The sequence below is a fragment of the Microtus oregoni genome, unplaced genomic scaffold (genome assembly GCF_018167655.1).
Source record: "Microtus oregoni isolate MIOR12 unplaced genomic scaffold, Mior012 000031F_ref0000149, whole genome shotgun sequence".
Taxonomy (NCBI): domain Eukaryota; kingdom Metazoa; phylum Chordata; class Mammalia; order Rodentia; family Cricetidae; genus Microtus; species Microtus oregoni.
The window spans coordinates 27,952,720-28,004,253 of record NW_024543090.1 but is presented as its reverse complement, the minus strand read 5'-3'; the positions used below and the strand labels follow the sequence as shown (position 1 = coordinate 28,004,253).

Here is a 51,534-nt window from a genome sequence, read left to right as displayed (position 1 = left end):
TGAGTTTGCTTCTTACTATAGCAGCTCACTCTACCATAACTCTTCAGAAAAGACAGAAGTCTGGGGATTATTTTACATGTGACTAGCGTGGAATAGTCCTAACTCTATACAATAACTAAGGTAATAAGATCTGTGTAAAAACACGTAAGAGGTAGGTGGACCTCTGAGTTTGAGGCCAGCTGGTGAGTTCTGACAGCCAGAGCTACATAGTGAGATTCTGCCTCAAAAAAAAAAAAAAAACCTGGATGTGGGGGAGAAAGAACACTTACAAGGTTTCAAATGTTTTCTTTTTCATTAAGATTTTAATGTAGATGTAAATGAATTTTTAAAAAATTAAAGTTTCCTTTTTTTAGAATAAAGATTTAGTGCACAAATACAGCCCAAAGCCAACAGAAAAATAGTTTTGCCCTGTCGTTTTCCCAAGAAAGCACTGCAGCTACCTAGAAAAGGCCAAAAGAACAAAAAAATCTCTCTTTCCCAGGCTTTCAGAGAAGGGCATGTTAAACTATGTACAGCAATCTGATGTGCAAGAGTGCAATAAATATGTACACATACATTCCTATCTGCGTTAGGTCATCCTAGAGTACTCATAGTGGACCGAGCTGGGACTAGAAATGAGTAAAGGCTATAGCAATGAATAGGAAATTGAGGGTTACAATGGTTTATACCAATAGAATAATAAACATCTGGCTAATGGATTATTTTTAACTTTGGGGCAGACTAAAAAAGTTGTTTTGAAATAAATGATACGTAGGGATGCTTACTGGGATATTTGTTAAACGTCAGTTGTTTGTTTTTGCTTTTGATAAACAGCATTGACCTGATTATATGGTGCTAGTAATGCAGCCCCCAGGATTCTGGAATTCCTCTACATAGCCAGTCTCAGCGCTCTGTTATCTTTGTAAGCATTAGATGTACCTCTGCGATTTAAAAACAATACACCATAGCCTACACCTCTTTATGTGGCTACATCAGTTACGCGTGGTCCCAATGAAGTATAAAAGAGGATATAAGCCGCCGCCGACTTCACAGAAGACACGGAGATATCGGAAACTTCATGATCATCAAACTTAAACCAGCGCTGCCTTGCCGCATTCTTACAGTAGGCCGTGTAGTGGCCTCCATCCAGCCCGCCATAGTGGTTCTGTATCAAGACAAACAGAAGCTGAATCATTACGTAGCACAAGTCAGTTATTGCCAAAGCTTGGAGGAAAGAGTGCTGGAGCCTCCTGTTTTCTTAGTTTGTTTTAAAAACATTTTTAGTTCAATGAGATACTTACTGAAACAGAAAACAAGTTATATTTCTTCAAACTGTTCTTTGGACCAATAACATACTGGGACAAGTCAAGGTTTTCTAACGGGAAGTCCACGGATGTTTGCAGCTTCTGCTTCCACCTGCCATCATAGGAAAATCTGCAGAACAAGCACCACACGAGTCAGACTGACAGCAAAGACAAGCGCCAATTTTCACAATTTAGCATGGATTTCAAGGCAAGCTCTTAACTTTCACATCAGCTGTGCCGTCTTAGGGCCAGCAAGATGCTCAGTGGTGAAGTACTTGCCATGTAAACCTCGCGACAACCTGGGCTCAATGCCCAGAATCCATGTAAGGGTGGAAGGAGAGACAGGATTCCACAAAGCTGTCCTCTGCATGTGTGGCATGACAAGTGTCTGCCTGTACACACAATACATGGCCTCTGTTTAGTAATGGAAAGACCGATGAAGACACTGAGTTGTTGAGAAGCAGTTCATTGTGGGAGTTCTTTTTGCACATACAATGCTGTGGGCTTTTTTTTTACAGCATTATTTTACATTTTTTTTTTTCTTTTTTGATACAAGGTCTCAGAAAGTCCAGGCTGGCTTTGAACTCTTGGTCATTCTGTTTCCATTTCCCAAAAGCTGAAATTACAGGTCTGTACTACCATGTTACATATATTTAAGTTGTTATAGTTTATAATTTGGATTTTTTTTTTTTTTTTGATTTTCGAGACAGGGTTTCTCTGAAGTTTCTGGAGCCTGTCCTGGAACTAGCTCTTGTAGACCAGGCTGGCCTCGAACTCACAGAGATCCGCCTGCCTCTGCCTCCCAAGTGCTGGGATTAAAGGCGTGCGCCACCACTGCCCAGCTATAATTTGGATGTTAATTAAAAAAATATTTTATCATTTTATGTGTATGGATGCTTTGCCTGCATTTATGTCTGTTCACTATGTGTGTGTCTGGTGCTCATAGATGCCAGAAGAAGGCGTTAGATCCCCTGGAACTGGAGTTACAGGCAGTAGTGAGCTGCCATGTGAGTGCTGAGAATTTAACATGGATCCTCTGGAAGAGCAGCCAGTGTTCTTTACTACTGAACCATCTCTCCAGCACCTGAATGTTAATTTTTATCTGCTAATCTGTTTTGGAATTACATTATGTAACATTTCACTTGATGTGACTTAAAATTTTGTTATCTGAAATGCAATAATTTAGTTCCATTAACAGAATCGCATGGAATGACATAAAATGACAGGTACTGTCTCTCTGCTGTCATGTATGCCAGTAATTGTTCTGGAGAATCTTCATTAGGTTTCCCTGAAAGACAATACAGGACGTGCAAATTACAGACATTAGAGCTCCTCCATCAACTGCTAGTGCATACGCAGAGACTTTACCGTTTCAGGTGTACCAAAAGCACAGGCGGCAATTTCCAGATCTCTATCTTCTTTAGAGAGTCCCGCCGAGCTCGGCAATGGCTGCAGTAGAATCTGTTGTTATCTGTAAGTTTTTCTTCTTTGGAAAATAATCTAAGGCAGTCCTAGTGGGAAAAAAAAAATCACACGTGAATACTCAGTGATTCCCTTCCTCATAGAGTGCCAGGAGACCCTCTGCAGTAAGAGTGCTGCAGACACAGGGACACCTCGATAAGGTGGAGCAAGTGTCTGTGATAAGGAGGGGTCAGCACAGCACACACAAGGACCTTTATCCTGGGTCTGGTGGATCATGGTGGACTTATTGGAGGAAGTGAAGATTGGAGGTATCAATACAAGCCATTCTATTAGTTACACTGCTGTCGTGTAGAAACAATACGTCTGATCACCAGGTAAAGTACACAGAAAAAGCAGATCTAAGTTAATGTCAAATGCAACTTCCCAAGTTAGCTTTCAAAACTCCTGAAAAATACATACTTTTCCAGATGGGGGTTTGGCTGACTGATGAAGTACTCTCCAGCATGCACAAGGCTCTGCATTCAATACTGTCAACAAACTTCTGGCAGCACCTGGTGACCTGCCTATACCCCTTCTCCCCCCAGCACTGTAGAATCAAAGAAAGAATAGCTCAAGTTCAAGGCCAGTCCCATTTCAAAAAGTTAATGGCTATAGGCTGGAGAAATGGTTCAGCAGTTAAGAGAACTTGCTCTTGCTGAGGACCTGGGTTCAATTCCCAACACCCACATGGCAGTTCACACCCTCCTACTTCAGGGAATCCAATGTCCACTCTGGCCTCTGTGGGCATTGCATTTAGTTGGTACACAGACATATACCAGCAAAAGACCCATCATATAAAATAGTAAGGTAATAATAAAAATTCCAAGGGCTAGGATGAGCTCACCTATTTTCCTGTCAGGATGAGACAAACTTCTATGCACACACAAGTAACATTGCATCAACACATGCTCTCTTCATCTTACACTTACCTGTAATGTGCATTTACTTGTGGATGCTAGTGGTAATGACAAATACATGAAAGCCTCAAATGTCCGAGACTTTTTGTGGCAGGTGAGGCACTGCACTGTGGATTTGAACTGACCCTGAAAGAGTGCGACAATAATGGACTCATTGAGCTGCTTGTGTTTCTGCCAAGCGTGTTCTGCCGCTTTAAAGTCATCGAGGTGATCATTGTTCTCTTCCTTATGCCTCTTCCGATTGTCAGCCTAGGAATGAGAACAACTCATTTCTCTTAGTACCTAAGAGTTTGGTGTTGATGGTTTAGTATGAAACTCAAGAAATAACACTAAATAACATTTTACACATTTAGCCACACTGAGAAGTTCTGGTCTCAGTAAGTACTACAAAACAATTCTACCAACCAAATCCCACTTTCCTGAAAGGGTGTGCCTTGAACTTCTTGTCTGTTCTGTTTGGAGACAGGGTCTCACGATGCTGCTCTAGCTGTCCTAGAATTCTGTTACGCAGACCAAACTGGCTTGAACTCAGAGATCCGCCTGCCTCTGCCTCCCAAGTATTAGGATTAAAGATGTGTGCCACCACGCCTGGCCTTTATTACAACTTCTGGATATATTTTTATTTGAAGTATGTAGGAGGTCTGAACTTCTACTTCTGACAATGCTGAAGGCTGAGTTCTGCTCCAAGAGCAGACACTACCTTGCAGGGTTAGTGGAGAATGAGCAACTGCCATGTGCCCAGCCATAAGTGGAACACACGCATCCCCACAGAAGAGCTTCACGGAGGAACAGCAGAAGGAAGAGAAGTGTTCATGACACTTAAACCAACAGTGGCTGTGACTGCACACATCAGATCTGAGCAAGAGTAGGCCAGTACCATGGAAGGGAAAGGTGCTCATGTGTCCCACGACTCTAAGGAGTTATAATGACTGACTGATGAAGCAAGGAGAGATATTTCCTTCAGTGACATACTACTGATAAGGTACACATGTTCTAGTAAACAAACCTCGCACAGTCTTCTGTACCACTAATGAAACTCACTGAGTTATAGGGGAAAAAAGGTATGAAGAGAGGAAGGCAATTAGCCGGAGTTGGAGGCGGGGAAGACAGAGTAAGGGGGCACAGAAATGCTTGAAATAGGTCCATGTATTTATACATAATATAAGTTGATAGCGTTTTAAGTCAATGCCATTTTTTAAGATTTCACTGTTACTATTGAGGGTGCATGTGTGTATGATATGTGTACGGGCACATGTGTCGAGGTGCATGAGGGAGTCAGTTCTGTGAAGCTGGGTCTCTTTTGCCTCCATTACTTTTGTTTGAGGAGCAAACTGAGGCCACCAGGCTTGGCTTTGCCAGCACTCTTACACAAGGCTGAGCCATCTTGCTAGCCCCAAAGCATTGAACTGAAAGATGATGTTTCATGTAACTAGGCATTAGGGTTAAAATTCAACAGGCGCAATTTCACTGTTAGAGGCTCATGAATTTACCTACACCTGACCCCTTGAGACAATCTATGTAGCCCAGGCTGTCCCTGAAGTAACCATCTTCCTCCCTCAGCCTCCTGAGTGCTGGACTTAGGTGTGAGCATCACAATAGCTTGAATTTTTATACTCGTGTTAGTTGAGAACTATGACCTTAAAGGCTTTTCTGAAGAAACAGGTGACACTTGGTGCTAAGAGCAGCTGTGTACAGATGGAGGCGGTCCTTATGTCAAGATACTGCTTAATGAAAGCTATTTACCCGCACCACCTGCTGACATGGAGCAATTCTTATTTTAGAAGGTAAGTCTTAGAACATCAGAGTATAACACACACAACACATAAAAATGTACTAATATATAAAGAACAAAGATGTTCAGACTACAGTTAATAAAACCAGGACGTTGCTTTCATAAGCGTGAGGGTGACAAGAACACCTCCAACAGCTACTTTACCACCTGTAAATTGTTCAGTACTTCCTATTGGTACTTGAGTAAATGACCACACACTACTTTTCAAATCCAGATTGCACAATCCTGATCTAAGAATCCAAAACACATGGCATGCAGCCACAAGTAGAAAATTATACTCCATGAGAAAAAAAAACATTAAAAAATAATTATTCAAAAAGTATTGTAAAAAATTTAGTTCAGGAAACACATATATAGAAAATAAAAATAAGTTTTATGTTGAGACCAGGGTTCCAGTCCCAGCATGTCTCATTCTGTAAATGCAAACATTCAGCTTTTTCTGGGGAACTCAGCAGACATGCTCAGTATGGTCGCTGTCTAGGAAGGACCGCTGGTGAACGGGGATTTGAGCTGCTACGAGGATGGAAGCAAACGGAGCTGCAGACAGCCAATCCTTACCTTATTTAGATCCTCATGGAGGCCATCCATGAGGAACAGAAGCAGTTCCTGGGAATCTTGCTGGCTGGATCCTGCAAACTGGTCGTTAATCTTCCCGATGGTGACTTTGAAGTCTTTGGGACTGATGTATCTGTACTGTCCTGTCCACAGCGCTTTCATGATGATACCAAATTCTTCTGCCACTTCACCCTTGTGCCCCAGCAAATTTGACCTGTGCAAATAAAGTCACCAAAGATAAATAAAGGAAAAGGTTTTAAGTTATAGTGGGTTCTTGATATCAGCACAAAATTACACGCATAACACACAAAGGAATCACTCACCTGCAGGCATGGATCAAACACGTCTGAACCTGACTTTGCTGTGGTCCTCCAAATCGTTTCCTTATCCTGGCTGCAAGCCCTGCTCCTCACACTCATCAACAGGCTGCAGTCAAAGATGGAAGCTGTAACCCTGACAGTGTCTGCCATCTTGTTTGTCCTTTATGACCAGACCTGAGATAACTATCCAGCATTCTTGCAGATAAAGAGAATTTTCTTTTACTAACTTAACTCCTCTGAAGCTGAGTGGCAAGTGCTACAGTCTGAGTACGTCCTTTCAAAATTTAGTATTGCACATAGACTGGAAAAGGCCCTTTGCGGGACTGGAGACTGTTAAGAGGAATTGTTGCTCATGCAGAAAACCAGGTTTGATTCCTAGGAGCCAGACGGTGGCTCACAATTATCCGTAACTCTAGTCCCAGGGGATCTGGCGTTCTCTTCTGGACTCCTCAGATACCTACACTTGCATGTGCACATACTGCTAAAGACACATGCATAAATATACAGTTAAAAAGAAAAAAAAATAGGGCTCTGAGAGGTGACAGGCAAGAACATGACGTAGTGATTGGGATTGGGTTTGCTGAAAAGGGGCATAATGAAGGGGCTTTCCCGGTGCCCTTCCATCTCCTACTACACTGGAACAGCACAATGCTCATCTTGGATTCTCTCTCTGGACCTATGAGTAAGTAAGCCCAGGAGGTAAAGGTTCCCACCATGTGAGCTGACATGACTTGATCCTGGAACCTACACTAGAGGGAATCGATTCCTGAAAGTTGTCCTCTGACCTCCACATGTGTGCTCTAGTTTGTGCATATTCATTCAGATACACAAATAAAATTTTAAAATTAAAATTCTTTTCTTAAAAAGAAAAAAGATTACCTAGTCTTGGGTTGTTATAGCAGTACAAAACAGAGTACGACAGATAGAAATTACGGTTGGATTCCCTTTTCAACAGTGTAATGCAGCAGCGAAATGTTCCTTTACCTGTTGATATCATCCTGATAGCAGTTCCGGTTGAAATAATCAGCCAAATGTGGAGCATTACACAGGCACTGCAGTATTGAGTTCATGTAACAAGTGTTTCCCAAATTACGAAGTCCAGTAAGAGCTGGTCCAGATCCTCCAAAAACAGGATTGAGGTTCCGAATCTGAGAAGCAGAAAGTCTTGAGATCTCAGCCTTAGGCCTAAGGGAGAAAGAACAAGATGCCTTATACAGAGCATCTCAGCTGGAGTCCACACTGAAGGTGGCAGTTTACAATCCACACGCTAACCTGATGTGTTCTCTAAGACATTTAGCATGAGGCTAACTCTATGTTCCAGGATCCTCCCATGAAATACATGCCCACAACTTCTCTTGTGAGAGTTCCTGGATCTAGAGTGACTTGAGAGAGGTCCTCTAGCTAGTCCTGAGTTACTTTCCAATGGGGGAAAGCTCTTTCAGACTTCTCCAACTAGCCCTGAGAGGTTAGCATTATGAAATAGTCTTAACTAGAACATGAGAGAATTAAATACAATAAAATCTTATGTACTGATAAATTATATATTAATTACAGAAGGACAAATATGTAGTATGTTCTCTCATATATAGATCACAGCTGCTAAACATTAAATAGTATATTTAAGTGGCAATAAAAGAAACCCACTAAACAAGAAAAAAGAAACTTTAAGAAAATGAGGTTGGGGAGAGTAACAGAACACATGAGATACGAAAGGATTGCTGGAGGCAGAGGAAGCAGAGGAGACTGGGAGTTTGGGATGAGGAGGGTAGGAAAGTATTTGAATTAAGTGTGTGCAAACCTTTTCTCAATATTGTATTTCATATCTGCACAGCATTTTCACTGTAGTAGATATGATACATTTAAGAACTAAAGAGGGAGCTGGAGAGATAGCGCAGTGTGATTATGAGCACTGCTGCTCTGCCAGTAGATCTGGGTTTGATTCTCAGCACCCACATGGTGGATCACAATCACCTGTAACTCTTAGTTTGGGAGACCTGATGCCCTCTTCTGGTCTCCAAGGACATTGGGCATATACACGGTACACAGACATACATGTCACAAAACACCCCACACATAAAAATAAATATTTAAAAAAATAAAGAAGCAGATATTTACACTTGTCTAAATAAAATCATACATAAGATGAAAGTATATGCTAATCATAAAACAGTCCTCAAATGAGGCAGAGATCTTCTGGGTACCTAACTATGCCTCCAGCCAATAAGTCACACATGACGGCCATACTTAATTAAAAATTAAAGCCATTCTGGACTGAAAGAGGCATCTGCTGGGCTGGAGATGCTCCCTGGGTCCTGCGCATGTGTCCAGAGCGCTGTAGTGAAGGGAACCTGACTAGAGGATGGTCCCTTGTCTGGCTGATCCCCACAATGTGTTCCCTACCCATGAGGGGAATATGGAAAAACACACCAAACTATCCCAATTTTCCCTACATGATCTTTCTCTGTTCCTGTATTTTTTTTTAAGAAAAAATACATGAACTATATATAGATAGCTTCAACCATTGCCAAATTAATGAACTTTAATAACATTATGATGTAAAGATTTCTAACACATCTGAATTGTATTAATTCCAAAAGCTCTTTCAAATAGGTCTCTCTCTGGCAAAATGAAGTCTCAGAAAACTGATTAACTATTTCCTTGGGATGTGTCAGAAAAAAATAAATTGAAAATTCTTAGTAATTAACAAATAATATATAATACACGAAAAACCCCAAGTCACTTACTTATACATACACCAAACCAGTATCCAAGACCCCTAAAGTAACAGTATGCAAGGCTAGTCCATGCCTGAGTGAAACGCTATGCTTTCTGCATTGACCTGTGCACACCTTCCTGTCTCCTTTAAACCACTTCTGATTGTTCATCACACCTGATACAATGTAAACAGCTGTTAAGCTGTGTTAAAAATGATAAAGATAAACATCTATTTGTGTTCAGTTCTTCTATAGCCCCCACCCCCAATTATTTTTGATCCCTTATTGGTTAAGCCCTTAGATGTAGAAACTACTCAACATGTTCTTGCTTTTGTTGTTTGAGGCAGGGTCTCACATAGCCCAGGGTGGCCTCAAACTTGTTATATGGCTGAGGATGACCTTGAACTTCTACCCCTCCTGTCTCCATTTCCTGAGTGTTATTCTTATAGGTGTACCTCCCCATGGCTGGTTTGGGAACAAACCCAGGATTTGGGTATGTTAAGCAAGCATTCTGTACTGAGCTATACCCCAGCCCAAAAACCAAGGACATTGAGGGCCAGTTGCATTTTCACCATCCCCAAAGTGACGAGGGAAACACAAGTAAATGATGTGCTACTTTGAGAAACTTAAACCAGCTGGTCACCCTGTGAGCAGAGATGAGAACAGGAAAGGAAAAATGGGACAGAGGAAAGGAGGCATTATGGTACCTGCATTTTTACAGATAGAAGACTGAACTCTTCCATGACTGGTTGAGAGAAACGAAGGCTGGAAATTGAGTACTGTAACACTGCCCATTCTTGAGTGGTGAGACAGCACAGTGGTAAAGGCACTTGCTACCAAGCCTGATGACCTGAGTTCAATCCTCAAGATCCACATGGTAGATGAGAGAGCTGAAATCTCTCTCTCACACACACACACTTTCTTTAGTAAAATTAAAAATTAATTGTGATCCATGAAAGATGAGAGGAGGCCTGGGGCATGATAATGAGAAAGCGCTGTAACAATGTATGTGACACTTTCATGTCTGCATCAATATAAAATTCATTCTTAACGAATTAAGTTAGCATTGGGGGAAAGCTGAGGACATCTCATTGTTTCTTATTTTTTGTTCCATCATAACAACAGAGCCCTGAGACTGTAACTCTTAGATGGTGACATGGAGATAGCATTGTCTAGTTCTAGAACTGGGAGAACTTACTTGTTTTCCCGGTTGACTGCTGGGGTCACAGCTGGCCTCCTCTTTTCCTCCTCCTGCAGGGCCTGAGTGATGTCCGGGGAGGAGTAGGAGCGCTTCAGTTTGGATGGCTCCCTGTCCCGCTCAGCTGGGGTCTGGGGCTTGACTTTGTGTGTAGGAGGGGTGGAAGGCGGAGCAGACGAAGGGGCCATTTCAGGTGGGTACATGTGAACCGTGTTGGTGGGTGAATGATAGTAACGGAAGGTTCCAGTGATTGGATCAAGAAACTTGGAAAAGAAAAATGAAAATAATAATAATAAAAAAATCAGATAAGTACCGAAGTCATTAGAGCGCCACCCCCACTGCAGCATTTACTTTTGGATTAAAATGTGTAAAAAAAAAAATGTGTTTGTTCTAAGGATTAAAGCTGGGGCCTTTAATTTTCTAAGCACAAACTCGATCAATTACTTTAGTCCCTAAACTAATTTGAATAAGAACAGCAATCACTTTGTAAACTTCCAAAGAAATTTAGGTTTGCTTTTATGGAATACTATATTTCAAAATTCTACTGTCAGGTGCTCGTATGTGACAGCCAGCACCTGAGGATGTGTATTAAGAGATGTCTCCTTGCAGCAGACAGGGGGAAGAGCTCATATTCTCTATAACAGAGCAGAGTTGACAACTAGAGCATAGTACTTTTTAAAACAAAGTAACTTGTATTTCAGTTTAGAACTCTGACTTTACCTTGGCCCAGCCGGAAGGCAGCCCTGGTACAATTCTCCCCATTTCTTCACTTCGTGCTCTTGTCAAAGGTTCTCGTTGAGCCTAGTTTGAAAAACAATAATCTGACTTTCCAATTAAAAGTTTCCATTCACAAACTTACACTGAAGAATAAAAAGAAATCCCCCCCCAAAAAACCAGTCTTGATTGCCTTTCATATTTTTAAGGCAGAGTCAAGAAGAAGGCAGTTTTGTATTTCTCAAAGTCTACTATGCTAAGGGTTACAAGAGTGTGAAATCAAAGGAAAACTGAAGTAATATTTCTAGTTTTCCAAAGGAAGCCGAGAGGTCATCGGGAAGCAGTGACCGTGACTCCAGCTGCTGGCGAGGAGGAGAAGAGGACAGGTAATCTCCGACAGAGTTGTTACTTTGCAATGGTTGCACTGAGTGTGCACATGAGCCTGGTGGTGAGTGCATTACAGGGTGGGGAGGTGGCTCTCTGTGGTAGTGGGGAGAAAGAGCAGTGGAGCCAAATAAGGAAACCTACCAGATGATTATCTCATGGCCTATTCTAAACCATCTTCCCTCCTAACATAGCTTTTATATCCATTTTACAAAAATAATGAAGCGTTATATATAAGTACATACATGTCAATACACTGAAGTAACAACCTCCATATTGACTGCTTCTAACTTTAGAGACATTTTTGTTTGTAAGACTTCCTTGAGTTCCTCACCTGAGCTGAGCGGTGGTGGTGCACAACTTTAATACCAGCACTCGGTGGCAGAGGCAGGAGGATTTTTTTTCTTTCTTTTTTTGAGGCAGGTAGATTTCTGTGAGTTATGGTCTACAGAGAGTTCCAGGACACGCTCCAAAGCTACGATACCACCACCCGGCTGACTACACATTCTAAGTAGACAAAAACTAAAACTTAACTTTTGGCACCTTCTCTGTCATGAGATTGTATTTCATCCTAGTACTTTTGATGGTTACACACCAACACAGAAACAAATATAGCTAAATCTAGCAGAAACTAGGTACAGCATTTTACCAACAAAAAAAATCCTATTGCCAACCAGTCACTTAATGTACATCACCACAGGTCTCAAAAGAGTGCAGGGAAGCAAATACCAATAGCTCAGGACAATCTCTCACCCTCTAGAGCAATATGCCTGCCCTGTCTGTGGAAGGCCACTGTACCCCATCGTAAACACATTTACCTTCAGTTTTACCTACCTTGCTTGCACTCAGCTCTCCTGACATGGATGCAGGGGACACATCTGGTGGCCTCTTCTGCACTCCTGATGTGGGACACCTTTTACCTTCCACAGACATCTTGGCATCAGAAGCCTCGTGTTCACTTTTACTTTGTCTTTTCGTCCCTGTGGCTTCCTGGCCCCTGTCTGCTAAGGGCTCTTTTTCTTCCAGCTTGGTCTGTTTGCTGTCTCTCTTCTCCAGCTCGTCCTTGGCTTTGGGTTGGGTCTCACTGATGTCATGTTCTTCCAAGTCCTGTGTCTTTCCAGCTTTGCGCTCTTGTTCCTCCCCCCTTAGCTTCTCTTTCTGCTCCTTCTGCTGCCTTTCCCAAAGTTCCCTCTCCTGCTTGTTTTTCTCCATGAGAAGGGCGGTTTCTTTATGAATACGGGCTTTTTCTTCATCTGTTAACATGGCAGTCGGAGGAGGAAATACTGGTTTGGTGGAACGATCAGGAAGAACTCTTCCACTCTGATCTGTATTCTCAGATTTTATTCTATGATCTTCAGGCAATTTCACTGCTGGTTTTTTCGTACGATCAACCTTAGAGAAACGAAAACAGAACAAAGCGTGCTTTTTGTGTCTTGGTTTTGAGGCAAGGTCTTGCACATAGGTCAAGTTGGCTTCAAACCCACAATTCTCCTACCTCAGCAAATATAAGAGTATTATTTCAGTTTTAGTTTGCAATGAGCATTCTGGTTCAGAAGAGTTACATATGTCTTAAAGTTCAACTATGGTACCTAGACCTGACAGAGGAGATTGGCACTCCATTCCTACACAGCCAACTACCCCTGCCCATCTCCACATAAGTAGCCAATAATACCTCACACACAACATGGCCAAAAATAAATGTATGATGCTCACAAACATGGAGCTTCCCTTCACTCTCCAAACAGCTGTAAAAGCAGTCAGCTAATAGTTTTAGGCCATGTTCTTCCCAGTTTTCTGCTGCCTGGTGAAACTGCACATGGCTGTATACCCATCTCTGTGACTACCCAGAAGCCTATACCAAGATCATTCTCTCCCCAGAACTCCAGCACAGCCTCCCACTGCCTGCTCGCCTGTTTCCCTCCATTTCTAGTTACTTCCCTACACTGTGATGAGAGTGATCATTTCACAAATTATGTGTGCATATAGTGTGATATGTGGGCACATCGCATATGCCCAGCATACATGTGACAGTTAAAGGACAATTCTGTGGAGTTGTGATGTGGGAGTGTCATATATCAATCTGTTGATTTCATTGGTTAATAAACAAACTGCTTGGCCTCATAGCTTAGAACATAGGTGGGTGGAGTAAACAGAACAGAATGCTGGGAGGAAGAGGAAGTGAGCCCAGACGGACAGCTCTGCTCTCTGGAGCAGAGACGCCATGCTCCCGGCTCCTGGGCAGACACACGCAATGAAGCTCCGATCCAGGATGGACGTAGGCTAGAATCTTCCCGGTAAGCGCACCTAGCTGTGCTACATAGAATATTAGAAATGGGCTAGTCCAGGTGCGAGAGTTAGCCTAGAAGAGGCTAGATAGAAATGGGCCAAGCAGTGATTAAAAGAATACAGTGTCCATGTAATTATTTCGGGGCATAAGCTAGCCAGGCGGCCGGGGTGCTGGGAATGCAGCTCAGCCACTCGTATTACTACAGAGTTGGCTCTTTCCTCCTACCTTTATGGAATCCTTTCCAGGGATCAAACTCAAGTTCAGGTTTATGTGGCCAGTGCCTTCACCTGCCCAGCCAGTCACCCGCCCAAGTAATCTTTTTCAAAGAAATCTGACCATGTTTGCTATGGAACAGTGGTCTTGTACTTTGCAAGATTTGTCACTTGTATTGGTTTAATAAAACACTGATTGGCCAGTAGCCAGGCAGGAAGTATAGGAGGGGTAACCAGAACAGTAGAATCCTGGGATGAGGAAAGGCTCGGGCTACACCCGTGATCCAGATGCAGAGAAAGCAAGAGGAGAATGCCTCACTGATGAAAGGTATCAAGCCACATGGCTAGCATAGACAAGAATTATGAGTTAAGATGTAAAAGTTAGTTAATAAGAAAACTGAACTAATAGGCCAACCAGTTTATACTTAATGTAGTCCTCTATGTGTTTCTTTGGGACTGAACGGCTGCAGGACAGGAGGGACAGAAACCTCTGTCAACACACGTATCTCTTGTTTAATAAAACCCTACTTTACAGTGTTACTCATTGTACTTAGGCTGTAGTGTACACACATACACTCAAGCACAAAATGAATAAATAAAATAAACATTTTACCATGGCCTGTCTACTTTTCATTCTTTTTGTTTGTTTTGTTTTTGAGACAGGGTTTCTCTGTGCAAATGTCCTGGAATTCACTTTGTAGACCAGGCTGGCCTCAAACACACAAAGATCTACCTGCCAAGTGCTGGGAATAAATGTGTACACGACCACTGCCTGGCCTACTTTCCATTCTTTAATATGAAAACATTTTGTTTAGTGTGTGTGCATGTGAGTGCAGTCAAGTGTGGTCAAGACAACTCTGAGAGGTTAGGTCTCCTATGTCATCTTGTAAGATCCAGAGGCTGAACTCACAGCACTAGGTCTCACTAGCCCTCTTTTTCACCTTACTATTCTATTTTTTCAATGCTATTATTATTTTTTTAAATATTTATTTATTATGTATACAATATTCTGTTTGTGTGTCTGCCTGCAGGCCAGAAGAGGGCACCAGATCTCATTTCAGATGGTAGTGAGCCATCATGTGGTTGCTGGGAATTGAACTCAGGACCTTTGGAAGAGCAGGCAATGCTCTTAACCACTGAGCCATCTCTCCAGCCCCTCCAATGCTATTATTAATTTTATGTAATTATTTATTTAATTTTTGAGGGGGGCGTCAGAGGATAATCTGCGGGAGTTGGTTCTCTCCTTCTACTACACGGGTCCCAGGGATCAAACTCAGTCATCTTTAGCTGCTGAGCCATCTTGTTGGTCCTCCATCTTTACTTTCTGAGATGGGCCTTTCATTAAACCTGGAGCTCACTGATCAGGGTGGGATTCCAGGTGTGTGATATTGCATGTGGCTCTGTTGTGGGCACTGGGCTCTGGACTCGGCTCTCACGCTGCACAGCAGGTGCTTTACCGACTGAGCTCTCCGCAGCCCTATTCCTGGAATGTAGGTGTTAAGACCTGCTTTGGCTGCTCTAACACCGCTCTAACAACCTTCAGGAGATTCTAGTTGTCCTGGAAATAGATCTGTAGACCAGGCTGGCCTTGAACACACAGAGATCCGCCTGCCTCTGCCTTCCGAGTGCTGGGATTAAAGCCCACCACCTTTAATAACTATTTGTTATTTATATTTAAATAACTATTTTTTTAAATATTTATTTATTATGTATACAATATTCTGTCTGTGTGTATGCCTGCAGGCCAGAAGAGGGCACCAGACCTCATTACAGATGGTTGTGAGCCACCATGTGGTTGCCGGGAATTGAACTCAGGACCTTTGGAAGAGCAGGCAATGTTCTTAACCACTGAGCCATCTCTCCTACCCCCTTAAATAACTATTGTTAACATTTCAAATTGCAATGAAATGGAACTAAAATGATGCTTTAAAACCAAAATACTGACAACTCACGTTTCTCTTATGCAAAAGCAGGCAAAATATCCTTCATACTGACAGGTTCACACGCCAAAGTGATGGGTTCCACGCGGAAATGTTTTGTTTGAAAAATGTGTTCCTGCCTAAGCATGTGGGGGAACTCTCCTCAGCATTACTCTCCCAACAGTGCTGCACAGCAGCTATCAGAAGGAATGCAGAGAGGACAAACTCTGTGTGGCGTGTGGGCTACGTGTGGACTCCAGACCATCTGTAAGAGGGACTGATCATTTGCTAGCTTCGTCAGGATAGCTGTGCTGGTCAGATCACTGCAGTGTAACCAGCTGAGCTCTTCAGCTCACTTCTGAAAGCAAGCCTTTGCTACAGGGTGTAGGAAATGGCCACCAGCTGATCAGAAATCTTGTAAGTGATCTAATAAAGCCATGGCCACAGGGATGGATTATAAAAACTTTTAGGAAAAATAAAGGTGACAAGATATACAGATCCTTCTGATGTTTCCCAAGGGGTCACAGGTCACAGATAAAACCCTGTATGTTATGTGTCAATATGGTATCAAAACAAAAAAATAGTAAAGTTAGCTGAAAGAAAAAGAAGAGCATACCTGTGGGATAGTCTTTGCAGCAGGCACGGGCTGAATTATGGGTGAAGCTTCGGCTTTGGGAGCGGCACTGGGTCCGGCGAGAGCTGACAAGTTCTGTGGTCTTGGTTTTTCATCTTGACCAGTTACCAATTCTGCATTTTCATCTACTTCTATAGGTAAAGGAGACATCTGGGCAGGAAGTTTGGGAGGAACTGGTTCTTCCAGTGAGGGATAAGTAAAATCCACTAAAATCCCCAAAAGAAAAATGCATCGTTTTTAAGAACAGCAAACTCCAACACAATATTTATGTTATACATGTTCTTTGTGATAGCTAAATGTGAATGAATGGCAATCACCACAGTCTTAAAACATGAATCCTAGTCTGTACTATTTTGCCTGAAAACAAACTAGTATTAACAGGACAAAGGCATATACAAACAAGGTTACCCTGAACATATAAATGTTTTATTCTGTACTGAAGCAGTTTTAAACAAAATTTTCACATACATACATGAGACAGACACCTCTTCAGTTTTGCTTCGAGGGGGTGGAGTGACCTTAGCATTTGTTGTATACTGCGGATAGCAAAGGAGCCAGTTTTCATAGCCCCCCTCCAACACCAGAGGCTCGTGGCGCAGGACAGTTTTACTTTCCCACTACAGAATAAAGACAGAATATTTGTAAGATGGTAGCAGTCTCGACAGCAAAAATCACAACCCACAACAAACAAAATGTAGAACTACTGCAAAATGAAAACAAAGAATAATTAAATTCAAACTCCAACTTTAAATGAAGTATTAGGTATAAATCAACACAAGTTTTAAGAACCAAGAAACAACCTGTGATCTTAGAAGGAAAGTAATAGAACAAATCCAAGACAAAACTACGTTAAAACCTGACCACCCAGAGACACTCCCTAACATTCTGGAGTTAGTTCCTAGTCTCCATGTACATTCCACGTTTCAAAATGCATTTTATAAGATGATGAAACTCTTAATTTGCAGCTTTTTCTTTTACATGAATGTCAATAACAGTTGTATCATTTATAATGATTACTACTGTGTGTGTGTGTATGTATGTATGTACAGATACCCCCAATGCTGGAATAAACACCCAAAGATAAGCACACATCCCAAACCCCTTAATAAAATTTCCAAACTTGGAGTAGCTGAGTCTTGGTTCAAGAACACCTTATGACTTTCAATATTAGATGTTCACCTCTAAGGTGGTTACTGAATACAACTTCCCAGGTGAACAGTCGGTTTAAAAGTCTAGCGGAGCCAGTCAAAACCAGTCTCCACAATTACCCAACAATCAGACAGAGCTTGTCAGAGTAGCGAGGGGAGCTGCCAACCTTGAAAAGTGCGTCCTTCAGACTCCGCAGTGTGGTTCCAAGCTGCAAATCTTTTGCTGAACTGAACCAGTCGAGCAGCACCACATAGTCCACACTCCCCCTCTTTTTCCAAGTGTCTTTAGAGTCATCTGAGAGGTTTGCTTCAATCCAGCTGGCAGTGACTCTAAAATGAATGAACATTTGTACTGAGGCAAAGGGGAGAAATGAGCCTTGTACTCTGCCACACCAGTACAAACTTTACTCCACCCCTTCGTTACTGCACGCTAGTGCTTTTTAGTAATTATTAGGGAAGGAAAAAAACAGACTTAATTCTGACCGCTTTTAAAAAAAATGGAGAGGGGGCACAAAACTGAAACAGGAAATCATCCAGACAATTTCCTTCGCCAAATCACCTTAGCAACATTACTCATATTTAAGCTCACTTCTTCCTAAACATATAATAGCTAAACAGCAAGATTTAATTTAATTAGCAAGCACACACACGCTGACAGTGTCAGGTACTGCTCTGCATGCTTTGGACCTTATTGAATCCTCACAGCAGTACACCAGGAGACATTACTGCCACCTTCACAGCTCAGGTCTACACTCACATCCTTCCATCAGCATGTTCTCAACTACCCAGGAGAGTGTTCTGCTACCCCTTTGCTCATATGGAAGCTCACACACATCCTTAACATGGCCCGTGACACAGACCCCAATCCTCTTACTGCTCCCTTCTCTTCTTTAACTGCTTGCCCCTCTGCTCATCCACACCAGTCACTGACCTTTGATTCTTGACTCATTCAGTGATCCTGCCTAGGGGTTTCTATTGTTGCTGTATTCTCTGTTTGCTCCCCATGCCTGACCTCAGAATGTGCACCACCATTTCCCCTACATATTTAACACCTGTTAAGTAAGAACTTTTCTCTGAGTCTTCCTGGAACTAAATTTTAGGGTCTACTCCAAGACAGACAGACACACCCACACATCCCAATATATACCCACCTACCACACCTTACTTATTAACATAAAGAACATTATATTTTTAATTTTTATTGTTTTTCTTATCTTAACTGCTTATTTAATTAAAGCTTTACAAAGACAACAACTTCTATCTGTTCACTGATTAATTCTCATCACTGAGAAGCCTAGTAACCCAGCGTACCTCTCGGTAAATATTTGCTGAATGACAGAATAACAGACCCATTCCTTTGGTAAAAGGTGCCAGTGCTTAGAAACCATTCAGCATTTAGCAGGCATTTCAGTATTTAACTGATAATACTAGCAAGCTGAGTGGTGAAACCTTTATCCGCACATAAATCAAAATGGTGGACTAAGAATTAAACAAAACAAACCTCTTCCTAAGTAATAACACTAGTTACTTTATCTACTGGGAAGTGAAGAGGAGCTAATATAGAATACCATCTCCTAGCTGTCCTTACAGAGACAAATCAAAACGTACGGTCTAAAAGAATGGAAACAAATGGAATGAGAGGTTTTTAAGGGGCATTTATTTGCTTACAAATTCCTTTTAGGATTGGCATTCTAGTGAACACATATTGGGGAATAACAGAATCAACAAGTGTTTCCTAAATTTAAGTTTGTCATGTATTATCTTCATAATTTGTTCTATAATTTAATTTAAAATATAACTTAATAATCAAAAAAATTTAATTATATTGTTTATTTTAATAAATTCATATGTCCCTGTATAAATGGAAAAAGCACTATCAAATCCAATATATAAAGGGCAAGTCTAGAAATAACACGGGTAAGTAAATTATACTGTAGTCACACAAAGGGACACAAGGAGCGACGAGAATGAACACAGTGCACTACGCACAGTAATGGAGATTACCAAAGCACAGTCATTTACACACTAGGGAGGCCAAAAGGAAGGGTCACAAATTCAAGGCCATCCTGTTAGCACAGCAGGACCCTGACTCTCTCTTTTATTTTTGTTTTTTGAGACAAGGTTTCTCTGTGTAGCCCTGGCTATCCAGGAACTCACTCTGTAGAACAGTTTGGCCTTGAACTCAGATATCAGCCTACTTTTGCCTCCCAAGTGCTGGGATGTAAGGTGTGTACCACTACCACCCAGCTGTATTTTTTAAAATTTATTGCTCTCTCATATACTACATCCCCTTCCTCCTCTACTCGCAGCCGCACAACACGTTCCCTCTCCCCTAGATCCACTCCTCCTCCATTTCTATCAAAACACATAGTGACCTACCCTGGACTGATAGCTTCTTCAGGAACACTGAGAGACTCTGAGATACAGGAAAGCTGATAATCCTGTATTTTTCGAGCATCCATTATAATCAAGCTGATGTTTTTATCCATCATCATTGTATATAGCTCCTTTGCTGTGATTGCTCCTTGGAATTGAGAGACAAGTAGTAAACAACAAGAAACACCCAGTTCCATGTGCTGGCATGTTAGCAAACTTTGAAAAGCAAAGTATACTTAGCATCTGACTTGTCATCCTGTCGTACCATGTTTTATCTTTTACAAGAACACTAAGAATAATTTGTGTTAACATTTACTAAGAGACAAATCCATGTCTTGTTTATACACAGGCTGGACACATAGCTTGATGGAATAGTGTCTGCCTAGCTGTGCTCAGCTCTGGGTTTGGTTCCATTGTGCCTACCATCGACCATCACTTGAAGTGAAAGATCAAAAACCATCATAAGCTGGGGCTGGAGAGATGGCTCAGCAGCTAAGAACACTGGCTGCTCTTCCACAGGTTCTGAGCTCAACTCCCAGCAGCCGCATGGTGGCTCACAACCATCTGTAATGAGATCTGGTGCCCTCTTCTGGCCTGCAGGCATACATGCAGACAGAACACCATATACATAATAAATAAATAATTTAAAAAACATCACAAGCAACTTTAGATACAGAGGGCTGTTTCTGCAGTTGTGAGAAACACAGGTAATCTTATGAACAGCTGCTAAAACCTCCTTCCTTCCTCTCAACCCATCAAGATCAATTTGATAATGAGCAGACTAAATAAGCAGAGAACACAAGTCACCCAGAAGGATAACAGCTAAGCACCATGAGCTATTACACCTGTACTACTTAGTTTACTTTTGAGATCACTATATGATAGTATGCTTAGTACATAAGTGTTTTGTGTTACATATAACTGTTTAATTTTAATCCTTTCTGAAAGAGCAGAAAATTTCTCTAATAGATGAAGTCAACTTCCTAACTCCTGTTGCTAGGTCAGATATTTATCATGAGATCATCAAGACCACCTAGGGATACATACAAATTACAGGTTCAGATTTTTTTCCCCCAGGAGGTGAAGGCACTTGTTAAATAATTCTTACAACTGTAGAGTCACAAATAATAACAGCTAATAACCCTTAAATTTACTGTGGATTCTGAAAGTTCAACATGTATTAGCTGAAATTAACTATGAACCTCTTATCAACACCTTTGACAGTAATATTAACCATGGGGGGCACAGCTCCATGCCTGAGGTCCTGTTTGGGTGAGAGCTAGCAGTCATCTCCCTCTGCTTCCTGACTAGATACCTCAGCTCCCAACACCATGACTTTCCCGCTGTGGTGGACTGTGTCCTGGAACTGAACCACAACTAAACCTTCTTCTCATAAGTTGCTTTTGTTAGGGTATTTTACTTTTGAGACTGGGTTTCTCTGTGTGGCCCTGACTGTCCTGTAACTCACTCTGAAGACCAGGCTGGCCTCAAACTCAAAGAGATCCACTCCAGTGTGCTGGGATTAAAGGTATGCACCACCACCCAGTTTGTTAGAGTATTTTATTATAGCAACAGGAAAAGAAAATGCAACCCCACTTTCCAGATGGGTAACCTGGGGTAGAGTGGTAAATGGTAAGTATCGTATATCAAGATACTGAGGAGCAGTTCCCGAGAGTCCATCCTGTCAAACACTATTAGTTTAACTACTGCATCTAGAAAAGAAGATAAGTAAACAACTGCTTATCATGCCAGGCTAAAATAACCATAAAACACCCTCCCCCAGTAAATCAATACAGATCTTACAGCATTTCAATGTATTTGTAGAGTACAGGAAAACACACATGTGCTGAGACCCTCATGCATCAAACTGAGGAAACTCACAAGAACTTGAAAGGACATCCTGTCTCACATACCTTTCTCTGCAGTTCCACCTTTTTCACTCTTCTCACCATTGATCTAGTTCACAGAGGAAAAGAGTTTCAATTTCATAGGAAAAAAAGACTCAAACTTAATACTTAATTACAATAGAAAACTAAGAAATACAGTGTACCAAGTAATGACACTTTATAAAAACACAGATAAACAGGAATAAAGCTCAGTAGTAGAGCACTTGCCTCAAAGTGATGCCCTCCACCCTCAAGAATTCAGACACACAATGGTTTTGCTGTGTTCTTTTACTAGGCAGCCGCTAAAGCAGCGTATCAGAATCACTGTTCATTCTCAAATTTTCTTAAGGAGGTATCACATCTAATTTAAAAGTAGTACTTAATTAGAAAGAGCTTCTGAAATGAAAGAGCAATTCTAGCTATTCTAGTCGGCGCTTTCCACTATAAAATTAAAGGGAAATTAAGTAATACAACATACCACTTAGTTTACATTTTCTAACCAAAGCAACTTGAGGTGACCCTATAGGAAGGGAGTTCATTTTACAGATGGGAAAACTGAGGACCCATCTGGACCTATGGATCAAGTTAGCAGCACACCTGTAGGCGCACATCTGCACAAGTTATGTATATCACCTGCCTCTTAGTGTGACACAATATGAAACACAAGGTACCATCTGCAGAGAATTCTTATCATGAAACAAAACTGCACCTCTCCTGACAATGCTGGAAACAATGAAAACCTACAGACCAGGGGAACAACACAAAATGTGGTTCGCTGTCTCAATCCAGCCAAGTGCACAGTATGAAAAGTCAAAGGAGATGAATCTCAAGTAGGGATTATTTTAGAACCTTAAGGCATAGAACAAGGAAAAGACAGTTCCTTGTTTAGCGTCATGATTCAACAAATCAACTTGAAAATCAATTATGCTAAGACAGGTAGAAAAGTCTGATATAGACCGAGTACCAGGAAACACTGAGGAGTTACTGTTATATTCTGGGTGGGATACAGAACTGCAGTATGTGAGATGGATAGATAGCAGTCAAGTAGCAAAGCAGCTGGAGATTGTTCTCAAACACTCAAGCAAAAGAAGAGGTGTAGGAGACAGGAACAGCAGGGCAAAGGTTAAAGTGAAAAGAACAGAGATGTAGCTGGAGTTGTGGCTCAGCTGGCCATTTGCTTGCCCCTGCATCCCGTTAACTGGGTATGATTACAAAGGCCTTTAACCCTAGAAATAGGGAGGTGGAGGTAGGAAGAACTGGAATTCAAGGCTGCCTTGCCTACATAGTGAATCTGTGCTAGCCTGGGCTTCAACAGACCTGGTCACAACTGAAAAAGAAAAGTGACTACTCACTTTTGCAAAGTCAACAAAAGGAAAAAGTTCCCTTTATACAATCTTTCAAGTCCTGTTATCTGGTGATGGCAGTCACTTGACCTGTTGACAAATATCTCCTAAGTTGTGGCTTTGTCACACATCATGAATTCCAACATTTTTTCACCTTTCCAGAGTGCCCAGCCCAGTGAAGCATCTTCCAAATGGCAACAGTAACCAACACACAAGGGACAGGGCTGCTACAAATGTCTACAAAATGCACAAGAGGTCAGAGGAAGCAAAGCAGCAGGCTTCCGAGGATTCCAACAATTCAGAAGAGATTTATGCTTTACAAAGAGTAATTTCTGAGAGTAAAGAGGCACAGTGACAGCTGGCAGAGACTAAGCTGCTGGTGGCTTTTGGTAAGGAGAGTTGTTGATTGCTGAGAATACTAAATGAAATGCAGAAAGTGAGATAGGCACAGGGAAAATGAATAGGGAAAGGAATGAAGGAAGGAAGTGAATAAGACTCCAGACACAAACAAAAATTGTCTGGGACCAAATAAAGCATCAAACCAAGTCCTTCTCTCTTCTTTTAGTTTATTTATTCTTGGTTTTTCAGGATACGGTTTCTCTGTGTAGCCCTGGCTATCTCGGAACTCTCTCTGTAGACCAGGCTGGCTTCAGACTCAAGAGATCCTCTGGCCTCTGCCTCCCAAATTCTGGGATTAAAGGTGTGCCTCAACCATGCCTGGCCTACACTTAGCCCAAGTCCTTCTCTTAATGTAGATTTCATTATGAGGTAAAAGATACCTCAGGATCCTGTTTGAAGGAAACTGAATCCGAGAGTTGTTAGGCAAGCTCAGCAGAGCCCAGAACGCAGATGGACCAGATCCTAATCAAGGCTGCCTCTCGTCCCCCTCGTTAGTTTACAGGCACTACTCTAACGATGGCCAGAACAGGAAACCCAGAACTAACTACTGCTGGGACACACTCAGTTTCTGATTAATCACATGAAATGTTATTCCTGTTGCTTCAAAGAATTTTACAATGGCTCCTCAACTCCTTAAATGCAGGTCACCTGGCAAACAGAACCAGATTTACACAATAAACTTGAAATACCCTTTGGGTTTTGTTTTTGGAATCCGATACATTCTCCAAAGAGCGTTTGGCCACCGCACCACTGTCTTCTCTTCCCGCCTCCTGCCTTTTCTGCTGTTGCAGCTGCTCTTCCTCCCGTCTGTCCTTTTCTTCGAGTTTCTTCCGAACTTCAGCCTCTTCATATCTAATCGAAAGAAGAATTCTTTTATTGACATGACAGTATAGTTAAGGGAGTTCATGTTTCATACACTTAGCATCCTGACTTGGGCATACTGTATGGCTTTTTTTGTTTTTGTTTTTTTGAGACAGGGTTTCTCTGTGCAGCTTTGGTGCCTGACCTGGAACTTGCTCTGTAGACCAGGTTGGCCTCGAACTCACAGAGATCTGCCTGCTTCTGCTTCCTGAGTGCTGGGATTAAAGGCGTGCGCCACCACTACCCAGCTACTTTGTGGCTTTTAACTTATCCTTCCACCTGAAACTGCATTCTGCTACAGTTCCCATACAAACTACACACATCTGCTCTCAGGGCTGGCTGCATGCTTATGTCAAACTATACAAAAGCCTTGAAAATGAATGTTATGCTCTCTTTATTAATGTTTCTTTTGCTTTTACACTAATTACAAATTTTTAATTATCAAATCTGCTACAATTTTCTTTTCAAAACACAAAACTTTTGATGCTCTCTGCAAGAGAAATTATCCCAATATCACAACTGTGATGATATACATGAAAATATTAAGTGTTCAGAAATGATATAATCCACACCAAGTGGAGAGTTACTATCAAAGTTGCTATCATTGTCTTAAAAAGGATGACTTCACCAAAATGTCTAATTTGCTAGAAGTTAATCCAGCTATGGTGATCACAATTTGCAGAAATACAAGGTATTTGGAACTACTCTCCACAGAATTAGAAGCAGTACTTTTGGGAATATTTGCTAACAAGGACCTGTAAACTTGCTTACCCTGTCATTAGTGATCATAGTGATGCCTGCTGGGTCTGAATTTAAGAGGATGGAGGGAGAAGGAGACAAGAGATAGGGGTAAGGGGAAGGGAGAGAGAAGAATACAGAATGGAGGGAGAAAGGGGTAATAATGGACTCCGGTCGGCTAGTAAAGAATAAGTCAACTGACTTTAGTATTCTGTTACATGCTTATTCTACCTATCCTCATAGACAGATATAGCCCTGGACAGTCACAGAGACAAGGAACAGGAAGGGTGCTGAACTGGGAAGGGGAAGAGCATCTGTCAAGATCTCTGATTTTGATGGTTTCATCCTTAACGTCAAGACTTCATATACTGGAAACAGCTAAAACTCCTAATGGAATCCTAAATATGGAAAGTCAAAGTTCCAGTCTCTTTGCATAAAGTTGTCCATGTCTCTAGCCAACACCCACAATAAGTAAGGATAGAGCACACAATGAGAAACCAGCTAACTCTGAAAGAGAAGAGCTGGAAAGACACGTCCTGCAGGACAGGCAGTTTATAAAATCCAACTGCAGCACCCTCCCAAAACAAAATACTCCAACACTCTTCAAAGGAATAAAACAAAGGCTGAGAGCCTGCATAGCCAACCATATCCAAAGTTACTCAACATGCTATCCAAAAAGAGAGAGCAATTGATACAAATTGAAGGAGATAAACCAACAACATATTCAGAACAGAGTAACCAAAAGTAGCTATCCAACTCTTCCCAACAATAAAAAAATGAAAAATGGTTTGTAGTGACTAAACATATAGGACACCTCTTCGAAGAAGCAAATGCTATGAAACAGCCAATCAGAAATTCTGGGATTAAAATGTATCTAAGAAACTTACCTGAAATTGGAAATGACAGTCAGTACCTAAAGAATAGAAATTTTCCAATATAAGAAGAGAGAGAACGAGAAAATGGTTTAGACACATGTATAGCCAGAGTGCCAGCAAGAGAATGAAACAGAATAAATAATATTTGAAGAAATAATAGCCCTAACTCCCAAATTTGATAAAAGACATAGATTTATAGACACTCAAAGCTCAGTGAAGCCCAAATGGAAAAAATACAAAGAAAAACAATAGTAGTCACATCATAATCAGACTGAGACTGGAGAGAAAACTCTCAAGTCAGAAAAAGAGAATGCACAGCATCAATAAATTAATAACAGGACTGACTGCTGTGAGTTTCCACATCAGAAGCAATAGAGGCAACCAGAAGCTGGGCACGGAGGTGCACGCCTTTAATCCTAGCACTCCAGAGGCAGAGGCAGGTGGATCTCTGTGAATTTGAGGCCAGCCTGGTCTACATAATGTTCCAGGCTAGCAAGAGCTACCAAAGAGGACAAAAGACAAAAAACAAATACAAGTACAACTTGGAATCTTCAGAAAGCATTCTTTAAGACTAAAGACAAGGGCCAGCAAGATGGATTGGTTGATAAAAGAGCTTGCTGGAAAGTCCTGATAACTGAGTCTGATCCCTGGTCTCCACATGATGGATGAAGAATGACTCCCACAAGCTGTCCTCGGACCACTCCATACATAAGCTGTAGCATAAAGACACATGCTTACAGCCAAAACAAACAAGCAAATGAAAATCAGGAGTAAAAATAAAAGTATGTCTAGATAAGGAGAGTGAAGAACTTGTTCCTAACAGATGGGACTACCGGAAAAGCTAGACAAGTTCTCAGAGCACAGGAAGGCAGAAATGTGCACCTTGAAGCAATGGAGAGCACCAGAAGCTAAAGGAAAGGAAAGGCAGGTAGAGAAGGGGTGCTTTCCTCTTCTACTTCCCTAAAGCATGTGCTACAATTAGACTAGGCATGAACAGAGGAAACGTACTGAGATTGTCAGAATGAATGAAAAAGTAGGATCTCATTATACTAGGTGGGCTAAAAGTAATGAAGGAGAGGGGCAAGGTTGGTCTCAAAGGACAGAGACTAAATACCAAGAATTTATGATAACCGTAAACGTATAAATGCCTAAAAACACAACTTCAAAATATACAAAAGCTCAAAGAATTACAGGGAGAAATAAATATTTTAGAGATTTTTAGCACCCTGTCATAATAAGTGTTACAATCCAACTTCTGCCAAAATAAGCACCATGAAACAAAACAAAATCACCCCCACCTGCACTAACAAAAGGCTCAGCTAAGCCAGATCTGTAAATGCAGGTCTGTACCCTGAGCTATCTGAGGGGCTGAGGCAGGAGGGCTACAAATTCAAAGCCAAATAAAAGGAAACAACATAACAAATGACTATGTCTAAGTGTGTATGTGTTGGGCTTTATCTCCATGTTAGAGCAGTTGCCTAGCACAAGGCCCAAAAATCCTTAAGGGAATGGGGTGGGGCAGAGAACCACTAAGAGCTGAACAGAATTCAACAAAGCAGAGACCTAAATGACAAACAGTACTAAGGTTTGAGTAAGGTCAGTAAGGTCCATGTCAAAGTCTGACACCCTCTAACACCAATCCCCGCCTTCCATACTCTATCACACTCCTGCTGAAATTGTATTTCCACTGTGAGGTTAACATGGAAGAAAATTCCTGTGACTCTGATGTTTAGAGGGAGGGCTTTTGGGAGGTGATCAGAGTTTTACCTTTAGCCTCAAATAAACCTCTCTCTCTTTTTAATAGCCGGTTTCGGGTAGTTTGTTGTAGTAATGAAAAATGGAAAAATCACACACAGAGAACATTGTACACAGCAGTCATTGCACATTTTTTCCAAGTATACACTGCACACTGGCCAAATAAGACTGCATGTAGAGCCTCAAACACAGGTTGTTTAAGGACCAAATATCTCTAGCAAGGATGAAATTGAAACAGAAAACAGTAAGATACTCAGAAAAATTTCATCTTTGAAAATTAAGTTCCATACTTCTAAAAAGTCAAAGGACAATTTAAAAAATAGTTAAAATAGATGACATAGCTTGTGAATTGGAAGAACAATACACTCTCAGATTTATAAAACTCAGTATGTTAGCTGACATAGTGAAGCATACCTCTTACCTTAGCACTTAGGAAGCAGAGAGAGAATGCTGTAGAGTCCTGCTGTGGGATGATGCTCTTGAACACTGTATAGATTTGTTGCTAAAATTGGTTTAATAAAATGCTGATTGGCCAGTAGCCAGGCAGGAAGTATAGGAGGGGAAACCAGATTAGGAGAATTCTGGGAAGAGGAAACACAGAGATGCAGTCTCTCTCGTCAGACAGAAGCAGAGGAAGCAAGATGAAAATCCCTTGCTGAGAAAAGGTACCAAGCCACATGGCTAAACACAGATAAGAATTATGGGCTAATTAAGTTGTAAGAGGTAGTTATCAATAAGACTGAACAATAGGCCAAACAGCTTATAATTAATATGAGGCTCGCCGGGCCAGGTGGTGGCGCACACCTTTAATCCCAGCACTCGGGAGGCAGAGGCAGGCAGATCTCTGTGAGTTCGAGACCAGCCTGGTCTACAAGAACCAGTTCCAGGACAGGCTCCAAAACCACAGAGAAACCCTGTCTCGAGAAACCAAAAAAAAAAAAAAATTAATATAAGCCTCTGTGTGTTTATTTGGGACTGAATGGCTGTGGGACCAGGCGGGACAGATATTTCCATCGACAGAGTACCAGGGCAGCCTGATTTGTATAGCGAATTCCAGGCCAGCTAGGGCTAGAGACCTCTGTCTTTAACAACAAGCAAATGTCTACAAAAATAAGTGCATTCTCAAGTCTCTGGCAGAACCATGCTTACTGGTCTATTCATTCCCATTATTTCTCAACCATATTGCTGAGAACTTGCTGAAAGAAGAGCAAGCATCACTATATACTGCTTCAGTGGAAAGTCAACCTCAGACTGTTCTAATTTAATGTGCCAGTATCTACTTCTACCTCCATAAAATAGAAAAAAAAAAAAGACTTGAAATTGCAACTGTTCTACCCAGTCCCTTCAACACAAACCATTAGAAGACCATCAAGGAAGGCATCACAGACCAAGACGGGTTCTACTGTTAATAACAGCAACAGAGAACACTTTCGCAGAACCTACTCCAGGCACCAGTCTAACAGAACAAGTCTTACATTTGCTTACTACATTAAGAAACTTAGTTTCTTTTTTTGTTGCTGTGCTCAAATACTCTGAACTAAAGAGACTTAAGAAAGGGTTTTTAATGACTCTAGCTCACAGCTCCATCAGTAAGAAGGTCAGAGTGGCAGGAGCCTGAAGCAGCTGATCACACTGTATCCACAATGAGAAGCAGAGAGATGATGCAAGCTGCTTTTCCACTTATGCAGTCAAGATCCCAGCCATGGAACGGCTCTGCCTGTCCTAGAATGGACAGTGAGTCTTCTAACCTCAATGCAATTAAGATTCTCCCACAGATGTGCTCGGAGGCTATATCCCAGGTAATTCTAGAGTCTGTAAATTGACAGTTAACAGTAACCAGCACAGGTAGTTATTCTTATCCCAATTAAAGATGAAGAAACACAAGCAGAGGAAGACAAAGTAGCTTGCCTAGTAGCACACAAGAGTAAGTAGAAGAACCCAGGAAGTCTGGCTCTGCACATGTACTCAGGCTACAGATCTCTTCTCTAGTAGCAAGCTATACCTTAACAGTATGGGAACTGTCTGCCCTAAGAAATACAGTTCAAGGGCTAGGAAGTACCTCAGTGGTAGAGTGCTTGCCTAGTATGCACTAAGCCCTAAGTTCTTTCCCTAGCACTGCCAATATAAAACAGAACAAAAGAGACCACCAGGCAGAATTTCATTTGAAGGTAGAGATGAAGAAATTTCAAGGTTCACTTTCCTGCTGTTTCTGTCATCTGCACCTTACCATATCTGCCATTTGTTCCAAAACTACAATGGATCTCTGTAAATACACTTACAAAGATCTCATGCTGTTTCTACTTTGGGTAGCCTGAAGTGAGATCAAGGCTTGCGCTCCATCTGGTACTGACCTCTGATTCCTTTAATCTGCCTGAATAATCCCTTTTGCTGGGATTCTAAGATCACCCATAACATGAATAGGTGAACACATATGTTTGACAAGTCACACCTAACACAAGGTAACTTGTTTTCTAGGCACTAATTGGGTGTTTTCTAGTGTTTTATGGAGTTGGGAACTTGGTCTGCCCCAGCAGTGGATTGATATATCCACAATACCAATGACTGGGCGTAATTTAGCAGAAAGTGGACGCTGAGGAGTCCAAAACTTTCACCTTAAAGTTATGATTCTTCCCAAATTCCAAATTCTAGCCAGATGGGGTGTAGAGAAATGGCTCAGTGGTTAACAGCACTGGCTGCTCTTCCAAAGGATCCAGATTCGATTGCCAGTACCTATACAGCAGCTCACACTTGTCTGTAACTCCAGTTCCAGGGCTTCTGACACCCTCCCGCAGACATATATGCAGGCAAAACACCAACAAAACAAAATAAAAATAAATTACATATTTAAAAAAACCCACAAGAACCCAGAACTGCTCTTTCTCAGACTGCTAGTCTGACAAGAGGGAAATCCTAACATCGAAGAGATTTCAGACTCTCAAAGGGGGAAGAACTGACTTGACTAGAGAATCAGTAAGGACAAATGTATCGTACGCTAATAAGCATCAATGAAAGAAACCAAACATGGGGCAGCAAAAGACAAACTGAAAGGGTCTCTTCTGTTAGTTGGGAAGTAATCTACACCACAAGAAAACTGAACACACTGAAGAACCTTACAATTAGAAGGCCCTAGAGAAAATTCCATACCAAGAACCTTATTAAATTGAACAGCCCATTCTATCACCTGTAAAAAAAAAAAAAAAACTACTCTTATCAATGAATTGGTGGAGAGTTAGTTCCTCAAGGAAAAGTGATGGAAAAAAGAGATCGCCAACAGTGGTGGCACACACCTTCATCCCAGTACTCAGGAGGCAGACACAGGCAGATCTCTGAGCTTAAAGCCAGCCTGGTCTACAGAGGGAGTTCCAGGACAGCCAAGGCTACATAGAGAAAGCCTGTCTCAAAAAACAAAACAACAAGAAAGATCTTCTTTCACCTGGATAGCATGTATGTGAATCACCACATATTTGCCTTCTGACGAATTCAGCGACCAAAAGATTTTTCCTCTTTTTACTACAAAGCAATAAGATATAAAAAGCAAATAAATATTCCTTTGTATTTCAACTACCTGGGCTCAACTATTTTTTATTGTCTTTTAAAACATGTATGTTTCAGGGTCTGAGGGTGGTAGAGGGCTAGCACGGCGTGGGTGAGACCCTGTGCCTGATTCCCAGGCTCAAACAACAACAAACACATTCTTCAAGCATTCCTTTAAGAAGAGATTTTCAGCCAGGCAGTGGTGATGCACCCCTTTAATCCCAGCAGTGAGGCAGAGGTCAGCCTGGTCTATAAAGCAAGGATAGTCAGGACTGTTACACAGAGAAACCCTGTTTTGAAAAACAAAACAAAACAAACAACAACAAAACCAGAGTATTTTCAGCTGTGCATAGTGGTGACACATGCCTGTTGTCCTTGCACTCATGAGCCTCAGGCAGGAGAATCATAAATTTGTGGATAATGTAGGTTACAAAGAGAAACTCTAACTCAGAAACAACAAAACCACCCACTCACTGAAAACAACTTACACTCGTGTAAAAATGTGTCAGCCTGATATAGTCTTGTCTTCTTCTTGTGTGTTGTTTGCCTCATAACCTGGCCTTTTCTAGCACCTAGGCTTTAGTGGCTTCTGTCACTTTATATAATGCCAATTTCACTGTTCTTTCCGCCTCTATCGTATCACTGAGATATCAGGTTAGTCATCAACACTTCTAAGCTCTACATATGTGTAGAAATTTATTTTTACTAGGATCTGTATTACAGTAGCATGCTGTTCATAGGTGCAAAAAGTTAAATTTAAGGAATGACAAAAAGTAAAGCATTTTTTCTTTGTAAAAGCTATTTGGATTTATTGTATGAGAGAGAGAGAGCGCGCGAGAGAGCAAGAGTGTACTAGCATGAGTGAGTGCACATATACAGGAATCAAAGTGGGGCTGGAGAGATGACTCACGGCTCTTACTTATGATCCAGGTTCTGTTCCCAGCACCCACATGGCAGGCAGCTTATAAAAACTTTAACCCCAGTTTCAGGGAACCTGATGCCCTCTTCTGGCCTTTGCAAGCATTGCATGTACATGGCACACAAATGCAGATAAGACACACATAAAATCAAAAGAAGAAATCTTGTTATGTGGATGCCGGAATCTCAACGCAGGTCCTCATGACTGTGCAACAAGAACTCATCTGCTCGGTCCTCTCTCCAGGCTAGCAGACTGATTTCACTTTGTAATGTAAAAATACATATACTTTTAATTTCTGTATATGCATGTCTGTCACATGCATGCAAGTACCTGTGCAGGCCAAGAAGGACATCAGATCCCCTGGAGCTAGAGTTACAGGTGGTTGCAAGCAATCAGATTGTAGGCACAGGGACCCAAACTCAAGTTCTCTAAAAGAGCAGCAAGTGCTCTTAACTGCTCAGCCATCTCTATAGTCCTAATTTTCACAAACTGGTAAGACAATCATGGTAAGTACTGGAATTAGATTGCTTTTAAGCATATATAACTTTTACAACTATGAGGAGATTAAAACTAAGAGTAAACACTTCATTTCTGTACAATTATATCCAATAGCATTTTCTAGGATCTCATGTAGTATATGAAAAATTAAAACTATCATCATCTTATTTTGTCAAAAAAATTACAAATACCATAACACATGAAAATATGGATATGACTTTTAATGTAAAACATCAGTGCTGAGGGAAATGGGAGGAGGTGGCAGGGAAGAGACAGAAATCTTTAATAAATAAATAAACGTAAAAAAATTAAAATAAAATAAAAAGAAAATATCAGTGCTATATTAAAAACCTAAAATCTTCATGAAGAATATTAATAATACCATATCAATATGGGCAATATAGCAAATGATTTTGTTTGGTATTTTGGTTAACATAACTTGTTTCCAGGAAGTGGAGTAGTACAGGTTTGGTTAGATATAAAAAACAAACCTACACAGTATTATCTTCTAATTTGCATTCTTTTGCAGATTTTATAGTAATGTCAGTACCTCAGTTTGAGGCTCTCAGAGAGTCTTTCAGCTTCTTCAACAGCTTTTTTGATGTTTGCAGGTCCGAGTATTGAATGATAGTAATCCTAGAAGTATAAAAATCATTCCCCAGTTAGTATGGAGCACTCCTGCAGCAGCGGTGCAGTGTAAAACACTAAAATCAAGGTCCTATAGAAAAGGAAGGTCACACGAAAGCAGAAATATATCAATATGTAAAAACCCACTATGCAATACATTGAAAGCATTCATAAGAAGCCATTCAGTGTAAACACTATTCCTATTGCTTATACATAAATGCTAAGGAGAGTTTTTGAGAGCAAAGCAGATTTTCTTCTTACAAATACACATTACACTAAGTTCCTTTCCTCCAGTCTCAAAGGAATAAAGCAGATTATGCAAAGATGTAAAGGGTGGGATTTATTTATTAAGATTTGCCAGGACAGGGCTCAGTTTGTATTCCAGGCTGGCTTAGAATTTAAGATCCTCATCCTCCCTCTCCCTTCCTCTCTCTCTCACCTCTCTCTCCCCCTCCTCTCTGTCTGTCTGCCCTTCTTCTGGAGAGGTAGTTTCTGCCTCTATCTCTCCTCCCCTCTTTCCCCTTCTCCCCTTCCCTTTCCCCTCCATAACCCCCTAAATAAACCCTATACCTAAACTTGCAAAAAAAAAAAATTTAAGATCCTCATCCTTGACTCCAAAGAGATAGAATTATGGGGGTGTTCCTCTATGAGAGGCCTTTTTATTTATATTAAACGAAAGCATTTTTGGCTACTTGGCACCCAAAACAAGTTTTATACTTGAGGAAATCATAAATTTCTAAAATCAAGTAACAAAAAATAATGGCATAATTTAACTAAAAAAAGGGGGGGGGTGGATGTGGAAGTTACTAACAAGCAGAATTGAAGTTTGTTTTTTCTTTTAAATAACTACTTCAAAAGGTTACTCATTGTGGTCAGTGAAATTTTCCACCCAAGGCTTTTTGGATCTAATTCACTACATACCACTGAGACTTTGTAAATGGAACCTATTAGCAGAGTTCACCACCAACAGTAATAATAATAAAAACAAGAGAGAGAGAGAGAGAGAGAGAGAGAGAGAAAGGCAGTGAGAAAGACTGTGAAGATAAAGGATTCATCTTCGGTAATGAAGTGGTCAAGAGTGGCGATGGCAAAGAAAATCCATTGTAACAGTTATCACTATCTACGCATCTGTTTAAACCAAAAGAAATCATATTTTGATTGTTTCTATTGCCTAACTATGTCAGAAAAGCTCTTTACCAAATAATACCAATAAAAATGTAGTTTATTCAAAACTGAACCACCTGAACTACAAGCGCAATATGTTTTTAAAAGTATAATGCAGAGCCGGGCGGTGGTGGCGCATGCCTTTAATCTCAGCACTCGGGAGGCAGAGGCAGGCGGATCTCTGTGAGTTCGAGACCAGCCTGGTCTACAAGAGCTAGTTTCAGGACAGGCTCCAAAACCACAGAGAAACCCTGTCCCGAAAAACAAAAACAAAAAACAAAACAAAAAAAAGTATAATGCAGAACTTTGCATGCAAAAGGACGGAAATAGAAAACACTATCCTGAGTAAGGTAAGCCAGACTCAAAAAAGAGGAACATGGGATGTACTCACTCATATTTGGTTTCTAGCCATAAATAAAGGACATTGAGCCTATAATTCATGATCCTAGAGAAGCTAAATAAGAAGGTGAACCCAAGCCGGGCGATGGTGGCGCACGCCTTTAATCCCAGCACTCGGGAGGCAGAGGTAGGCGGATCTCTGTGAGTTCGAGACCAGCCTGGTCTACAGAGCTAGTTCCAGGACAGGCTCCAAAGCCACAGAGAAACCCTGTCTCGAAAAACCAAAAAAAAAAAAAAAAAAAAAAAAAAAAAAAAAAAAAAAAAAAAGAAGGTGAACCCAAAGAAAAACATATAGGCATCCTCCTGGATATTAACCTTCATCAGGCGATGAAAGGATACAGAGACAGAGTCCCACATTGGAGCACCGGACAGAAATCCCAAGGTCCAAATCAGGAGCAGAAGGAGAGAGAGCACGAGCAAGGAACTCAGGACCACGAGGGGTGCACCCACACACTGAGACAATGGGGATGTTCTATCAGGAACTCACCAAGGCCAGCTGGCCTGGGTCTGAAAAAACCTGGGATAAAACTGGACTCACTGAACATAGCGGACAATGAGGACTACTGAGAACTCAAGAACAATGGCAATGGGTTTTTGATCCTACTGCACATACTGGCTTTGTGGGAGCCTAGGCAGTTTGGATGCTCACCTAACTAGACCTGGAAGGAGGTGGGGGGTCCTTGGACTTTCCACAGGGCAGGGAACACTGATTGCTCTTCGGGCTGACGAGGGAGGGGGACTTGATTGGGGGAGGGGGAGGGAAATGGGAAGCGGTGGCGGGGAGGAGGCAGAAATCTTTAATAAATAAATAAATACATAAATTTTAAAAAAGTATAATGCAATCATCATTGCAAACTTATTACAAAAGTAAAACACAAAGTAAAAAAAAAGTTTTCATTTGTTTTAATTTCATGAACTCAATTAGAAAGGTAGTCTGAGAGCTTGCTTTATCTTAAATGCCAAAATAACATGCTGTGTTTGGGCATGTCTATTACAAACTATGAGGCAACGGTCCTTTAATATTAGTGAGGTTTCCTAGAGACTCAGCAGCATAGATATTGTCAATAACATGACAATTGGCAGAATAGAGAGGTAACATCTGATTCCTACTCGACTAAAAATTCTTCGCAGGTTTACCAGTACAACTGTCCTATTCCTATCTAAAAATTTCCAGATTCCTTATCTAAAAAGGTTAGCCAGGAGTGCCTCAGCACTCCTGAGGCAAAAGCAGGTGAATCTCTGAGTTGATTGTTAGAGGATTATCAGCAATGCTGCTAATTTTTAAATTCACTGCAGATTTTTAAATATAACTCTAGTTTCATGAGAATTTACTATGCCAGTATTTCACTCCTTCTCTTCCTTCTCAGACAACCCTGACATCATTATTCAGGATTTGAGTGGGTTTCAGTTAAATCACTGTGCCCTCTCTTTGACATTAACAACTGTTACTTACAACTTAACACTTTGCAATACAAAATAAGAGGGAAAACACCCAATTCTGAAGGAATTCAGTTACATATTCTGTCCCTACCCAATTTAAGTAGTTGAAACTATAAAATATCTAAGTACCTCACATACTTAAAGAGTATACGAGAAAGGTTAGGGTAAATGAAATACAACAAAAACAGTTCTAAGACAGGAAAGATGAGGTACTCTAGACAGAGCAAGCAAACAAGGAGCCAAGTAACTGTAATATTCCACAGAACAGCCTGAGTTAGCTGACCCTTGCAGGTAGCTTCCTAACCTGACTTCACAAACTCAGCGACACCATGGAAATGGAAAGAGCTCCTGTCAATCAAAATGACTTCCAATCTATTCAGAGAGGAGAAGCAGATAGTCAAAAAGGTAATTCCAATCTTGCCAGAGGAAAAGCACTACTAAGTTCTAAAAATAAAGCAAAAGCCAAACATACATAAAATCAGTCCAGTACTAGGCCAATCAGCAGACAGTGGCTACCAAAGCTAACAATCCTCAAGCCTTCCAAGTATTTACTCTACAAAGTACCAGATCTGGGGTGTGCGTGGGGAGTGTGCAACACCCCACCCCACAGAGCTCACATGGAAGGCAGAACAACCTGTGAGAATCAGTTCTCTTCTACCCTGTGGGTCCAAGGAATTGAATCAGGTCACTGGGCTTTCTATGTGGTAACAAGGTCATTTCTAAGTTGGGAGCACAAATACAGCATTCTTCCTGTTGTTTAACACCACCTGAATATTATTTAGCCTATTTCTAGGCCAACTGAAATACAACCATCTTTTCTCTCCACACCAATCCCAGTTGTCAGTTTCTGTCTATACCATGACTGCCCACCCTTTCTACTCATGACTTCAGCCAAGTGACAGATTAGTAGCTGCTAAACACATTAAAAACCAAAAGGAAAACATGAAGAGACACTGAAGTCTTGCTCTTAATTCTAAAACCATATCTAATACGGCCCCAATGCCAGTCAGACAAATAAAAAGGCTAGCACATAACAAATAATTAAGTATTTGACCTGAAAGCACAACAGAAAACATATTCTTATTTATTTTTATTTTCATTTGTGTGTGTGTTGTGTGAGTGTATGCCACATGTGTGCAGGGGCCCAAGGAGGACCGAATAGGGCACTGGACACCCCGGAGCTAGAGTCAGAAGCAATTGTAAGTCATCTGAAATGAGTGCTGGAAACCAAACTTGGGTCTTTTGAACAGCACTCTTAACCACTGAGCCATGTCTCCAGTCCCTCTATTTTATTTACTGATATAGGATCACGCTGGCCTGGAATTCTTGGGCTCACATGAGACTATAGGCATGAGTCACTGCACTCAGTATCACTTTCCTTACTTAGTGCATGAATAAAGTCAAACCTTCCCTCTGATCTAGCAGTAACTTATTACAACAAAAAGTGAACAATCAGCTTATATACTGCTATATACACATGCTGATCCAAGCCAAGTGTATGTATGCACACACTTACAAAGAGACTATGTTTTTGCTTTGCTTTTCCCAGCCACAAGGGAGTTTAGAACTGTCAAGGCATCATGTGATCTAAATCCATTGTCATGTTGAAGACAGAGCTTCTGCTTAGCGATACCAAGCCCAGGATTGCCAGTACCAGGAGAGAGGCGAGGAGGAATAGTTGGTTAAAACTTTTAGAGAAAATCAATAGTTCTATTACACAAAAATAATAAATAAGAATGCAAAAAAGGTACCTGCTGTTGCTTGAAATCAGGTCTTTTTTTGATAAGATTATAAACTGCCACATATTTCATATAAAGCACATAGGCCCTTTCCTCATCACGATCTAGTCTGCATTCTTCTGCTGCCTTGAAGATCTTCTGAGCGCTGTGGACGTAACTTAAAAGTTGAAAGAAAATTTAAAATACTTGCTACTGGAGGGAAAATACAAATCTATATAAACTCTGCAGGTGACCATAAGATAACTGTCATGATTTAGGCAGTTTACTTCACACACCTCCTTTCATACCTTCCCTTTGAGATTAGACTAGTCTTAAGATATAAACCATAGACAGCTAGAAAGGAATGACTGGCCATCTTAGGTTTAACCTTTAGGATGTTCCTGCCCTTTGTTTTTGAGAAAGTTTAAAGGTGGCTTGTAACAAGAGTTAAACAAAATTACTTTCCTTGTTAGACCACATTTACCAATTTACCTCAAGAAGTAAGACAATCTTTCCCCATTTCTCCCCTTTAAAAGGTATTTTTTTAAGCCATTCTGTTACTGGTAATATTAAGAAACAATGGTGTACTCTCAGGTCTTCTCTCCTTACTTTTATTTATGTTTTCACCCTCAACTGTCAGCACTGATGTTTTGTTTCTTCCCATTTATTTCCTTGATAAAATGACTCATTAAAATACCCCTGTGGGGCTGGAGAGATGGCTCAGTGGTTAAGAGCATTGCCTGCTCTTCCAAAGGTCCTGAGTTCAATTCCCAGCAACCACATGGTGGCTCACAACCATCTGTAAAGAGGTCTGGCGCCCTCTTCTGGCCTTCAGGCATACAGACAGAATATTGTATACATAATAAATAAATAATTAAAAAAAAAAAAACATTAAAATACCCCTGTGCCTACAGACCAGGGGCCTTGAATAAGACCAACGTTTCTTTTTGATAAATGACTACATGTGAAAATATATGGAAAAAGGGTTTACTGTATGAGTCAGTGTGTCACAGTGCAGCTCCCATGACGAGAGTTTCCCCTTCTTCCATTTTTCCCTTTTTCTCTTAAATTTTGTTTTATTTTGAGGTAGGCCAGAAGATGGGTGGGATCAGGAGGCATGATGTGAAAGATGCAAATAAATAAATAAAATGCCTTTGTGCTTACACAGGTCTCTTTAACTTTGTCTTCATTGGTTCATTTGGGATCATGTGTCCTGTTTATCTCCAATCCCTTTAAGAACTATTCTCGCCAGGCGATGGTGGCGCACGCCTTTAATCCCAGCACTTGGGAGGCAGAGGCAGGCGGATCTCTGTGAGTTCGAGACCAGCCTGGTCTACAAGAGCTAGTTCCAGGACAGGCTCCAAAGCCACAGAGAAACCCTGTCTCGAAATACCAAAAAAAAGAAAAAGAAAAAAAAGAAAAAGGAACTAGTTTCCTAAGTCTGGGGAATGTGGCAGCTAGATCTACCTTTCTTTCTAAAACTTGATTTCCATCTAAATAATAATGTAATTACATAGTAATCTCTAAATCTTTTACTGGAGAAAATAAATTTGAACAAAAAGGTTTTTTTGTTTTTTGCTGTTCTCTGTTCCTTAACTACTAGAGTCAACAATTTTAACGATAACCTATTTTTAGCAGATTTATATATCCAGCAAGTATCAGAATCAGTTGATCCCTTGACCATGAAAATTTGGAACCTTTCTTGGAATGGCGCATTTTCTACCTGTGCCTTAGATGGCACACATACCCAGGGAAATAAAATCACATAAGATAAATCGGTAAGTTGAAGACTGTATCACATTGGCACAAAATAAAACTTACAGAATACTAATGTTTCTATCTTATCTATTGTTGTGATGAGACACTATGACCACAGCAATTCAGGGAGGAAAGGGTTTATGTCCCTAGTCAGTCCATAGAGGGAAGCCAAGCAGGCAGTCAAACCTGTGGAGAACTGGGGCAGGAGCTGGTGAAGGGGTACAGAGTGCTGCTTACAGACTTGCTCCTTCCTCATGGCTTGCTCAACCTGCGTTCTTAAAGAACCCTGGACCACCAGCTCAGGAGTGTCCCAACCTCAGTGGGCTGGGCCTCTCCCAAAAATCACTAATTAAGAAAATGGCCTATGGGCTTGCCTTCCTACAGCCTGATCTTATGCAGGCATTTTTTTTCACTTAGGGTCACTCCCTTCAGATGACTTTAGTTTGTATCAAGCTGCCATAAAAACAGCCAGGATAACTACACAAAAAAGAAGTCACAGCCCCTCTTTTAGTCAGAGGAAGACTACACCAGCATTCTAACTTACAAGTGGACCACACACGAGTAAAGGCAATCTTTAATTAAAAGTTAGACTGTTTTATGGGAAGAAAATAGCTTGTGGCAAAATGGCTTTAATAGAACTCTCATATTCTTTTAAACTTATTGTCTAGTATACATACTGGCCAGGAAGTTACATTTGAGCAATCAAACATTTATTCTGCTAACACAAATTTAAGAACATCTCTGGAGCTATTTTACTCTTGTGATCATCTTAATTGGCTATTCATTAAATCTAAATAATAAGGAAATGAAGTAAAATCAATGCTTTAACCAAACTTGCAAAGTGCACACACTTCTTGGTGCTGGTTTTCTCAGGTTTAACTTCTGTCTTCTTATTGAGGTCTTTTAGTGAAGAACTGAGGTAGAGTTCTTTAGGAACGGAAGCTACAGCAGGCATGATGAGTGATGCTCGCTCTTCCACTTCAACAATGGATGGTGTAGTTCATGAAAAGCAGTTCTTTCCTAAAGCAAAGCAAACAATTCCACTCATTATCCTCATTAGAGAAAAGATAAGTGTTAAAAAAATGAAACTTTTAACATTTGCTCAGCAGCAAAGTGACTGCTTGACATGTAAGGCTCTGGACTGCTTAGCAACACACACCTACACCCATCCCACCTGCACCAAACAAAACATTACTAGAGTGTCAGGCATGGTCCAGCAATTGAGAGCTGAGGTAAGATTATGAGTTTATTACCAATTTGTGAGACTCTATTCAAACAAAAACAAATATCTACTACTTAACTGTATCCTTCCTCATTTTAAATTATCTTGAATATCTATTTTGAGAATGCAATATATATACACATAATAAACATACATAAAAATATATATAAACACACACAAACATACAAAATCTATGGTATAAGCAAGATTTATTTTCAAATATTCATTAACTAAATGGATTATTGTGCCATTTTGCCATCAGTATCAAAATATCTATTAAAAAGAACAGAACAGTAAGAGCTTTTATATTTTTGTCTGTTAAAACTACATTTGATACATATTACAAGTAGAATTTTCAACTTGAAATATTTCTTTTCTTCTTGATATCAGTTTATAAAAAGAAAAGTTGGGGGCTGGAGAGATGGCTCAGAGGTTAAGAGCATTGCCTGCTCTTCCAAAGGTCCTGAGTTCAATTCCCAGCAACCACATGGTGGCTCACAACCATCTGTGATGAGGTCTGGTGCCCTCTTCTGGCCTTCACGCATACACACAGACAGAATATTGTATACATAATAAATCAATAAATATTAAAAAAAAAAAAAAGAAAAGTTTTAGGCAGAACCAGGTTTATATGGAGCTGGGAACAAAAACAACATATTTCTGCTCCTACCAAACACTTCTCTTACACTTCGGTTTACTCTGAGTCTTTGATTTTGTGACATTCTTTGTTTCCAGATATGCTGTGTCAAACTGTGACAAGAAAAAACATGGAGTAAAAAATCGAAAGTGTAAAGAATGGCAAGGTATATACAATTAAATTGTGTGTGTGAATATTCACCAAGACCTAGAGATGGAGCAGATCAAAGCATCCAAGGTAAAAGGTCTTGGTAAGATCCTAAGTGTAGCCAGGCAGTGGTGGCACCCACCTTTAATCCCATCACTTGGGAGGCAGAAGCAGGTAGATCTCTGTGAGTTCAAGGCCAGCCTGGTTTTAAGAGCTAGTTCCAGGATAGGCCCCAAAGCTACATAGAAACCCTCTCAAAAACAAAACAAAAAACAAGAAGAAAAAAGATCCTAGGTGTCACCACATGAAAATGTCGGTGACCTGATTAACTTCATATATGGCTTTCTGTAATGCAGAACTAATTACAATCTGAATTAAAGCCTACATTAATACATTTAACTGCAACATTAATTTTTCCCATCATCTCTCTCTGCTCTCTAAATGATTCTATCAATTCAATTTAATTACATGAATGGAGATCAACAAGCACCTAATCCTAAAAGACTGAATAACAGGGAGCTAGAGAAAAGGCTCAGAAACTAAGTACTCCCTGACTGCTCTTCTAGAAGACCAGTGTTCAATTCGAGCACCAACATGGTGGCTCACAACCATCTGTAACTCCAATTCCAGAGATCCAACACCCAAGTGTTGTGTAGATATACAAGCAGGAAAAACAGCCATACACATAAAATAAAAATTTAAATTTTACTTTGTTTTGTTTGTTTTCCAAGACAGGGTTTCTCTGTGTAACCCTGGCTGTCCTGAAACTCATTTTGTAGACTAGGCTGACTTCAAACCCTGAGATCTGCCTGCCTCTGCCTCTAGAGTGCTGAGGTTAAAGGTATTTGCCACCACTGCCTGGCTTAAAAAAGAAAAAAAAATTTAAAGGTTAAGTTACAATTTAAGAGAATGGTTTTAGCTGGGTGGTGGTGGTGCACCTTTAATCCCAGCATTCAGGAGGCAGAGAAAGCAAATCTCTGCGAGTTCAAGGCCAGTCTGGTCTACAGAAGGAGTTCCAGGACAGCCAAGGCTACACTGAGAAACCTGTCTTAAAATGAGACTTAAAATGAGAGAGAGAGAGAAAGAGAGAGAATATGAATGGTCTTAGTTCACTTACATGAAACTCCAAAAGCACTCCAATTTTCTTTTTTTTTTTTTTTTTTTTTTTTTTTGGTTTTTCGAGACAGGGTTTCTCTGTAGCTTTGGACCTGTCCTGGAACTAGCTCTTGTAGACCAGGCTGGTCTCGAACTCACAGAGATCTGCCTGCCTCTGCCTCCCGAGTGCTGGGATTAAAGGCGTGCGCCACCACTGCCCGGCCTCCAATTTTCTTTAATTCTAGTCATTCCTGTATAACACACTAATTCTTTAGATTTATCCCTTCCAATTCTATGTTAGTACTACATTCTTAGTCACCAAATTATTTTTCTCTACAAGCTATGTTTTTGCCATTTTCAGTTTTTTCTATCTATACAGGCTCCCTACAGTTATAAAGACATGCTGAACTAAACAGTAATTGATAACTTGAGATGCCTTTAATCATTCTGTACATTTTACCTATTTTGAATCCTGTGTATAAAGATATAATAATGGTGAGAAATAGTGTCTGTCCATACCATCACTTCCAAATGGGTCAACTGACATTGAATGTGTCCTTCTACTGAGGTATCAATTCAGTAACAACTCACTGTCAAACCAACTAAAAACATCCATTAAGTAAAGGGAATGACAGGGACCCCCCAGGATTTCGTCATTCTCGCAGTCAATATCATTATTTTAGTATAGTGTAAATCAGTAGATTTACCTCGCAAATGCAGGCTCTGTACTGTAGGCGTCAAATCGGCCCCTAAGGACAAACACTAGTTCAAACACAGAAAGTGTCAGATCCCTTGGAACTGGAATTACAGATACTGTGAACTGTCAATGGGTGCTAGGAATCGGACCTGGGTCATCTGGAAAAGCAGTCAGTACGCTTAACCACTGACCCATCTCTTTAGCCCCTAAACCTTGGATCTTTAAAAGAATGTGCAAATCATACCAGATTATAGATAATTTAAAACAGTAAGTCACTAGCTACTTTAAAGTTAAATTTAAACACACATAGATATCCTATAGTTTAAATGTCATGCCTTTAAAAGCTGAAGGATTAAAATCAGATATTTCCACAGAAGGCTCGAAAACTAATGGGAAACAAAACTGTAAACCGTAGAAACAAAAATAGTAGATAGTGTTACAAATAAATACATTGAGGAGGAAAACAATCACTAAAGGGAATTAGAAGTAATCAGAAGAGAAAGAATCTATGTATGCTCTTTGGCGGAGATGAGGAACAGCAGGATGGCAAGGTCAAGAAAACAAGCACCCCTCTAGGAATCCGCTGCCAGAGAGAGTATGTGGAACCACAAAACAGTCTCCACAACGATCCTAAAGTGTCATGAAAGGCACCTAAGTATTTACCTTTTTCTCTAAAGGTAATGACAGTGTCACAGCAGGGCTCTGAAAAAAGTTATGTAGTCCCAACAAATAAGAGCAAAGATGGGCTTTCAGACTGAAGAGAGAAAATCTTAGTTGTCTACTGTATGATTTGTAACTACAGTTAAGAAAGGAGGATGAAGGTTAGAACTAGGGCAACAGAAACAGAATAGAGGAAGTATATACAAGAACACTGCAAAGACAATGACAAGACTTGCCAAATGATCAGACACAGCATGGAATGATGTCAATGGTTTTTGAACAAATGAGAATGTGCACATGTGCATGTGTGTGTGTGTGCATGTGTGTGTGTGTGTGTGCATGTGTGTGTGTGTGTGTGTGTGTGTGTGTGTATTTGAGACTGGGCCTTGCTATGAAGGCCAGGCTGGCCTTGAACATATAATCCAGTAAAACTCTGCTATACTTCAAAAAAGGATTATAAACTAAAGTTAACAAAGTAGCCAGATGTGGCACTTCCCTGAAATCCCAGCACCTCTGAAGCTGAGGCAGGAGAACTGAGATTCAAGCCAGCCTAAGCTAGAGAGCAAAGCAATGTCTCAAAACAAAACAAGAACTTGATGGCTCACATGACAGAAGTGCTACTCAAATGCAGTCCAAAGACCAATACCGGTTGGGGAACTACCTCTCTCTGGTCTACAGCAAAATAAGCTTGTGACAAAGGTAAACCAATTAATCATACTGACTTCTATAGTAATCAGACTTCCACTCTCAGGCAAGTTTTACATCCTGAGAAACACAGACACTAGGCAGGGCTACATATTGCAGCCATGTCTCATCACTGAAGGTAAGGTGGAACCATCAATGATTCAGACTCTGAAGAGCACTGTTCTACAGGACACAGAGAACAGGATCAGTCACAAAAGTCTAATACCAATTGCTCCACTGTATATTGATATGACTCTGGTCACTAGCAAGACTCAAGGAAAGGAAAATCCGGTTTAGCTAGAAAGAGAAAGAAAAAGCTTTAGCCAGCCCCACAGTGTCTTTTTCAATGTTGGCCCCATCCTCTTTCAGAGGCCAGCTTAAGCTTCCCTTCTGTCTCTGATGGTTCCAGTTCTTGGAGTTTACTTCTTAGTCTGAGTCCTACAGTGCTTGTTGACCATACTGCTCATTCAGTACAGTTTTTTGGCCCAAATAACAATTTGGCTGAAATGATGACAGCTGAGGTGAGAAAGGAACCATTTCAGAAGGGAAGCACCATAGAGACAGAGAGTGAGAACTTAGTATGGAAAAACAATGAAGAAAAGTAAGGCAAACTATTGAATCACTAAACAATAATCTCTGGGATCAAATGAGTCCACTGATAGTATGTTATATCCTGATATCTACTTTAATAATCTTCAGTCAACACTTAATAGTTGCTAGCTAACAGTCTGTTAGTTAAGGAAATATAGTCACAGAATGGAGGATCTGTGAAGCCACCCAGAAGAGTTTACATTTGACTTAGCAAGAAGTAGAGTCAATATTACCTCAGGATGGCCAAAATGGGTATATACAAGATGCATGTGAAAAAGACAGGAATAAGGAAAATATCCTACAAAAAAGAACAATTAGAAAGCCACTACAGGGAAGAACAAATTAGGCACACTGCTTTGGTGATTCAATGATAGTAAAAACTGAGTGTTTTCACTTGCTTACATTACCCCATTCTCCCTCTGTGAAAAGGGAAGAACACTAATTGTTATTAACTAAATAACAATAACAAGCATTCATTATGACCGTTGCACTGTGGTACACGCCTACTCAGGAGGCTGAAGCTAGAAGGGTGGTGAGCTCAAAGCTACCTCAGGTACACAAAAAAAGATCTGTCTCAAAATCAACAAGCAGACCAACAACAAAAATGTGGGGGGAAAACAAACAAAAATACTGTAATTTAAAAACTGATCATCATGATCATGAAAAGCACGTTTCAGCCTTGGCATTCTCCCATTTCAGACCAGAATGAACTTTCTTGTGGGAGCTTGCTCTACACCACGTAGCACATCTGGCAGTACCTCTAGCCTTCAAGATGTTAATAACATTCATCTTCCTTTCTCTAGCCCTGATAAACAAAATGCTCTGGACACTGCTCAGTGTTCTAGTAAGGAAAAAGCTCCCAGATGCGAACTGCCAATTTCCAGGACAATAAGTAGCTCAGCTCTGAACACGTTAGGTATATAGTAAGAGAACATTACCTACACAATGTGCCTAAACAGAAATATCATGTTAATTAAAAAATGTAGTGATAAGAGCGGCGGGGCTCCATCCCCAGCACCCCGGCCGCCTGCTAGCTTATGCCCGAAATAACAACACACAAACTGGGTTTCTCACAAACTGTATTCATTTAAACACTGCTTGGCCCATTTCTATCTAGCCTCTAGTCACTGCAATGAAGAAAGGGATAATCCTAAACAAGCAAAAGAAGAATTCTAAGGCATCTAAATAAAAGTATTAGAATGCTAAGGAAAAGTAAGGAAAGATAGAAGGAAATATCCCTAGTTTCTAAGAGGGATTATATATATTCAGGTTATAATTGATAAGTATTTAGAATATTTGATATATACAAAATACAGCTTTGTGTGTTGTATATGGGCTTGCAGTGTTGCACACACATCAGGTGCCTATAAAGTAGTTTTGAGAGTTTTTTGATTTAAAAGGTAGGAGTCAAGCTATAGGTATAACAGGTCACAGCAGGGCTTTGATATGCATATGCTATGCCCTGGGGGCTCTAGCACCAAACATATACAAACACAAAAATGTATAAGTCTATCATGTGATGGACTGATCTATCATCTTTGATTGATCTAACCAATAAAATATTTTTAAAGTAATGTACCAATTTCCTGGTACAGGCTTTTCAGAAACTGACAGCTTTCATTTCCTGCCTCTCCGGTGTATGGTCATGGACCCCAACCCACGTGATGCAAGAAGTGAAAGCCACACAAAGAGGCTGTGTATAGGCACTCCAGCTATCATTTCCGGCTACAATCAACACCAAAAACTATCCAAAAGAAAGAACAATCCTTAAGTTCAGCACAAGTTAAGCATTCTGATAACTCTAAACTCAGCTGGTTATTTTTATAACAAAATAAATGCAAGACTCCTCTTTGCTTCTTGACTGCCATGAGGGGAACAATTTCTATGACATACTCTTACCACCATGAGATCTGCTTCATCTCAGACACGAAACCAACCTTGGGCAGGAACATCTGAAACTGTGAGACAAAATAATCTTCCCTTCAAAAAGTTAGGATGCTAAGCATTTTTGACTAAAGTTTGATATAATGGCTTTATTTTACAACTGTTTTATTTACAAAGCTACCTGGATTCTATCCTATTTATATTACCAATAAACAAAAGATCATAATGATTAATAAACTACAAGTAAATAAACCAACTAGCTAATGAAAAGACATCTTTAAATATTTTTGTTATTTCTTATTCATTGTTGTCTCAAAAAATATAAGTCTATGAGCAATTATTCATTACTGACAGGTTTATATTACTACAGCAAGATCCCTGCAATTCAACTTCAAAGATGTGCTTAAAATATAGTCGAAAGATCAGGAAGATACATTTTAAGTATCTACAGTGTTATGGCATAATTAAGATATATTCTAATTATTAGTTATAATTAAGTATAATTAAAGAAGCATGACTACAGCCAATATCATCATATTGACACAGTACTCTATAGATGAGAAACTACCTACCTAAATCCAACAGGACTGACATTCAGCAGGGAGTCTTAAACAGGATGAGTTGAAATGCGGCAAAACCTATTCACAAGGCTAAGTGTCGGAGAACTTTGAAAAATAACAAAAGGGAGCCTAACAAGGAGGCAAAGGCAGGTTTACCTCTGCGAGTTCAAGGTCAGTCTGGTCGACAAAGCAACTTCCAGGGCTGGCAGGGCTGTTACAAACAAACAACCCCACACCCTGTCATTTTTAATGCAGCATGACATATAACCAACTAAGCATAGTCTATAGATTAAAAAAGAAAACCCCTGCTGGGTGTAGTGCTTGTTGCACGCTTTTATCCAACTCTCCAGGCAGAGCAAGAGGGTGTCTGTGAGTGTGAGACCAGTTTGGTTCAAATAGTAAGCCTCCGTCTAAAGGAAAAAATAATTGTGCTGAGCGGTGGTGGTGCCACACAAAGAAACCCTGCCTAGGGAAACACAAACAAACCACAACAAGAAGAAACCCAAAAACTAACAAACAAGAATTACATCCTTCTGTTAGATAGGCAACGTTCTGATCCGAACACCCAGAGCTGTTAATAAATATTAAACTTCTTAGACTCTGCAACACCTCTGTGAGTCAAGTAAATATTTCTTCAATGACTGGCTTAGTCAAGGTCACAGAGTAAACTGGAAGCAAGAACTAAACCTAGGAACGGGTCTGCAGCTTTGTGAGTTAATGAATATCACTGCAATTTGCGGTTCTGGCAATCCCCTCAGTCCACCCGAGTTGAAATTAACCTGTCGGGGCCAAAAGTCTACAATGGAAGGCACATTTTAGGAAAAGAAAACCCCCTATTTGAATATGTCTTAGGTGTGAGGAGTTTGTTTAATTCACTTCTTGTACTTCACTAAAAACATGCGTGACTAGGGCAGTTACTAGAGGAAGCTGGACAAGTGATTATAATAAGGCCTGGGATGGTAGGTGGCACAAAACCAGAAAACGGAAGCAAAAGGAAGGAGACCAAAGTCGGGTCGAGTGTCCAAGAGAAGGGAGAACTGGTCAAGGCCACTCTCTGAGACGGGCAACCGTAGGAGGGCAACGCAGACACCAGGAGTCCGGGCCCTTGCTGGACCAGCCAGTTGTCTGGGGTTGTCCCACCCCTCCGCGGACAGGGCTCGTCTCCCAGATGACCAGCAGCTGGCGGACGCCTCCCCCGAGAACAGGGGCCGGAGCCAGGACGCACTCACCGCAGCGCCCGCACTCCGCTAACGCCGGCCTCCTCGACTGACGCCCATCGCCCACCACCCGAGGGAGAACGAGCCTCCGCTCTCGGACGCAGGCCAGCGTAGCTCATCCCCTCTTCCCGATTTGCTTTGCGTGGCAACGCGTCGCGTCTCTAGACGTCACGGCAGAGGCGGGTCTTCCAGTGAGCCCCCGTAACTCCTCCCACTGTCCCGCTGGGAGGGGCAGGGGATGGCCTGCTCCGGAAGGGCGCGCGCCGAGCCGTCTGCGCAGGCGTCCGTGGGGCGGTTTGCGCCTGTGCGGGACGGAAGCGCGCGCATCTGGTGCTTCCGGGGTTCTCAAGCTTCTTATTTCCGTGTGGTAGCATGTTCGATCTGTGTCACTGCGTGTGTAGGACTTTCCCGCGGAATAAGCAAGGATATTCTAGCGCCTCTCAACTGTGTATCTTTTTTTCTCAGATCAGAAATTAGGAAAAAAAAAGACGGGAAGGGAATTGATAACCTCAAAAAGTTGGAAATGAGCATTCTCCAAATCCAAGTCTCTGGTTAACCAAAGAACTGACGTGTTCGGAAAACACATTGCTTAGACACCGTCATCATCTCCTAAAGGCCCAGCCTTTTTTTTTTTTTTCCCGAGACGGTTTCTCTGTAGCTTTGGTTCCTGTCCTGGAACTAGCTCTGTAGACCAGGCTGGCCTCGAACTCACAGAGATGCGCCCGTCTCTACCTCCCGAGTGCTGGGATTAAAGGCGGGCGCCACCACCGCACAGCTAAAGGCCCAGTTTTACAAAGCTGGGCTCTGGACATTTTGGAGAGTCTACTTATGCACTCTTGTGGAGAAAGGGTGAGTTATTCTGATTGTATATATAAAAGTTGGTGACGGTGGAGTTGTTGGCCCTGGTCATTAAATCCCTAGGGACAGTCTTACTGTTTGATGCATGGCTCATGTGGAAGCACATGTCTACTCAGTGTATAAAGTGAAGACGCTTACTAGATAGTCATTAATCATAAAGTGTAGTAAGTGTCCAGTCTCCCAACGGTGCTTCACATACAGCCTTTATGATAAATGTAAAATTTCCTTTCCATTACAATTAGATACCTGCAAAAAATAATATTCTTGTATTCCTACTTAAAAATCAATAGGTCTGGGGAGATGGCTCAGTGGGCCATGCAAACCTGAAGAACTGAGTTCAAATCCCCAGAACTCATTTAAAGCCAGACACCATAGCACCCGTGTGTAATCTCTGCACTTCTGACAAGTGAGGCGTTAGAGACAGGTGACCCCCAGAAACTAGTGGGCCACTAGATGACTCAGTGGTTAAGAGCTCTCCTGGAGGACCTTGGTTCAATTCCCAGGTAGCTCACAACTGTCTGTAACTCCAGTTCCAGGGGATCCAACACCCTCATATAAACATACATGCAGGCAAAAACACCAAATATGCATGAAATAAAAATAAAGAAATAGTTTTTCATACTTAAGGAAGAAATTGTTTTTTGAGGATGGATTTTAGGAAAAATTTTTTTTTCTGCTGAGCATCTGTGGAATTGAATAAGCAAAGAAAAACCTAGAGCTGAATTTGAGAATGAGTATTAATAACATGAAGAGGACTTTGGGCGCTCTGTAAATTGAAAGAGGCAGTAATGGGAAATGAAAGAGGCAGTAATGGGAATTGAAAGAGGAAGAGAGACATTGCGAGTCAGTGAAAAATCTCTCTGGGCCCAACAAGATGGGTGAAAGCTTTACCAGGCAAATTTGACAATCTGAGTTTGATCCCTGGAAAACACACACACACATGCATGCACGCACATGCATACACACGCTCACATACACGTGCACACACTCACACATGCACACAATGCATGCATTCACATTTGCGCACATGCATGCATGCACACACACGTGCACACCCACCCACCTGGTATCCTAAAAGTCCTCTGATCTCCATGTGCTTCCCCTACCCCAGAAACATCATTTAAAAAAAAAAAAACTCTGAAGATGAGGTTCCAGAAAGATTTTAACAAATACTATTTTTAAATATTTACCTATAGTCATTATTTTTTTAATTTTTTATGTATGTATGCATATGGGTGCCTTCGGGGGCCAAAAGAGGGTGGGTGTCCTAGCCTAGAGTTAGAGTTACAGGCAGTTATGAGCTGCCTCAGCCCGACATGGGTGCTGGGAACTGAACTCCTCTGGAGAGCGGCAAGAGCTCTGAACTGTTGCACCATCTCCCCAGCCCTCGCTTTCAGTTCTTTGAGTTGCACTGATGTAATTCTTCTTTTATCGCCTTCCACTGCCAGCAAACA

General features: G+C 41.0%; 1 protein-coding gene across 1 annotated transcript; it reads right to left on the bottom strand.

The window, feature by feature from the left end:
* Positions 1-282: 282 nt before the first annotated feature.
* Usp8 (ubiquitin specific peptidase 8) lies at positions 283-49,365 on the bottom strand. Its single transcript, XM_041678845.1, has 19 exons — positions 49,235-49,365; positions 40,680-40,848; positions 38,104-38,248; positions 33,273-33,358; positions 24,232-24,394; positions 21,828-21,870; positions 19,918-20,062; positions 17,706-17,868; positions 16,863-17,007; positions 16,373-16,596; positions 12,173-12,730; positions 10,961-11,041; positions 10,241-10,503; positions 7,313-7,513; positions 6,012-6,222; positions 3,674-3,910; positions 2,652-2,794; positions 1,281-1,413; positions 283-1,144 (listed from the first exon to the last, which is right to left on the bottom strand). The coding sequence occupies exons 2-19, from the start codon at positions 40,781-40,783 to the stop codon at positions 959-961; spliced, it is 3,231 nt and encodes a 1,076-aa protein (XP_041534779.1). The 5' UTR covers positions 40,784-40,848; positions 49,235-49,365; the 3' UTR covers positions 283-958.
* Between the last annotated feature and the right edge of the window lie 2,169 nt (positions 49,366-51,534).

Excerpts from the sequence above, each read along its gene's own strand:
- Usp8 (XM_041678845.1), bottom strand. The coding sequence starts at position 40,783 with ATGCCTGCTGTAGCTTCCGTTCCTAAAGAACTCTACCTCAGTTCTTCA. Across the intron at positions 38,249-40,679 it reads GAGAAAACCAGCACCAAGAA|TTACGTCCACAGCGCTCAGA; the intron begins GTGTGTGCACTT and ends TCAACTTTTAAG. Across the intron at positions 17,008-17,705 it reads TGAAGGACGCACTTTTCAAG|TGGGAAAGTAAAACTGTCCT; the intron begins GTTGGCAGCTCC and ends TTTATTCTGTAG.